Source organism: Ascaphus truei, chromosome 15 (genome assembly GCF_040206685.1).
Source record: "Ascaphus truei isolate aAscTru1 chromosome 15, aAscTru1.hap1, whole genome shotgun sequence".
NCBI lineage: Eukaryota > Metazoa > Chordata > Amphibia > Anura > Ascaphidae > Ascaphus > Ascaphus truei.
The window spans coordinates 3,560,804-3,632,892 of NC_134497.1; the positions used below are offsets into that span (position 1 = coordinate 3,560,804).

General features: G+C 48.0%; 2 protein-coding genes across 3 annotated transcripts in view; both read left to right on the top strand.

Moving 5' to 3' along the window:
* The first annotated feature begins 5,332 nt into the window (after nt 1-5,332).
* SLC13A3 (solute carrier family 13 member 3) lies at nt 5,333-56,587 on the top strand. Of its 2 annotated transcripts, XM_075571300.1 has the most exons (13): nt 5,335-5,509; nt 18,358-18,623; nt 21,129-21,292; nt 22,433-22,499; nt 29,314-29,499; nt 30,870-30,995; nt 32,892-32,987; nt 40,093-40,197; nt 43,210-43,307; nt 44,040-44,152; nt 48,432-48,593; nt 49,855-49,992; nt 52,951-56,587. In XM_075571300.1, the coding sequence occupies exons 1-13, from the start codon at nt 5,399-5,401 to the stop codon at nt 53,122-53,124; spliced, it is 1,806 nt and encodes a 601-aa protein (XP_075427415.1). In that variant the 5' UTR covers nt 5,335-5,398; the 3' UTR covers nt 53,125-56,587. The 2 variants fall into 2 exon arrangements, with proteins under 2 accessions (XP_075427416.1, XP_075427415.1); XM_075571301.1 differs by lacking the exon at nt 30,870-30,995 and having other exon boundaries at nt 5,333-5,509.
* A 4,543-nt stretch (nt 56,588-61,130) lies between these two features.
* The window catches only part of OCSTAMP (osteoclast stimulatory transmembrane protein), a 21,955-nt gene continuing 10,996 nt past the window's right edge, over nt 61,131-72,089 (top strand). Inside the window, exon 1 of the mRNA XM_075572617.1 lies at nt 61,131-61,201. Coding sequence (XP_075428732.1) covers nt 61,179-61,201 — 23 coding nt within the window. The 5' untranslated portion in view covers nt 61,131-61,178. The remainder of the gene's footprint in view (nt 61,202-72,089) is intronic.

Sequence of the window (72,089 nt, forward strand, 5' to 3'; positions counted from 1 at the left end):
TGCCATCGCAATGATGCATGTGGTGATGTCACTGTTATTCCTGCCATCGCAATGATGCATGTGGTGATGTCACTGTTATTCCAGCCATCGCAATGATGCATGTGGTGATGTCACTGTTATTCCAGCCATCGCAATGATGCATGTGATGATGTCACTGTTATTCCTGCCATCGCAATGATGCATGTGATGATGTCACTGTTATTCCTGCCATCGCAATGATGCATGTGGTGATGTCACTGTTATTCCAGCCATCGCAATGATGCATGTGATGATGTCACTGTTATTCCTGCCATCGCAATGATGCATGTGGTGATGTCACTGTTATTCCTGCCATCGCAATGATGCATGTGGTGATGTCACTGTTATTCCAGCCATCGCAATGATGCATGTGGTGATGTCACTGTTATTCCTGCCATCGCAATGATGCATGTGATGATGTCACTGTTATTCCTGCCATCGCAATGATGCATGTGGTGATGTCACTGTTATTCCTGCCATCGCAATGATGCATGTGATGATGTCACTGTTATTCCTGCCATCGCAATGATGCATGTGATGATGTCACTGTTATTCCAGCCATCGCAATGATGCATGTGATGATGTCACTGTTATTCCTGCCATCGCAATGATGCATGTGATGATGTCACTGTTATTCCTGCCATCGCAATGATGCATGTGGTGATGTCACTGTTATTCCTGCCATCGCAATGATGCATGTGGTGATGTCACTGTTATTCCTGCCATCGCAATGATGCATGTGGTGATGTCACTGTTATTCCTGCCATCGCAATGATGCATGTGGTGATGTCACTGTTATTCCAGCCATCGCAATGATGCATGTGATGATGTCACTGTTATTCCTGCCATCGCAATGATGCATGTGGTGATGTCACTGTTATTCCTGCCATCGCAATGATGCATGTGGTGATGTCACTGTTATTCCTGCCATCGCAATGAAGCATGTGATGATGTCACTGTTATTCCAGCCATCGCAATGATGCATGTGGTGATGTCACTGTTATTCCAGCCATCGCAATGATGCATGTGGTGATGTCACTGTTATTCCAGCCATCGCAATGATGCATGTGATGATGTCACTGTTATTCCTGCCATCGCAATGGTGCATGTGGTGATGTCACTGTTATTCCTGCCATCGCAATGATGCATGTGGTGATGTCACTGTTATTCCTGCCATCGCAATGATGCATGTGGTGATGTCACTGTTATTCCTGCCATCGCAATGATGCATGTGATGATGTCACTGTTATTCCTGCCATCGCAATGATGCATGTGGTGATGTCACTGTTATTCCTGCCATCGCAATGATGCATGTGGTGATGTCACTGTTATTCCAGCCATCGCAATGATGCATGTGATGATGTCACTGTTATTCCTGCCATCGCAATGATGCATGTGGTGATGTCACTGTTATTCCTGCCATCGCAATGATGCATGTGATGATGTCACTGTTATTCCTGCCATCGCAATGATGCATGTGATGATGTCACTGTTATTCCTGCCATCGCAATGATGCATGTAGTGATGTCACTGTTATTCCTGCCATCGCAATGATGCATGTGGTGATGTCACTGTTATTCCTGCCATCGCAATGATGCATGTGGTGATGTCACTGTTATTCCTGCCATCGCAATGATGCATGTGGTGATGTCACTGTTATTCCTGCCATCGCAATGATGCATGTGGTGATGTCACTGTTATTCCAGCCATCGCAATGATGCATGTGGTGATGTCACTGTTATTCCTGCCATCGCAATGATGCATGTGATGATGTCACTGTTATTCCTGCCATCGCAATGATGCATGTGGTGATGTCACTGTTATTCCTGCCATCGCAATGATGCATGTGATGATGTCACGGTTATTCCTGCCATCGCAATGATGCATGTGATGATGTCACTGTTATTCCTGCCATCGCAATGATGCATGTGGTGATGTCACTGTTATTCCTGCCATCGCAATGATGCATGTGATGATGTCACGGTTATTCCTGCCATCGCAATGATGCATGTGATGATGTCACTGTTATTCCTGCCATCGCAATGATGCATGTGATGATGTCACTGTTATTCCTGCCATCGCAATGATGCATGTGGTGATGATGTCACTGGTTCCTGGAAGCACGTATTGCACTTCTCATGGATGGGAAAGGCTTGTGACAGGGGGTGCTTAACTCCAGTCCTCAATCCCCCCCCCCCAACAGGTCCTTCTCAGTCAAAGACTGTGCCTCTGATTGAGCCACCTGTGCTGAAGCAGGGACTCATTGAGCTGTCTGTGCTGAAGCTGGGGCTGATTGAGCTGCCTGTGCTGAAGCAGGGCAATCCTGAAAAACTGACCTGTTGGGCGGCCTTGAGGACTGGAGTTGAGCACTCTAAAAGCGGTGTAATACGGCAGGCATAAGCTCATAGGGCTCCATGTTAAAATGGATGAGGAGTAAAAAGTGACACTGTGTGCTCATTTGCATGTCATTATCCAGAATCCCTGGCGGCAGTGGAAGCACGGTATGATAAGAGATAATGAGGAAAGGCAGGGTTACAGACCCATCTGAGACACGTGAATGTGCTCACAAGCGGGATTTTTATTTACTGTTTACATCTACTGTAAACGATAATACATATTTTCTCTTTCTTACACAGGGCTGACAGTGTACGCAGGGCTGTACATAGAATTGTGGAGGCACAAGGAGTCCACTCAAGCTTCCAATCTACGTGTGGTGTGAGGCACAGGGTGATGTGACATTGACGTGCTCAAGGTCACAAGAGGTTCTGATTGGGGGTTCGAACCAGGCTTTCCCTGGTTTAAAGTCAGGGTCTGCTCTTGTACTCACTGAGCCAGTGCGTGTGTGCGTGTGTGCGCGTGTGCGCGTGTGCGCGTGTGCGCGTGTGCGCGTGTGCGCGTGTTTATATATATATTTATTCAGCTTGCATTAACCCGTCGCTGTGACAGAGCCGGAAACACATTGCTCTGGCAGTGAAGGTGTTAAAAAGGCAATACTATCCTAAAGCAGTCACGATTCCCCGTATCATGTGGCTATCTGCATTCAGCGCTCACTGGGCTTTAACTCAATTTCCAGCGGCATAACCCCCCCCCCCCCCCCCCCTTTTTTTTTAATACGTTTCCAAGGTATCTGAAGTATTTGCAACCCCCCTAAATATTGAAGAGCGGAATAATATGAATTCCACTGGAGCAAAAAGTCAAACGTTGATACAGCCCCTTTGTGTTATGTATGTTATTCTCAGTGTTAGAGATTACTGCATACAGTACTGTATATAAGAGGCGCTGTGCTGCAATAAGAAGAGAACGCTGCTCTCCCTCTCTCTCATACAGACGGCGTGTTGTTCTGCGAGCTGTAACTGCTGAACCACACTCCTGTTTCCCAATCCGCAAGCTTGTAACCGCGCTGTAACCGGGGAACGTGCGCCAGTGACCCACGCTATGCTGGGTAAATAAGTGACATTTCAAATATTTTTCCCTGATTAGTTAATAAGAAAAGCAGCGCTTTAAGTGTTTCTTTGCAGAGCGAACGTCAATAGTGTTTCAGTGCGGTGTTGTGTGATGTCCATGGGTTAAAGGTCACTCATAGGGTAACAGGATGTCCCAATACAAGCAGCCACGCTCTAATGATAGCAGGGACCGTAGCGGTCCCATTTCATGATCCAGCCTGTGAAGGAATTCCAAACGTCTCCCCTAATAATTAGTGGGGCTCCCCTCTCCGCTGCGGAGTTCCCAAGGACATTCCTGCAGTGCGCTGCCTGTATACAGCATGGCGGGAGAGTATTCTTTCTGTCCGCTTTCTTCAGAGCAATGTACAGGGTCAGAAGTATGCAAAATAGCAGCGACCTTCTGCCAATAATATCACCTTCTTATATAAACATTTTGTAACCTTTTGGGAGAATCTGTGCTGTTATTCTGTGGCAATACAACCACCATCTTAAATGGAAAAAAAGGGTTTTTATTTCATATGTTCGGTGCCTAATAACTCAATGTGTGTGCGTCAGAGGGATTCTAGTGGGGAGTTAATATATACACATTGAAACAGGGTGCTGAATATTTGAAGAATGCTTTGCTTTCCTGTGTCTTTATTATAACATATATATATATATATATATATATATATATATATATATATATATATATATATATATATATATATATATAAAATTAGTATCTGTGCCCTGTAGCAGAGAATATTACCGGCCACAAAGTGACATCACTGAGATTTGGGGGTTGTGGGCCCAAAAATCCCCCCCACTGGAATGTTAATGAGCCAAGAGTACAAAGAACTTTAGTGCTCACAACTGCATTGAAAATCACCCACCCCAGTGTGCATCTGCGTTCCCCAAAGGCGGACATCCTTTGGCGCAGTAGAAGGGCAGCCAACGGGTGTGAGCCGTTTGCTGATGTTTGGTGATGTTAAAGCTGCTCTATTTCAATCTGAAACTCACCAGCCCTTTATCCCCTGCACCCAATCATCCAACTCTATCTGTCCATGAAATGTCTGTGAAATTACTGTATACCCCTGTTATTTTAATGTAACCGTGTGTTGTTATAACTCTGTGCCCAGGACGAGAGGTAACGCTCAATGTATTACTTCCTGGTAACACATGTTTATAAATACAATAAATAAACTTCTGATTGAGCCACCTGTGCTGAAGCAGGGAATGACTGAGCCACCTGTGCTGAAGCAGGGATATCCTGAAAACCTGACCTGTTCGGGGTGGGGGCTTGAGGACTGGAGTTGGGCCCCCGTGGTCTGAGGCCGTTTACCGTAAAAATCGGAGTTACGCGAATGCTGCAGAAAGTCCTATGTTCTAAATACAGGTTTCTCCTCCTTTCCCCCACAATGTATATGATCCAATCGCTGTGGCATCGCATCACTTTATTAACAATGACACTAAAAGTTCCTGGTTACATACTTTAATATTACTATGCTAACTGTCACACGTACACTGACAGTGAATGGAAGTGTTTTACGAGTTGTTTTTCTAAACGTTTCACTAATAACCCACTAAAACCCTACACAGTATCTGGCTTGTGTTTTTTTTTACCATGTGGGTAACCCTAATGTGACACTAATTGAGAGACTTTATGCCATAAATGCGGCCTTTGTGGTTCAGAACAGAACGTCTGACACACAGGTGACAAAGTCATTATTTAGATATTCCTAGAAACGCTCCTGTCCAAACATTCCCGTGCTCCGGCCACCAGGTTGGCTGTAAATGGCCCCAATAGGAGGTACGTGGGAGGGGTTTGTGAATTGCAGAGTAACTGGTGGTACAGTAACTCCTGTACTCCCCTGATATAACACCCCTCCCCTGATATAACACCCCTCTAAGCAGCGAAAGGCCTTTCATTAGCACTATTCAGCTGCTGCTACAGTATGTCGGGACTGGTAGCCGTGGTAAAGAAATTCTGGTGCATTAAAAGATATATCGTACTGATTGCAACTCCGCTGTTGCTTCTACCTATACTCTTTACTCTACCTGCGCAGGTAAGGCTCTTCTTGTTTTTTTAAGTTGCCTAGTAAATGTAAGTCTAAAAGTCACATACATATCTTTATGTGTCGAGATAACGCCGAATTTACCAGTCCCACAATTTTTCTGTGCAAACTCCACACCTTTATTTTCCAATGCTAAAGAGTTCAAATGTCATGTTACTTTGCGTTAGTGATACAGTATATCGGGGGGGGAGCTCAACTCCAGTCCCCCCCCCCCCCAACAGGACAGGTTTTCAGGATATCCCAGCTTCCGCACAGGTGGCTCAATCAGCTGCTCTGATTGAGCCACCTTTGCTGAAGCAGGGACTGACTGAGCCACCTGTGCTGAAGCAGGGATATCCTTAAAACCTCGCCTGTTGGTGGGGGACTGGAGTATGTGAACGAGCTGCGAGATATGCATCAATCAAGAGGCTGAATCTGGTGTTCTCTTTTTGAAGCAGTATTATAAACACTGTTTGCCTTTTTCAAAAGACTATTAAAAATATGCTATTTTCAGTTAAATGGGCAGCATCTTTACAACACTGCAGTTCTGTGGCTGTGAGGGTCTGTCCGAGAGCTGTTGTATTTAATCCATTTATTTGATGTACAACTATATATATCAGAATGATTCAACAAGTTGTGAAGGTTTCACCGACTTAGGCTGAGTCCCCGCTGGCGCTGAGCTTAGAGCATGAGCGCCGGGTGTCCTGCAACTTGCGCGCGTGCGGGGGGTGGGGGGGGGGGGGGGGGCGGGGGGGCGCAATTGCGGGCTATCGAGCAAGCGGGAAAGCTGTAACGTTTAAAATTTTTATTTACAAAAGCACCGAGCGTGTGTGCCCGCGCATTTGCACGCGCACATCGCGTGAGCGGGAACTTGCATATATATATATATGCATGTAACCGCGCCAAGCGCCGCCCGCTCAGCGAGCTCAGCGCCAGCGGGGACTCAGCCTAATGCAGGGATTCTCAACTCCAGAACTCAAAACTCACCAACAGGTCAGGTTTTTAGGATATCCCTGCTTCAGCACAGGTGGCTCAATCAGAGGCTCAGTCAAAAACTGAGTCTCTGATTAAGCCACCTGTGCTGAAGCTGGCATATCCTTAAAACCTGACCTGTTGGCGGTGGGGGGGGGGGGGAGGGTTTGAGAACTGGAGTTGAGCGCCCCATAACTGTTGAACAGGGATGTTTGTTGCTAAGGGCCAAATCTTATTGGGAGAAAGAGCAGAAGTGAATCAGCCAATCCCATTCACCTATGTTCAGCAATGTAACTAGAACCTTAGCGGAGATGAAATCGCCCTTTACTTGCACACTGTGAAATGAATAAACTTTGATTTTCACTGGGAACATTATAATTGTGTATCTGATACGCGCATTCTCCTCCCTGTTAGATGATTGATGATGGCACAATAATGACTTACTCAGCGCCAGACCCACTGGGCTGTTACATTCCGGCTCCTAATGTCACATGAATTAAATCAGTAACGGAAGTTATGTTCCCTCAGGTTAACGTAGGACTGCCCGGTGGGTGTCCAATGTTCAACCGGACTGTCCTGTATTTCGACTCTGTCCAGTGAAAAATGAGAGGTAATACTGGCCATGTATTTGTATACCGGTATTACCTCTCTGGGCGTGTATGTGTATACCAGTATTACCTCTCTGGGCGTGTATGTGTATACCAGTATTACCTCTCTGGGCGTGTATGTGTATACCGGTATTACCTCTCTGGGCGTGTATGTGTATACCGGTATTACCTCTCTGGGCGTGTATGTGTATACCGGTATTACCTCTCTGAGCGTGTATGTGTATACCGGTATTACCTCTCTGGGCGTGTATGTGTATACCGGTATTACCTCTCTGGGCGTGTATGTGTATACCGGTATTACCTCTCTGGGCGTGTATGTGTATACCGGTATTACCTCTCTGGGCGTGTATGTGTATACCGGTATTACCTCTCTGGGCGTGTATGTGTATACCGGTATTACCTCTCTGGGCGTGTATGTGTATATCGGTATTACCTCTCTGGGTGTGTATGTGTATACCGGTATTACCTCTCTGGGCGTGTATGTGTATATCGGTATTACCTCTCTGGGTGTGTATGTGTATACCGGTATTACCTCTCTGGGCGTGTATGTGTATATCGGTATTACCTCTCTGGGTGTGTATGTGTATACCAGTATTACCTCTCTGGGCGTGTATGTGTATACCGGTATTACCTCTCTGGGCGTGTATGTGTATAGCGGTATTACCTCTCTGGGTGTGTATGTGTATACCGGTATTATCTCTCTGGGCGTGTATGTGTATACCGGTAGTACCTCTCTGGGCGTGTATGTGTATACCGGTATTACCTCTCTGGGCGTGTACGTGTATACCGGTATTACCTCTCTGGGCGTGCATGTATTTACCGGTATTACCTCTCTGGGCGTGTATGTGTATACCGGTATTACCTCTCTGGGCGTGTATGTATATACAGGTATTACATCTCTGGGTGTGTATGTGTATACCGGTATTACCTCTCTGCGCGTGTATGTGTATACCGGTATTACCTCTCTGGGCGTGTATGTGTATGCCGGTATTACCTCTCTGGGCGTGTATGTGTAAGCCGGTATTACCTATCTGGGCGTGTATGTGTATACCGGTATTACCTCTCTGGGTGTGTATGTGTATACTGTTATTACCTCTCTGGGCGTGTATGTGCATACCGGTATTACCTCTCTGGACATGTATGTGTATACCGGTATTACCTCTCTGGGCGTGTACGTGTATACCGGTATTACCTCTCTGGGCGTGTATGTGTAAGCCGGTATTACCTATCTGAGCGTGTATGTGTATACCGGTATTACCTCTCTGGGTGTGTATGTGTATACCGGTATTACCACTCTGGGCGTGTATGTGTATACCGGTATTACCTCTCTGGGTGTGTATGTGTATACCGGTATTACCACTCTGGGCGTGTATGTGTATACCGGTATTACCTCTCTGGGCGTGTATGTGTATACCGGTATTACCTCTCTGGGCGTGTATGTGTATACCGGTATTACCTCTCTGGGCGTGTATGTGTATACCAGTATTACCTCTCTGGGCGTGTATGTGTATACCGGTATTACCTCTCTGGGCGTGTATGTGTATGCCGGTATTACGTCTCTGGGCGTGTATGTGTATACCGGTATTACATCTCTGGGCGTGTATGTGTATACCGGTATTACCTCTCTGGGCGTGTGTGTGTATACCGGTATTACATCTCTGGGCGTGTATGTGTATACCGGTATTACCTCTCTGGGCGTGTGTGTGTATACCGATATTACCTCTCTGGGCGTGTATGTGTATACCAGTATTACCTCTCTGGGTATGTATGTGTATACCGGTATTACCTCTCTTGGTGTGTATGTGTATACCGGTGTTACCTCTCTGGGCGTGTATGTGTATACCGGTATTACCACTCTGGGCGTGTATGTGTATTACCTCTCTGGGCGTGTATGTGTACACCGGTATTACCTCTCTGGGCGTGTATGTGTATACCGGTATTACCTCTCTGGGCGTGTATGTGTATACCGGTATTACCTCTCTGGGCGTGTATGTGTATACCGGTTTTACCTCTCTGGGCGTGTATGTGTATACCGGTATTACCTCTCTGGGCGTGTAAGTGTATACCGGTATTACCTCTCGGGGCGTGTATGTGTATTACCTCTCTGGGCGTGTATGTGTATACCGGTATTACCTCTCTGGGCGTGTGTGTGTATACCGATATTACCTCTCTGGGCGTGTATGTGTATACCAGTATTACCTCTCTGGGTATGTATGTGTATACCGGTATTACCTCTCTTGGTGTGTATGTGTATACCGGTGTTACCTCTCTGGGCGTGTATGTGTATACCTGTATTACCACTCTGGGCGTGTATGTGTATTACCTCTCTGGGCGTGTATGTGTACACCGGTATTACCTCTCTGGGCGTGTATGTGTATACCGGTATTACCTCTCTGGGCGTGTATGTGTATACCGGTAATACCTCTCTGGGCGTGTATGTGTATACCGGTATTACCTCTCTGGGCGTGTATGTGTATACCGGTATTACCTCTCTGGGCGTGTATGTGTATACCGGTATTACCTCTCTGGGCGTGTATGTGTATACCGGTATTACCTCTGGGCGTGTATGTGTATACCGGTAATACCTCTCTGGGCGTGTATGTGTATACCGGTATTACCTCTCTGGGCGTGTATGTGTATACCGGTATTACCTCTCTGGGCGTGTATGTGTATACCGGTATTACCTCTCTGGGCGTGTATGTGTATACCGGTATTACCTCTCTGGGCGTGTATGTGTATACCGGTATTACCTCTCTGGGCGTGTATGTGTATACCGGTATTACCTCTCTGGGCGTGTATGTGTATACCGGTATTACCTCTCTGGGCGTGTATGTGTATACCGGTATTACCTCTCTGGGCGTGTATGTGTATACCGGTATTACCTCTCTGGGCGTGTGTGTGTATACCGGTATTACCTCTCTGGGTATGTATGTGTATACGGGTATTACCTCTCTGTGTGTGTATGTGTATACCGGTATTACCTCTCTGGGCGTGTATGTGTATACCGGTATTACCTCTCTGGGCGTGTATGTGTATACCGGTATTACCTCTCTGGGCGTGTATGTGTATACCGGTATTACCTCTCTGGGCGTGTATGTGTATACCACGGTGTATTACCTCTCTGGACGTAGTGACCTGACCGGCTTGGGGGACCGCGGGATTTCCCTGAGCAGGGCTGTTGTAGGGGGTTGGGCAACTTCTTCTATCCTGATTGACCGCATTACCCAGCAGCAGCCAATCAGGAGGGGCTGTCAGGAGCCTGGGGGTGGGGCCAAGGAGAAGAGGAAACAGCATGGAGCAGTGAGGGGTATCGTACGCTTCCTGATAACCCTAGGTTAACGCCAGTTATCAAAGCTAATTATTGAGTTTATTAGCATCGGTTTAATGTCACATTATTGCAGCACGACATTGCGTTGGCTTCCAGTACGTCAGGTTAAGTACGTCTCACTCCCACCGAGAGCGAGAGAGAACGCCTGTTTTGGTTCTTATTATCACTAACGACCTTTATGGTTACCGCTATGCCAGGAGAAAAACACGATCTAACGTTGTTACATTTGTAGCTTTTGAAGATGTGCGGTAAGGCTTAAAGCAGCAAAACGGGCTTCACTTAAAAAAAAATATAACTATTACAGGATTGAGGCAGGGGGTCTCCGGAGCTGAACCGTGTTAATTTCAGCTCTGGGGACCCCCTGCTTCCAGAGATATTTACCTGCGTAGGGGGCGGTGGGATCTCTGCACCCAGAGAAACTGTGTGCCTAACATAATGGCGGCGTTTAAATGTCCAACGGCACCTGGGCCAATAGGAAGCTGTGATGTCATCCGGTGCAGCTTCCTATTGGCCCGCATGACCGGGACATTTAAACTGAAAAAAGATACCAGCGCCCCCTACGGAGGTAATTGTCTCTGGAAGCAGGGGGTCCCCGGAACTGAGATGAACACAATTGAGCTCCGGAGACCCCCTGCTTCAATCCTGCCTGTAACAAAACAAACAATAAACCATTCAACCCGGATTGCTGCTTTAACGTGACATTAATTTAGATTAATATCCTGTTAAGTCACGCAGCTTTGTGGTCCTGGTCCTAAGAGGTTCAAAGGCCGTTATTCACTCACCCCAATACGGGTTATGGGAGCTGGAGCCGGCATTGGCCCGAATAGCGCTTAACACGGGGCAAGGTCCGTTACTAGGGACAGGTGAAGCCTCCCGACGCCTCCCTTATAATAAAACAACAACCCATGTCACGGTGTAAAATCCACAGATGGATTTGGACGGTATTAATCCGCGCGGATTAATCAAAATCCGCCATTGGATAAAACGCGTGGACGATTTTGTAGAATCAAATCCACGGATTCGGCAATCCATTGGCCGTTTCATAAGAACCTGCCAACGGATCGCTGAATTCGCGGATTGAATGCTCTAAAAATTCCGGCCGCGCGTCGCGGAATCGGTGGAGCGTGGTGGTAATAATAAAAAATCCACAGAGCAAGAATCGCCCTTTTTGAGATTGATCCGTTAAAATCCGTGGACCAAAGGAACCGGCCGATCCGTTGCCGACCCGAACCGCCAAAACAATTCACCCATCTCTACCCGTTATCCCTTATTGGAGCTTAGGGAATCTCCCCCAAACATGGAAACATTAAACATTTAAAATATAATTTAACAATACTGATATTTCTTCTTTTTTTTTTTTTTTTTTATGTATAAAGTACATTTCCAACATTTTACCAAAAAGTGTTTGTTTTGTGAAATTCATAGCCGATTAGATTCCACCACCGAAAATCATTCTAACTTCTATTTTTCTAAAGATCCATACAATATTTATATTATAAAATCAGAATAGGAGACAGTGGGGTCTAAAACAATACATTTTTTGATCTAAAGGAGTAGAAGTGTAAGCATGTCAATAGAAATTAAAACTGCTACCCACAGCAGGCCGTATAATAACATCAAAAAACCCGGGCTCTTCATCGCGTTCTCCAAAGGGGTCAGATCATGAAACGTCTGCGAGTACAAGGCCACCGGCTTATTGTAATGTCATTTTGGATGCATTTAAAGACTGGAAAAGATGTTATATTTCAACATAACATCGGTGCAATATATATATATTTACATCATCTTCATTTACAGGTGACTGTTAGTGGGGAACATTGTATCTGGCTGCCGATGAGCTAGTATGGAATTATCCGATGAGCTAGTATGGAATTATCCGATGAGCTAGTATGGAATTATCCGATGAGCTAGTATGGAATTATCCGATGAGCTAGTATGGAATTATCCGATGAGCTAGTATGGAATTATCCGATGAGCTAGTATGGAATTAGCCGATGAGCTAGTATGGAATTATCCGATGAGCTAGTATGGAATTATCCGATGAGCTAGTATGGAATTATCCGATGAGTTAGTATGGAATTATCCGATGAGCTAGTATGGAATTATCCGATGAGCTAGTATGGAATTTTCCGATGAGCTAGTATGGAATTATCCGATGAGCTAGTATGGAATTATCCGATGAGCTAGTATGGAATTAGCCGATGAGCTAGTATGGAATTAGCCGATGAGCTAGTATGGAATTATCCGATGAGCTAGTATGGAATTATCCGATGAGCTAGTATGGAATTATCCGATGAGCTAGTATGGAATTATCCGATGAGCTAGTATGGAATTATCCGATGAGCTAGTATGGAATTATCCGATGAGCTATTATGGAATTATCTGGAGCAGAGAGTCTGAAGGTCACATGCAGACCCCCTGGCCGCTAGTTGATGATCCCTGTCACACATCAATTACTCAGTAACCCGCAGGTCGTTCCATGTCGGGGACTGTACCATAACCACCTTCAGGTCAGCGGGTGTTCTAAACGTGGTTTTGTATTCACAATTGCTAGTCTGTTGGCCACGTTGGTGTAAGCGTGAGGTTTGAGGGAGGCTAGACCAGGATTATCATCACGCCGTTCCCCTACAGCTCGTACTCTATGCAAAGTCCTGAGGAACGCGTTGGGTGCGCACTGCACAGCGATTTACACGGTCCTTTTATCATTGGGCACATGCCGTGTGTGGCAGGACCATCTGGTAGAAAAAGGGCTAAGTAAAAGCTGCTACAGAGAACAGAGAAGAAGCATGGCGTGTCTAGACAGAGGGGGCCTTATTTACTTAGCAGTGCTACTCCATAAGATACTGTACAGCGTATTCAATGGGCTATAAGATGGCCACACTGTATGTAAGACGCGGTGCTTGAAGGTGTTTAATGGAGTCGCGTTGCTTAGTATATTTGGCCCAGAATTTGGTACATGACGATATGTGCATAACTTCTCTCCTGACATCCCATTTACAGTAATGACTCCCCAAATCATTCATGGATGTAAGTGACGCAGCATAAGGGACCAAACTCGAATTGCAATACAGGAATTACATCAGCAAAGTTGTTCAATGCACAAAGGCAGCGTTTTCTCACGAGTATCTTCCACATGCAGATGTAGCAGCAGAATAATGCGCACAATAGCATGTTAAATACTGCGTGTGCTATCTACTATTAAATAGCGTGGCAGCGTTAGCACGGGTAAGAACGCCTGCTACAGCTGTATGGTGGCACCTCTGCATGCACACAAACAGTTCTATTTCCTTACGGGTCCTGCGGCTCCCTGCTCACAGCACGCCGTGCTCTGATCTCTCCCTCTTATATCAGCGTGGCATTCTGAATAGAACAATGAGAGGATTATACAAAGCCCGGCATTCATCATCAGCAAATTCTCTGGCCAGGGTCCGTTCCAGAATGGCACGGTAAAACGCATTCTCCTGCCGCTCATTCTGCAGCATAATTACCAATGGTTTTACCTCTTACCCAACAACTTCTACACCCCTTAATAAAAAGCACCCCCACAAATCCTCTATCCACCTCCTCTCCCTCTCTCTACTCTTCCTTCTTGCTGCTTGGGATATCTCTCCTAATCCTGGCCCCAGCCATACACCTGCCCTCACCCACGCCCTCCTGCCCTCACCCACGCCCTCCTGCCCTCACCCACGCCCTCCTGCCCTCACCCACACCCTCCTGCCCTCACCCACGCCCTCCTGCCCTCACCCACACCCTCCTGCCCTCACCCACGCCCTCCTGCCCTCACCCACGCCTCCCCGCCACCTCTTTCGTTTGCTGATGGTGTTAACCCATCTAATTTAATACTAACCAACCTTAAAACTCACCTCTCAGAAGAAGCGTTTCATCAGCCTGCACCCATGGCTACTGTCCCACAGTCACTCCTGCCGAGCACTGCCATCTACCGCACTTATTCTCTCACCTGCTGCCTCTGTAAGGCCGCGTCCATGCCGAGCGCAGCGCGAACAAAAGGCCGTTCCTCAATGAGGACGCCGATTTTTCACGCGCCGAAGTTATTTGATGTTGCCACGCGAAGGCCGGGTCACGTGACCGGCTCTCCCAATGAGGACAGACCAGCACCGTGACGTCATCGGCCGCGCCTCCGACACGCCTCCCCGTCGCGAGGATCTGTAATCCACAGATGGCTCGGCTGACAAGCGCGCGCGATGCCATGCACTCCGTCGAGCGTGCGCCTGCGCCATGGACTCGGGTTAAGTCTCCCAACATTCCGCTTAGATCGTAAGCTCTCCGGGGCAGGGATTTCCTTTCCTATTGTCTGACTTTGCTGCGCTTTTCGTATTATAATTCACTGTCCTGTATTGTCTTTGTAAAGTGCGGAGTACACTGTTGGCACTATATATATATATATATATATATATATATATATATATATATATATATATATATATATATAAGACATAGATACATACATACTATGTTATATATAATGCCAGTATTTGATACTAAGTTGCCACTATCCTTTAATGTTTTAATTGTTTTTCTAAATCTCCTAAGAAAAATCATATCAAAGTTTTTCATCTGCTGTAATCCAATTGAATCACTAAATAGACAAGTAAATCAGATTAAAACGGTGTTTTGGCTGATACAGCACCCTGCTTCACCTCTCGCTCACTCTGGGGGTGATGTGTCCGAGCGACTTTTGATAGAAATAACTATTTTGGGTGTCTTTGTGTAGGTGCCGTGTGTATACCCCCCTACCCCCCCCCCCCTCCTCATGTATGTCAGCTTGAGATTTGGAAGGTGTTTGCAGGACGGTTTGGGGAGTCGTTACATGATACACATAGTATAGGTTAAATCTAGTACAGAAGGGGTTAAATGGTCACATGTTTTCACCTTTACTGCAACCTCCAATCAAACAGCCAAGTGGAAATGTACTTGGTTTATAATTCATTTGTATACAGTGGACAAAGGTTGAAACGTTTGCTGTTCTCATTAACCGCACGGTGTGTATCTGTAGAGTAGGTTTCCGGGCCCCATGTAATCCTTACTTCTCACTCGTCCTGTGCAGAGGTGTCCCCGGAGATTATTTACTCAAGGGGGACAGGTAGTCTGGGTCAGGGGCGGCCAACTCTAGCCCTTAAGGGCCACCAACAGGTCAGATTTTAAAGATATCCCTGCTTCAGCACAGGTTGCTCAATCAGTGGCTCAGTCAACGACTGACACACCTGTGCTGAAGCAAGGATATCCCCAATGCCTGGCCTGTTGGTGGCCCTTGAGTCCTGGTCTAGGTAAACGTCTGTATATCTCTTACAGAACCCTTCTTATTAAATGGCCATCGAGCGTTTCCACTTTAAAACCGCGATCTGCGCTGATTTGCACTGTTTGTTTTTACATTAATTTCCTTGAAGAGATCTGCCCTTCCCCTTCCCAATCTGCCCTTCCCCTTCCCAATCTGCCCTTCCCCTTCCCAATCTGCCCTTCCCCTTCCCAATCTGCCCTTCCGATTCCCAATCTGCCCTTCCCCTTCCCAATCTGCCCTTCCCCTTCCCAATCTGCCCTTCCCCTTCCCAATCTGCCCTTCCGATTCCCAATCTGCCCTTCCCCTTCCCAATCTGCCCTTCCCCTTCCCAATCTGCCCTTCCCCTTCCCAATCTGCCCTTCCCCTTCCCAATCTGCCCTTCCCCTTCCAAATCTGCCCTTCCCCTTCCCAATCTGCCCTTCTGATTCCCAATCTGCCCTTCCCCTTCCCAATCTGCCCTTCCCCTTCCCAATCTGCCCTTCTGATTCCCAATCTGCCCTTCCCCTTCCCAATCTGCCCTTCCCCTTCCCAATCTGCCCTTCCCCTTCCCAATCTGCCCTTCCGATTCCCAATCTGCCCTTCCCCTTCCCAATCTGCCCTTCCCCTTCCCAATCTGCCCTTCCCCTTCCCAATCTGCCCTTCCGATTCCCAATCTGCCCTTCCCCTTCCCAATCTGCCCTTCCCCTTCCCAATCTGCCCTTCCGATTCCCAATCTGCCCTTCCCCTTCCCAATCTGCCCTTCCCCTTCCCAATCTGCCCTTCCCCTTCCCAATCTGCCCTTCCCCTTCCCAATCTGCCCTTCCCCTTCCCAATCTGCCCTTCCCCTTCCCAATCTGCCCTTCTCCTTCCCAATCTGCCCTTCTCCTTCCCAATCTGCCCTTCCCCTTCCCAATCTGCCCTTCCCAATCTGCCCTTCCCCTTCCCAATCTGCCCTTCCCCTTCCCAATCTGCCCTTCCCCTTCCCAATCTGCCCTTCCCCTTCCCAATCTGCCCTTCCCCTTCCCAATCTGCCCTTCCCCTTCCCAATCTGCCCTTCCCCTTCCCAATCTGCCCTTCCCTTTCCCAATCTGCCCTTCCCCTTCCCAATCTGCCCTTCCCCTTCCCAATCTGCCCTTCCCCTTCCCACTCTGCCCTTCCCCTTCCCAATCTGCCCTTCCCCTTCCCAATCTGCCCTTCCCCTTCCCAATCTGCCCCTCCCCTTCCCAATCTGCCCTTCCCCTTCCCACTCTGCCCTTCCCCTTCCCACTCTGCCCTTCCCCTTCCCAATCTGCCCTTCCGATTCCCAATCTGCCCTTCCCCTTCCCAATCTGCCCTTCCCCTTCCCAATCTGCCCTTCCCCTTCCCAATCTGCCCTTCCCCTTCCCAATCTGCCCTTCCCCTTCCCAATCTGCCCTTCCCCTTCCCAATCTGCCCTTCCCCTTCCCACTCTGCCCTTCCCCTTCCCAATCTGCCCTTCCCCTTCCCACTCTGCCCTTCCCCTTCCCAATCTGCCCTTCCCCTTCCCAATCTGCCCTTCCCCTTCCCAATCTGCCCTTCCCCTTCCCAATCTGCCCTTCCCCTTCCCAATCTGCCCTTCCCCTTCCCAATCTGCCCTTCCCCTTCCCACTCTGCCCTTCCCCTTCCCACTCTGCCCTTCCCCTTCCCAATGCTGGTCTTATTTTTAATATATATTTAAAACCAGAGACAGAACATGAAACACAGACAGAGCTCCGTGCTACATCCAATGACACTAATTTATATTGCCATGCTCAGTAGCACTCCTCTTTGACACTTATACGCATATATATATATATGTTGTGGTTATTTTGGGGGTTCAATATGAGCTTATAGGGGTCCTGTATGTTTATTTTTAATATCCAATTCTCCATTTGAAATACTAAAAGTCCAGGAGGTAATAATGGAGGAAGTGCAGTGTAACCCTCAGAAGCTAGAGATGAACAAAGTCACACGGAGGAGCGGTGACATGGCTCCGACAGACCAGAAGGGACGTGGTCCCTCAGTCACTGCAAGAGTTAAATATGTCACTGGCATTAGTACACTTTGCTCCCAGGAGGAGCATCGCCCTCATTAAAGCAGCTACACAGGTTTCATTTATTCTTTTTAATTAAAACATTTTTAATGATAGGTTTAACACAGGAGGTCTCCGTAGCTGTGCAGCGTTCATTTCAGCTCCGGCGACCCCCTGCTTCCAGAGATACTGACCTCCGCCGGGGGTGCCGGTATCTCTGCAGCCAGGGAACTGTGTGCCTTACGAAATGGCGGCTTAAATGACCGGCGTGAGGTGGGCCAATAGGAAGCCGTGACTACATCCCTTGTGGCTTCTTAGTGGCCCGCGTGGCCGGGACATTTAAATGCCGCAGAGACCTGATGAACGGTCCAGAGAAGGACAACGCAAGACTCGGAAGTAAAGCGCCATGGAATATTCTGGACTAAATTAGTCTGCTTGAACTCGGCACAAGGGGACCTAAACACTTTCCCACATGATTGTATTTGGGTGCTGGTCACTCTTCTTGGTTCAGTTTGCCCCATGAGAACTGCTTAAGGCTCTTTCCCCTTTCTGCAGGGGTCGCCGACCTGTCTGAGACGTGAATGTGCCCACCACGTGGGATTATTATTGTCGGACTATGTGAACAGTTTCTTTTGCTTTGATTTGCAGGAAGGAAAATGCCTATTTGTGGTCCTGTTGATGGCGTTCTACTGGTGCACAGAAGCCTTACCGCTGGCAGTTACCGCCATGCTTCCAATAGTCCTCTTTCCATTCATGGGAATCCTGCCCTCCAGCAAAGTGTGTCCACAGTACTTCCTGGATACAAACTTCCTGTTCCTTAGTGGGCTTCTAATGGCCGCAGCTATTGAAGAGTGGAATGTGCACCGAAGGATTGCCCTTAAAGTGCTCATGTTAGTGGGTGTCCAACCAGTCAGGTACAGTAATGTATGTCCAGAAATGTCTCCCCCAGAATATTCCATCTGGGTATCAATCTAGTTGGGTATTTTGTAAGGTCTACAAAACTGAGCTAAAACCAGAACGGCACCTGATTTATCAGAGAAGAAAAACCCCAACTGAGATTCCAATGGAGGAGATATGGTGTTTTTTGCACTGTTACCCGAGATACCTCTGTAGGGGGTGACAATAGCAGTGTCACTGGAGAACAGGCACTTTTTACACCATTTATATATTACTGGGATCATTCATCAGGTAGAACAAGATAGTAAAAACAAATTGTGTTTATTCTGGTAAACCCGCGTACTACAAGAAGAAATACACAAGAAACAGTTACAAATACTTACTGGGGGGCTGGGGGAAAATCTGGGCTTTCCTGGGTGCAGGGTACCCTGACCGTGATATACTCCCGGTTCACCTGATCCTCTTTTCAGCTTCAATTCTTAGCCGTGACCACTCCGTTCGATTCTGAGAACTTGGGCGCAAAAAACGGGACTTAGGGGCCTATGCAGAGAGCAGCGCTATTTCAAAACTCGCCATTTTTTGGAGAAATTCGCGCAGAAAACAGCAGAAAATGGCGAGTTACGAAAAACGCGCCAATTTTTTTTTTCTATTTCTAAAACTCGCCTCGCGGCTGGCGAGAACCTCCATCTCGCCAGTTTTAAAAATATCCTAATGCAGAGAGGCGCGAACGGCATCTAGCGGCTGTTCGCGCCAATAAGATTGTCTCCTTTTTGCCTCGCCAGGAAAAGTTGGCAAGAAGCTGCCGCTCGCGGCCATAGGAAAGGAAAAAAAAAGGCGCGAATTTTTTTTAACACATTTCTGCAGCGCGCATCTCGCCAATTTAAACTCGCCACACGCATTCATGTTAAACATAGCAGAATTCGCACATTTCTGCATATGGAGAATAAAACTCTCCAAAAAAGCTACTTTTTATTAAACTCGCCAATTTTAAAATTCGCTGCTCTCTGCATAGGCCCCAATGTGTCTGCGAGGCAAACTTTTCCGGTTTCAAAACGAAGCCGGCTGCTATTTCAAACAGAGCAACTTTGAAAAGCCCGCCTTAGCTTCATCAACTCACCTCATTGGTTGGCTTGGGTGGAGTGGCTCCCTCTCTTGGTGAGCACCTTACATACACTCCGCTGGGCTATCCCTAGAACGGAGGGGAAAGGAGCAGCCAATCGGAGCATGGGAATTCCTCCCCGTCAGCCAATAGAAACAGTTGCCCGTCCCCGGCTGACGTCAGGGGAGTAGGCGTGCGAATCCGTGGGAGCGGGAAATATGAATCTTAGTCAAAGGGAGAAGACTCTATGGTGGCATCCTCTCTGGCTAACTCATTGCCACCTGCTGGGCAGGCTCCACCAAGTCTGATAACTACAAAAGGTGTAACCGCAGGGTGCCCTTTGTATTCCGGACCTGGCCATTCACCCTTCCTCGCCCACCAAACGGTCTTCACAGCTCTGGACATCCTTTCCCTTTTGAAGTACGGACTCTATGCAGACTTGCTGGCACCTTAACTGGATGCCCGGGCAGACTGCACAGAGCCTTATAAGAAATGTATCAACCATAATATCACATACTTCAATACATGGGGGACCTTGGGGGGACTCATGACTGTGAGGGACTTAGGACTGGGATATGGGGGCTCGAAAACCAGGAATCTGGGGGACTCTGGACAGCCCCGGTGTAATTCTTCTCGTGTACCGGCAAATAGTGCCTGCATGCCGGGTAGAATGACGGTACCACCGGTAGCTCCGGATCCCGAACTTCTGCAAACAAAATAAGTGCAATCTTACCCAAATATCCCACCTAAAACTTACAGCAAGTTTCATGAGTCTGGGGTAACAGGAACAGTGAAAGTGGAAAAGTCGGGGTCACTTTAACTTTGTTAAAATTGTCTTTTCACACCTATTAGGTGTTATGTGATCATTGGTAGGGTCACAGGTACTCGCAGTATGCATGTACCCCTATGGATAGAGCACTGCTCAGTACTATTGGTTATTAACCCCCGCTGCGCTCTGTGCGCATTCTGTTTTTTGTATCTGTGGACTCCATTTTTGGAGTGTTTTGAGGATGCGCTCACGCACGGTCAGCAGCAAGGGGGGACCTAATTCATTGGACGGCTCGAGCGCGGATAGTTCACCTGTACTTTTGTCACTTTAACTTTACATGCCAAGATACCTGGCCCCTGGCTTATAGTGCTAGATAGCTGCCAAGGAGCCACGGGTCCCACGGGCAACCAGAGGGCTTAACCTTTGTTATGTGTAGCTTGGTTACCCTTGCCCGTCACAAACAGCTCCGCAGGTTTAAATGTCCTGGTCACGCGCGCCAATAAGAAACCGCAAGGACTAAAAAGACTATCTTTTGTTTGGGGGGGGGGGGAGGGAGGGGGGAGGGCGGAGGGGGGAGGGCGGAGGGGGGAGGGGGTTCACCATTAAGAAATAATCCCAAATGGTGAAAATTCAATAAACTTCCCTTTGTCTCAGGCTCATTTTAGGAATGATGCTGACCACCGCGTTCCTCTCCATGTGGCTGAGCAATACCGCGTCCACCGCCATGATGCTCCCCATTGCCAACGCCATCCTGAAGAGCCTGTACGGGGAGAAGTTCTGTGCTCAGAAAGGAATGGAGAGAAATGAGGACAGTTCAGGTGAGACGACCTAAACCAGCAGCGCGGGGTGAAAAAATAGCTGAGACTCTTATTTTATTTTTGTATTAAATATTGAAAGCCGTAAGCAGTGCTAGTCCATAAGATTCCTTCCGGCCCATTTAAAGAGGCCTTTCCCTCCTAGGACCAAAGTGAAGTAATTCCAGTGACATGTATAAGGGGTCTCACCTGGGGGATTGGAAGCGTTTTACTTAAATCTGACACTTACAAGTATTTTTGTCTCCTCTCCCCTCCTTGCTGTCTCTCTGTCTCCTCTCCCCTCCTTGCTGTCTCTCTGTTTCCTCATCTCCTTGTTTCTCTCCTTGAGGAGGCATTCCGGTTGTTGCTGTAACATCTGAACCTTTGTATGGAAACATACCTAAGATGTATATTGCAGACCTGTCAAATACATCCAAATGAGCACAGTAATAATAATAATAATATATATATATATATGTGTATATATGTGTGTGTGTGTGTGTGTGTGTGTGTGTGTGTGTGTGTGTGTGTGTGTGTGTGTGTGTGTGTGTGTGTGTGTGTGTGTGTGTGTGTGTGTGTGTGTGTGTGTGTGTGTGTATATATATATATATGTATATACAGTATGTATGTATATGTATGTATATGTGTCTCGGACAACAGGAAAGGAAATCCCTGTCCCGGAGAGCTTACAATCTAAGTGGTATGTTGGGAGACTTAGAGACAGCAGGGGAGGGAATAAGGGCAGTAGATGGCAGTACTTGGCCACAATGGGCTACGAGTGACTGTGGGACAATCAACAATCCCGCCCAAATTTGTGTATTTTCTTTTACCAGCATTCAAACTGCCGGCTGTTCCGGAGCGGAACTGCATTATTATTTAGGTCCGGGGGTCCTCCTGCTTCTGAGATGCTTACAGGTGTACTCACCGGGGGTCCTCCTGCTTCCCGAGATGCTTACAGGTGTACTCACCGGGGTCCTCCTGCTTCCCGAGATGCTTACAGGTGTACTCACCGGCGTTCTCCGTTGGCATTTTAAGATGCCACAAAGGATGACGTAGCGATGTCTTTTTGGCCACATAACATGTTGTTTTCTAAACATATCGATAATTTACCCTCTTGGCTAATGAACTAATCTGTCTAATTCAATAAATATATTTGACTTTTAGCTACCTTGCAAGAAAATGGTCTCCATTCAGTGCCGACGGAAATGCAGCTGCTGACCGTCAATGAGGAGTAAGTTAATAGTTCTGCTGGTTCTGTGTATTTGCGGGTTTAGCAGCAGAATAACACTTAAAAGTTATTCAAGAAAACACTAGAAAATAGAGCAAGGTGTCATCAGTGTATACAGGGGATCCTCGCTTACCGACGTCCCGGTTTCCGACGGACGCCTTATCCGACGCCGCATAATGCCTTATCCGACGCCGGACCCGCTTATCCAACGGTCACGGCCGCCGATTAACATGGGACCCGCAATCCGACAATCCATTAACCGACGGCGGCTAGCGGGAGGCATTCCGTCGGAAAAGCGAGGACCGCCTGTTGTCTAAACAGCCCGTCCCTAGGGTGTGTGTCACCTATAGGCAAGCGCACTATTAAGCAAAAAAGTAAAATGCCCAACACACCCCCCCAGGCAGGGGCTGAATCACTTTAATTTCGGCTCCGGTAACCCCCTGCTTCCTGAGACGCTTACCTCCTTTGGCGGTGCCGGGATCGCTAGCTCAGGTTTAGCTGTCCCCTCACATGGGCCAATAGGAAGCCGTGATGTCATAGGTGGCTTCCTATTGGCCCATGTGACCGAGGGCTTTAAACCTGAGCTGAAATACCGGCACCCCCTAATGAGGTAGCTCAGAGAGCAGGGGGTCCCCAGAGCTGAAATTAACGGGGTTCAGCTCTGGAAACCCCCTGCTTCAACCCTACATGTATTATAAAAAGGAAAAAACAAAGGAAGCATCAGGGCTGTTACTCTCTCCCTCTTGCCGCCCCTGAGACCTGCTGCCCCTACAGTAGGGGGCGCCTTCCCTGCTTACCACCTCTGGACGAGCCTGATTCTAATAGAATACATAGGACGATATATTTAATTTGTGCATGCACACAATAAACATATAAGGATTGTAAATGAATTACTGAGTTCCAAGTGGTTTGTATAATTATATCTGTAAGCAGTCAATGGAAGAATAATATCCCTTCACAGTCACATTTACATAAGCTTCTAGGTTAAAATATCTTATTTTTTAAATACAACACCGTTTTAAAATTAGGATATATGCAGAGTAATTGTTTTTATCATTTCCTGTTTAATGGTAGGAAGAAATGGGAGTACAAAGACACGCTATTAAATGAGAATGAGTTTGTAACAAAGTCACGTATCATTAATGCTAGAATAATGTGTAATAAACTTCTCTCTTGAATTACTAATTCTTTAGTGTGAAGATAAAAACTATTCGTACGTAAAATATATTTTCCACATATGATCTGATTACGTATAAGAAAAAACAACCATTCAGCTTGGCTTTTAGGATGTAAAATGCACTCACACCATACTTAGTAAAATGCACCGACAATTATATGCAGATTATTTTAATTACAAATATATATATATATATTTGTAAATAGCCACAAAGGGCTTTGGCAAATAATCAAGTTTCTTTGTGTTGTTTCGAAAAGCGTATTTTTTTTATTGGAAACCAAACACGTATTATTGTGCATAATAATGAACTATTTGCATTTAATTAATTCCCTATAAGCGGTCAATTCTATTGATTGTTTATTTTGGGCCAAAAATCCCCAATGAAGATTATGGGGTTTTCATCCAAACTAACCCGATTTTGGCCTCTTTGCAATATGTAGAATTACCCAAACCTTACCAGACTTTGTAAAGATCAGAGATATTCAACATTTCGGTTCACAAAAGTTTTTGCTAAGTTTTAAAGCTTTTGTTTGTAATTTTTTACAGAAGTTTACACGCTATATATTTTATACATCTTCCCCAGTTCTGCTTTCTTCCTATTATTTCAGTTCGAGGGAGAAATGGAGAAAGTGGGGGAGACATAGAGAAATATTTATTTAATGGCTTGTGAAGTTTTGCACATTTTGACGATTCTACTAAAATGTAGCGATGGGCAAACGGCGAATATCTGCCCGTCTCGCACGTTTAAGATGCAAATCTCTAGTAGAGGTAGAGCTACAATATAAACTTGTAAAGTGTTGACATGAGAGCAGATCCCTGATAAATAAACCGTTTTGCTCAGCTGTAGGGTTGTGCCCTATGCAAATACTGTATATATGGAACTGATTATATTATATGGCTCTGGTTGTGTATTGTCACCAGAATAAGAAACCCCCAGTTAAAGAGATTAGCAAAGAATGTGGAACAAAGGATATTAGCTACTTAAAAGGAAAAGTATTTGGGGTTAGCTGGTGCTGGGAAGAAGATTAGATGCTACTTTTCTGTGAGTAGATTGTTCTAATATTTGCGTTATTTTTACCCCTACGGGGTTCTGATGCTAAGTGTGAAACGGCCAGCCAGGGTAACAGGGAATTGGGTCTGGATTAGGATTTGGGCCCATGTTTACTAAGCAGTGCTATGCCACATCAAGAATGTCTGTACTGTAGCTCAGGGTCATTAGTTCTTGTTAAAATGCTTTGTTGAAGCTCCTCACATACGGCGTACCTCACACACGGCGTGCCTCACACACGTACCTCACACACGGCGTGCCTCACACACGGCGTCCCTCACACACGGCGTCCCTCACACACGGCGTGCCTCACACACGGCGTGCCTCACACACGGCGTGCCTCACACACGTACCTCACACACGGCGTGCCTCACACACGGCGTGCCTCACATACGGCGTACCTCACACACGGCGTCCCTCACACACGGCATGCCTCACACACGTACCTCACACACGGCGTGCCTCACACACGGCGTCCCTCACACACGGCGTCCCTCACACACGGCGTGCCTCACACACGGCGTGCCTCACACACGTACCTCACACACGGCGTGCCTCACACACGGCGTGCCTCACATACGGCGTACCTCACACACGTACCTCACACACGGCGTCCCTCACACACGGCATGCCTCACACACGGCGTGCCTCACACACGGCGTGCCTCACACACGGCGTGCCTCACACACGGCGTGCCTCACACACGGCGTACCTCACACACGGCGTGCCTCACACACGGCGTACCTCACACACGGCGTGCCTCACACACGGCGTGCCTCACACACGGCGTGCCTCACACACGGCATGCCTCACACACGGCGTGCCTCACACATGTACCTCACACACGGCATACCTCACACACGGCATGCCTCACACACGGCGTGCCTCACACACGGCGTGCCTCACACACGGCGTGCCTCACACACGGCGTACCTCACACACGGCGTGCCTCACACACGGCGTGCCTCACACACGGCGTACCTCACACACGGCGTGCCTCACACACGGCGTACCTCACACACGGCGTGCCTCACACATGGCGTGCCTCACACACGGCATGCCTCACACACGGCGTACCTCACACACGTGCCTCACACACGTACCTCACACACGGCGTGCCTCACACACGTACCACACACAGCGTACCTCACACACGGCGTGCCTCACACACGTGCCACACACAGCGTACCTCACACACGGCGTACCTCACACACGGCGTGCCTCACACACGGCGTGCCTCACACACGGCGTGCCTCACACACGGCGTGCCTCACACACGGCGTACCTCACACACGGCATGCCTCACACACGGCGTGCCTCACACACGTACATCACACACGGCGTGCCTCACACACGGCGTGCCTCACACACAGCGTGCCTCACACACGGCGTGCCTCACACATGTACCTCACACACGGCGTACCTCACACACGGCGTGCCTCACACACGGCGTGCCTCACACACGGCGTCCCTCACACACGGCGTACCTCACACACGGCATGCCTCACACACGTACCCCACACATGGCGTGCCTCACACACGGCATGCCTCACACATGGCATGCCTCACACACGTACCTCACACACGGCGTACCTCACACACGGCGTGCCTCACACACGGCGTGCCTCACACACGGCGTGCCTCACACATGGCATGCCTCACACACGGCGTGCCTCACACACGTACCTCACACACGGCGTGCCTCACACACGGCGTGCCTCACACACGGCGTGCCTCACACACGGCGTGCCTCACATACGGCATGCCTCACACACGGCATGCCTCACACATGGCGTGCCTCACACATGTACCTCACACACGGCGTACCTCACACACGGCGTGCCTCACACACGGCGTGCCTCACACACGGCGTGCCTCACACACGGAGTGCCTCACACACGGCGTGCCTCACACACGTACCTCACACATGGCATGCCTCACACACGGCGTGCCTCACACACGTACCTCACACACGGCGTACCTCACACACGGCGTGCCTCACACACGGCGTGCCTCACACACGGCGTGCCACACACACGGCGTGCCTCACACACGGCGTGCCTCACACACGGCGTGCCTCACACACGGCGTGCCTCACACACGGTGTGCCTCACACATGGCGTGCCTCACACACGGCATGCCTCACACACGGCGTGCCTCACACACGGCGTGCCTCACACACGTACCTCACACACGGCGTGCCTCACACACGGCGTGCCTCACACACGGCGTGCCTCACACACGTACCCCACACACGGTGTCCCTCACACACGGCATGCCTCACACACGTACCTCACACACGGCGTGCCTCACACACGGCGTGCCTCACACACGGCGTGCCTCACACACGTACCTCACACACGGCGTGCCTCACACACGGCGTACCTCACACACGGCGTGCCTCACACACGTACCTCACACACGGCATGCCTCACACACGGCGTACCTCACACACGTACCCCACACACGGCATGCCTCACACACGGCGTGCCTCACACACGTACCCCACACACGGCGTGCCTCACACACGGCGTACCTCACACACGGCGTGCCTCACACACGGCGTCCCTCACACACGGCGTGCCTCACACACGGCGTGCCTCACACACGTACCTCACACACGGCGTGCCTCACACACGGCGTGCCTCACACACGGCGTGCCTCACACACGGCGTGCCTCACACACGGCGTGCCTCACACACGTACCCCACACACGGCTTGCCTCACACACGGCGTGCCTCACACACGGCGTGCCTCACACACGTACCTCACACACGGCGTGCCTCACACACGGCGTGCCTCACACACGGCGTGCCTCACACACGTACCCCACACACGGCGTGCCTCACACACGGCATGCCTCACACACGGCATGCCTCACACACGGCGTGCCTCACACATGGCGTGCCTCACACACGGCATGCCTCACACACGGCGTGCCTCACACACGTGCCTCACACACGTACCTCACACATGGCATGCCTCACACACGGCGTGCCTCACACACGTACCTCACACACGGCGTACCTCACACATGGCGTGCCTCACACACGGCGGGCCTCACACATGGCATGCCTCACACACGGCGTGCCTCACACACGGCGTGCCTCACACACGGCGTGCCTCACACACGGCGTGCCTCACACACGGCATGCCTCACACACGGCATGCCTCACACACGTACCTCACACACGGCATACCTCACACACGGCGTGCCTCACACACGGCGTGCCTCACACACGGCGTGCCTCACACACGGCGTGCCTCACACACGGCGTGCCTCACACACGGCGTGCCTCACACACGGCGTACCTCACACACGGCGTGCCTCACACACGGCGTGCCTCACACACGGCGTGCCTCACACACAGCGTACCTCACACACGTGCCTCACACACGGCGTGCCTCACACACGGCGTGCCTCACACACGGCGTGCCTCACACACGGTGTGCCTCACACACGGTGTGCCTCACACACGGCGTACCCCACACACGGCATGCCTCACACACGTACCTCACACACGGCGTGCCTCACACACGGCGTGCCTCACACACGTACCTCACACACGGCATCCCTCACACACGGCGTGCCTCACACACGGCGTCCGTCACACACGGCATGCCTCACACATGGCGTGCCTCACACATGGCGTGCCTCACACACGGCATGCCTCACACACGGCGTGCCTCACACACGGCGTGCCTCACACACGGCGTGCCTCACACACGTACCTCACACACGGCGTGCCTCACACATGGCGTACCTCACACACGGAGTGCCCCACACACGGCATGCCTCACACACGGCGTGCCTCACACATGGCGTGCCTCACACACGGCGTGCCTCACACACGGCGTGCCTCACACAAGGCGTGCCTCACACACGGTGTGCCTCACACACGGCGTACCTCACACACGGCGTGCCTCACACACGGCGTGCCTCACACACGTACCTCACATACGGCGTGCCTCACACACGGCGTGCCTCACACACGTACCTCACACACGGCGTGCCTCACACACGGCGTACCTCACACACGGCGTGCCTCACACACGGCGTGCCTCACATACGGCGTGCCTCACACACGGCGTGCCTCACACACGTACCTCACACACGGTGTGCCTCACACACGGCGTACCTCACACACGGCGTACCTCACACACGGCGTACCTCACACACACGTACCTCACACACGGCGTGCCTCACACATGGCGTGCCTCACACACGGCGTGCCTCACACACGGCATACCTCACACACGGCGTGCCTCACACACGGCGTGCCTCACACACGGCGTGCCTCACACACGGCATACCTCACACACGGCATGCCTCACACACGGCGTACCTCACACACGGCATACCTCACACACGGCATACCTCACACACGGCGTGCCTCACACACGGCGTGCCCCACACATGGCGTACCTCACACACGGCGTGCCTCACACACGGCATACCTCATACACGGCGTGCCTCACACACGGCATACCTCACATGTTTCCATATGAATATGTAACTTATCTAATACTTTGCTGTTGCCACAATGTTGGTGCATGTGTCTAACCATTTCTGATGTGGACTCATTTTAAAGCAAAGATCTACCAGAGAAGACAGACATTCCCATTGATGAACACCCCGATGTGAAGGAAGAAGAAGAGTTTCAGAACCGAGTCTGGAAAGCATTTCTTATTTCAATACCATATTCTGCCAGTATCGGAGGAACAGCTACTCTGACAGGGACAGCGCCCAACCTCATCCTCCTTGGACAGCTGAAGAGGTAATTTATAGCGGTTTTGTCCGATTAGATGGCGACGTGTTTTTTCAATAAAGTTTTTTCAATACAGTTACGTTGAAAAGTACATACTCGACTTATAATCAAGCCCCGCCCACTTTGCGAGCCAATCATAAGTTGGATGTATGAGGTAGGTGGGTATAACGGAGGATGCTCCACCTGGGGGGCCTGAAGCCGCCATGTTGCTTGTTGCAAGAAGCTCAAACCAGAGAGACAGACAGAGACACAGAGACACAGTGTGTGTGTGTATGTTTGTTTAAACCTTTTTCTTTCCAGCTCCTACTGAAATTAGGAGGTTGCCTTATATTCAGGGTCACCCTATAATTGGGCAAATCCGGTATACAATGGCAGATGTCACATTAGGCCCGGCTGGCAAAAATGTCCTCCCCCATATACCTTTGCCTCGCTCTCGGTCTCATCAGGCCTGATGGGAGGGCACTTGGCTGTTGCGACCGCCTCCTTACCTTGACAGCCTTTGAACACTTCGCTTTCCACACTTTTCATACACATGATTTGATAACAGCTGGAACTCAACTCCTTTCCCACTTTAACAAACCATTACCCGGACACAATCTCTGGGTGCCCTTCTGCTCTCTGTACTATTTTGGAACTCTGCTACCCGCATACTGTATCCCGCAGGCATCCTGCTGTGACCATCACACCTTGAGCACCCAAATCCATGCATGTCACTCCTGGGTACCATGTTACATGTGCACCTCTACCTGGAAGAAATATTCCTCTCTGCACTCAGTGCAGTGTTTGAATTCAGTCTTCCTCCAGGTCGGGTGGATTTTTGTGTTTTTATAGCTTTTGTAACCTCTCCATCCAGTTGCAATCTCTGGAGTCGGTGGGGAAGTGAAAGTGGTGACATGTCCACACACAGAGATGCGTTTACATTTAGGGGTTTATGAATCACACTCCCAGGATTAGAATCTGCACATATACACTTATTTTCACACCTGGTTATAACCACACTGTATATCTTACATTCCATGCAGACCTGTAAAGCACAGAGGTTACACCACCTCACTTGTAGGACAGTGTGTATAGAGATGATCAGAGACATCGATATTTGTGCATCCTATAACGGCTGAATCAAGTCAAATCTTCCACCCTAACCATTTATAATGGCTCTCACCTCACTCAAACCACTTCCGTAGGTGGGCTGGAGCAAATTGCCTAGTTGCCACTTACTGAAATGACATTTAGTAGAACCAATGTCGGGTGACCATCATTTTAACAACGAAAACATCAGTTTTGGTTGTTTTCATAAATATCATCTATGATGCATTCACTTTTTAAGTCAACATTTTCATGATCACATTTCCAATGGTACCTTTGTTTGTTCTCTACAGCTTTTTCCCAAGATGTGATGTAGTCAACTTTGGTTCCTGGTTTGTCTTTGCATTCCCACTAATGCTTATATTCCTTGTTGTTGGATGGCTGTGGATCTCAATCCTACATGGGACAATTAGTTTGCGGTACGTACTTCATGGCTATGGATGGATACAATGGAATATTACCTAGACAATGAGGTTAAAACGGCAAAGGTTTATTGCTGACCTTAAAAGTCCTATGTGAAAGGTATTAAAACCTCTGGGGTTTTAATAATGTACAGGCACCAAGTTTTTATTTCCCCCAAGATAAAAATACATTTTAATACTAGGAGGTATTGCAAAACTGGAGGAAATAGGTCTAGGGGGGAAATTACAGGGACATTCATTGAAGTTACAAAATGTATGCATGGATATTTTGGATATAATGCAGTAATTTGAAAGAGAATTTATACAGGAGCTGGTGGTCAATTATGGCCACGGGTCAAAACTGAGTTTTAGGGGATTCTTGTATGAAGACAAAGAAGACCTAAATTACTGATACATCATTTGCCTCTTAACTCCTCCAAACTTCTTATCTTGCAGTTCCCTAAATACCAAGTTGGTACACATGGGGGAAATTGATGTATTGTCACAGATGCAAATCCTCTTATTAACACCCTCACTAATTGGCAACCTCGTTAAATAGAAACATTAGAGAAACATTATTTTTTGTCGCTAGAATTAATTTTAGACAAAAGTGTACTTTACCGTAAAAGTAATAGACCAATGCCGTATTATTTAAAATATCTTTGTTGAGTTTTTGGATTTACATAAACAAAATAAAAAAAACAAAACCAACTTGGCAAAGTACATTTCACTTTCAGTACAATGAACCGTTTGTTGCAGCTTTGGTCCTCAACATGTGTGATTGTGTTCTGACACAGAAACGGTTTTCATGTATAATTACTAACACAAGTCACTTGCCGTTATTTAGCAAGTAATTAGGATTGTGTTTTTTTTATTTTTTACTTGTGATAGAGAAATAGGTCTCTAACTTTGCTGTTAACAAAAACATTAACGTATCGTTGCTCGTCTCCCCTAACATCTCTATCTCACTACTTTATACAGTTAAGTGTAGTTCAGATCGCACTACCCTATATACACTGTATATACCCTATAGATATATATTAATGTTTTGATCGTTTAACCATCTGGTACCTAAACCAACGTTTCTTTCTCTCTCCATCCATAAATCACCCAGTCATGTCCGTTATCCTTGTATTGATCCTTCCGTGAATCCCTTCCAAGGCCCCTATTAGATCATTGAGCCATGTGTTCCCCGCTCGTGTCTCTCTTCTACTAGAATGTCTAGCGCTCTCTGCCGCCTATCATCTCGGCTCCTCTTCTATTCACACCTGCTTTCAGAATCTAAAAGGCATTTGAAACCCGGATCTAATACACTGGTCTGTCTATTTTCGGAGTTTATTTTAAGACCTTTCTCTCTCTCCTCCCAGGAAGTTTTTGACACACCCGAGAATAGTGGGGGCCATTTTTTGAACAATTTTGCTCTCGATCCCCCTGTCCTGTAATGGCGTCCACCCTGTCTATCTTGAACACTTTAATTAGTTTTAATTCCAGCCTAGATGTTGTTGGGGGTCTATTCTTTACCCAGAGGGAGGATATACATTTCCTTGCTGCCATTAGTATTGTGTCTCTGATAAGGTATCTCTGTCTCCGTGACTCCCTGTTCCCATATTTCCAAGTTTACAAATAGTAGCGGGGTGGGGTAACTGGGAATGGGGTGTTCATTTTGTCATTCACGTATTTTATCACTTGTTTCCAGAACTCTTGTATACATTTACAAGACATGCGCTAATATTCTGAAACATTACACATTCATAATCAAATGTTCGTTACAAATTCAGGGAATAAAAAGTGAATGCTCTTAGCATGAAGTCAATGAACATATTATAATGTACACGTATTCAAAAAACATTTTTTTATCATTGTTATATCATATTATTAATAAGTATTGTCGTTGATATATTTTTGAAATATCAGTTGCAATGGGAAAAAGAAGACGGAAATAAGAGCAAATGCCGAAGCTAAAGCAAGAGACGTTATTGCGGAAGATTACCGGAAGTTGGGTCCAATCAAGTGAGTACCGTTGGGTGCAGCACCCGTATAAGCCGAAAAGCACCAGTTGATCATTTGTGAACACCCATGCGTTAAAGTGCAGCAGTGTATCTGTAGCAATGTGCAGGGTTACCGAGTATCACATGCTGACATGAGCAGGGTCTGCAGCTATGCTGGGCACTATCGAAGTGTGTGCTTACATAATACTGACCTTGTCTGACTCTCCTAAATACTATATTGATAGTGTTTCCCAGTGGTATAAAATAATATAATATCGCTGATTATATCCGCTGCTTGATGTGGATGCCTTCCGGTCATTGCTGAGCAAGGGACGTTCAAATGGGGTGAAAATGGACTCCGGCGGTCACTTGAAGAATGATGGCAGGAAGAATAACAATGGTCTTAGCTGCGCAATGCGTTCTGGTTTGCATTTTACTAATGTTTCAACCTCATAATCGGGACAGGTAGTAACCTGGTTAATGTTACATGTACCAAGCAGCGATGATCCATAAGAAACCTTCCAGCATGGCCTTGTAAATACATTGCTTCCTATTCATTTGAATGGGGCTGTAAGGTGTGTGTATGGCACGGAAGGTGCCTAACGATGTAACACTTCTTGGGGAATATGGCTCATAATGTGTCCAGGAAGACTTATATTGACCAGTATTGGCAAACTGTTTGCTGTGAATACTGGCACACCTCTCCTACCTCTCTCTGCCCCCCCCTCTTTCTCTCTCACCCCTCTCCTACCTCTCTCTCTCTCCTCTATCTCTCCTCTCTCTCACACCTCCCTCTCTCCCCTCTCTCTCACATACCGCCGTAGTCCCTGCGTCAATTAAAACTCTGGACCTATAAACCACCCCATATACATTACAGAAATATCAGGGGTATTGATTGACTCTCCTGCAATGACTGAATCCCTGCCCCACAGAGCTTACAATCTAATTTCGATTCCTGGGACACAGGGAGATAAAGTGACTTGCCCAAGGTCACAAGGAGCTGACACCGGGAATTGAACCAGGTTCCACCCGGCATTATTCATACCACTAAGCTATTACTGCAGCCTTTATGGCAAGATGCTCACGTCCAGTCCTCAAGCCTCCCCCCAACAGGTCAGGTTTTCAGTATATCCCTGCTTCAGCACAGGTGGCTAAATCAAGGGGAGGGGGGGGGGCTTGAGGACTGGAGTTGAGCCCCCCTGGCTTACAGAACAAACAACTACTTGATGTAGATCTCTATCTGTAAACAGACACAATGACTCGTTTTTTGGTAATTTGTGCCGCTCCGCTCGCTGCCGTATGGACTGGACTTTATGCCATTTTAATAACTGCCAGGAAATAACTTGTCCATCAGAATTATTACTTAAACATGGTATTTGGGCAGATAACGACACAATCTCCCAGCACACGCTGTGAGTACCCAGCGTCCCTCGCAGCTTTTCAAGCCCCGGCATGTTCTACGTGTACACATTCTGCGCTCACACGTCCCTCAGTACTGCGTGTTTATCACACGTCCCTCAGTACTGTGTGTTTATCACAGGTCCCTCAGTACTGTGTGTTTATCACAGGTCCCTCAGTACTGTGTGTTTATCACAGGTCCCTCAGTACTGTGTGTTTATCACAGGTCCCTCAGTACTGCGTGTTTATCACAGGTCCCTCAGTACTGTGTGTTTATCACAGGTCCCTCAGTACTGCGTGTTTATCACAGGTCCCTCAGTACTGTGTGTTTATCACAGGTCCCTCAGTACTGTGTGTTTATCACAGGTCCCTCAGTACTGTCTGTTTATCACAGGTCCCTCAGTACTGCGTGTTTATCACAGGTCCCTCAGTACTGCGTGTTTATCACAGGTCCCTCAGTACTGTCTGTTTATCACAGGTCCCTCAGTACTGTCTGTTTATCACAGGTCCCTCAGTACTGCGTGTTTATCACAGGTCCCTCAGTACTGTGTGTTTATCACAGGTCCCTCAGTACTGCGTGTTTATCACAGGTCCCTCAGTACTGTGTGTTTATCACAGGTCCCTCAGTACTGCGTGTTTATCACAGGTCCCTCAGTACTGTGTGTTTATCACAGGTCCCTCAGTACTGCGTGTTTATCACAGGTCCCTCAGTACTGCGTGTTTATCACAGGTCCCTCAGTACTGTGTGTTTATCACAGGTCCCTCAGTACTGCGTGTTTATCACACGTCCCTCAGTACTGTGTGTTTATCACAGGTCCCTCAGTACTGCGTGTTTATCACAGGTCCCTCAGTACTGTGTGTTTATCACAGGTCCCTCAGTACTGCGTGTTTATCACAGGTCCCTCAGTACTGCGTGTTTATCACAGGTCCCTCAGTACTGCGTGTTTATCACACGTCCCTCAGTACTGTGTGTTTATCACAGGTCCCTCAGTACTGTGTGTTTATCACAGGTCCCTCAGTACTGTGTGTTTATCACAGGTCCCTCAGTACTGTGTGTTTATCACAGGTCCCTCAGTACTGTGTGTTTATCACAGGTCCCTCAGTACTGCGTGTTTATCACACGTCCCTCAGTACTGTGTGTTTATCACAGGTCCCTCAGTACTGTGTGTTTATCACAGGTCCCTCAGTACTGTGTGTTTATCACAGGTCCCTCAGTACTGCGTGTTTATCACACGTCCCTCAGTACTGCGTGTTTATCACAGGTCCCTCAGTACTGCGTGTTTATCACAGGTCCCTCAGTACTGTGTGTTTATCACAGGTCCCTCAGTACTGTGTGTTTATCACAGGTCCCTCAGTACTGTGTGTTTATCACAGGTCCCTCAGTACTGTGTGTTTATCACAGGTCCCTCAGTACTGTGTGTTTATCACAGGTCCCTCAGTACTGTGTGTTTATCACAGGTCCCTCAGTACTGTGTGTCTATCACAGGTCCCTCAGTACTGCGTGTTTATCACAGGTCCCTCAGTACTGTGTGTTTATCACAGGTCCCTCAGTACTGTGTGTTTATCACAGGTCCCTCAGTACTGTGTGTTTATCACAAGTCCCTCAGTACTGCGTGTTTATCACAGGTCCCTCAGTACTGTGTGTTTATCCCACGTCCCTCAGTACTGTGTGTTTATCACACGTCCCTCAGTACTGTGTGTTTATCACAGGTCCCTCAGTACTGTGTGTTTATCACAGGTCCCTCAGTACTATGTGTTTATCACAGGTCCCTCAGTACTGTGTGTTTATCACAGGTCCCTCAGTACTGTGTGTTTATCACAGGTCCCTCAGTACTGCGTGTTTATCACAGGTCCCTCAGTACTGTGTGTTTATCACAGGTCCCTCAGTACTGCGTGTTTATCACAGGTCCCTCAGTACTGTGTGTTTATCACAGGTCCCTCAGTACTGTGTGTTTATCCCACGTCCCTCAGTACTGTGTGTTTATCACAGGTCCCTCAGTACTGCGTGTTTATCACAGGTCCCTCAGTACTGTGTGTTTATCACAGGTCCCTCAGTACTGTGTGTTTATCACACGTCCCTCAGTACTGCGTGTTTATCACAGGTCCCTCAGTACTGTGTGTTTATCACAGGTCCCTCAGTACTGTGTGTTTATCACAGGTCCCTCAGTACTGTGTGTTTATCACACGTCCCTCAGTACTGCGTGTTTATCACAGGTCCCTCAGTACTGTGTGTTTATCACAGGTCCCTCAGTACTGTGTGTTTATCACAGGTCCCTCAGTACTGTGTGTTTATCACAGGTCCCTCAGTACTGCGTGTTTATCACAGGTCCCTCAGTACTGCGTGTTTATCACAGGTCCCTCAGTACTGCGTGTTTATCACAGGTCCCTCAGTACTGCGTGTTTATCACAGGTCCCTCAGTACTGTGTGTTTATCACACGTCCCTCAGTACTGCGTGTTTATCACAGGTCCCTCAGTACTGCGTGTTTATCACAGGTCCCTCAGTACTGTGTGTTTATCACAGGTCCCTCAGTACTGTGTGTTTATCACAGGTCCCTCAGTACTGTGTGTTTATCACAGGTCCCTCAGTACTGTGTGTTTATCACAGGTCCCTCAGTACTGTGTGTTTATCACAGGTCCCTCAGTACTGCGTGTTTATCACAGGTCCCTCAGTACTGTGTGTTTATCACAGGTCCCACAGTACTGTGTGTTTATCACAGGTCCCTCAGTACTGTGTGTTTATCACAGGTCCCTCAGTACTGCGTGTTTATCACAAGTCCCTCAGTACTGTGTGTTTATCACAGGTCCCTCAGTACTGTGTGTTTATCTCACGTCCCTCAGTACTGTGTGTTTATCCCACGTCCCTCAGTGCTGTGTGTTTATCACAGGTCCCTCAGTACTGTGTGTTTATCACAGGTCCCTCAGTACTGTGTGTTTATCACAGGTCCCTCAGTACTGTGTGTTTTTCACAGGTCCCTCAGTACTGTGTGTTTATCCCACGTCCCTCAGTACTGTGTGTTTATCACAGGTCCCTCAGTACTGTGTGTTTATCACAGGTCCCTCAGTACTGTGTGTTTATCACAGATCCCTCAGTACTGCGTGTTTATCACAGGTCCCTCAGTACTGCGTGTTTATCACAGGTCCCTCAGTACTGTGTGTTTATCACAGGTCCCTCAGTACTGTGTGTTTATCCCACGTCCCTCAGTACTGTGTGTTTATCACAGGTCCCTCAGTACTGTGTGTTTATCACAGGTCCCTCAGTACTGCGTGTTTATCACAGGTCCCTCAGTACTGTGTGTTTATCTCACGTCCCTCAGTACTGTGTGTTTATCCCACGTCCCTCAGTGCTGCGTGTTTATCACAGGTCCCTCAGTACTGTGTGTTTATCACAGGTCAATCAGTACTGTGTGTTTATCACAGGTCCCTCAGTACTGTGTGTTTATCCCACGTCCCTCAGTACTGTGTGTTTATCACAGGTCCCTCAGTACTGTGTGTTTATCACAGGTCCCTCAGTACTGTGTGTTTATCACAGGTCCCTCAGTACTGTGTGTTTATCTCAGTACTGTGTGTTTATCACAGGTCCCTCAGTACTGTGTGTTTATCACAGGTCCCTCAGTACTGCGTGTTTATCACAGGTCCCTCAGTACTGTGTGTTTATCACAGGTCCCTCAGTACTGTGTGTTTATCACAGGTCCCTCAGTACTGCGTGTTTCTCCCACGTCCCTCAGTACTGTGTGTTTATCCCACGTCCTTCAGTACTGTGTGTTTATCACAGGTCCCTCAGTACTGTGTGTTTATCACAGGTCCCTCAGTACTGTGTGTTTATCACAGGTCCCTCAGTACTGTGTGTTTATCACAGGTCCCTCAGTACTGTGTGTTTATCCCACGTCCCTCAGTACTGCGTGTTTATCACAGGTCCCTCAGTACTGTGTGTTTATCCCACGTCCCTCGGTACTGCGTGTTTATCACAGATCCCTCAGTACTGTGTGTTTATCACAGGTCCCTCAGTACTGTGTGTTTATCACAGGTCCCTCAGTACTGCGTGTTTATCACAGGTCCCTCAGTACTGTGTGTTTATCACAGGTCCCTCAGTACAGCGTGTTTATCACAGGTCCCTCAGTACTGTGTATTTATCACAGGTCCCTCAGTACTGTGTGTTTATCACAGGTCCCTCAGTACTGTGTGTTTATCACAGGTCCCTCAGTACTGTGTGTTTATCACAGGTCCCTCAGTACTGTGTGTTTATCACAGGTCCCTCAGTACTGTGTGTTTATCACAGATCCCTCAGTACTGCGTGTTTATCACAGGTCCCTCAGTACTGCGTGTTTATCACAGGTCCCTCAGTACTTGGTGTTTATCACAGGTCCCTCAGTACTGTGTGTTTATCACAGGTCCCTCAGTACTGTGTGTTTATCACAGGTCCCTCAGTACTGTGTGTTTATCACAGATCCCTCAGTACTGCGTGTTTATCACAGGTCCCTCAGTACTGTGTGTTTATCACAGGTCCCTCAGTACTGTGTGTTTATCACAGGTCCCTCAGTACTGCGTGTTTATCACAGGTCCCTCAGTACTGTGTGTTTATCACAGGTCCCTCAGTACTTGGTGTTTATCACAGGTCCCTCAGTACTGTGTGTTTATCACAGGTCCCTCAGTACTGTGTGTTTATCACAGGTCCCTCAGTACTGTGTGTTTATCACAGATCCCTCAGTACTGCGTGTTTATCACAGGTCCCTCAGTACTGCGTGTTTATCACAGGTCCCTCAGTACTGTGTGTTTATCACAGGTCCCTCAGTACTGCGTGTTTATCACAGGTCCCTCAGTACTGTGTGTTTATCACAGGTCCCTCAGTACTGTGTGTTTATCACAGGTCCCTCAGTACTGTGTGTTTATCACAGGTCCCTCAGTACTGTGTGTTTATCACAGGTCCCTCAGTACTGCGTGTTTATCACAGGTCCCTCAGTACTGTGTGTTTATCACAGGTCCCTCAGTACTGTGTGTTTATCACAGGTCCCTCAGTACTGCGTGTTTATCACAGGTCCCTCAGTACTGTGTGTTTATCACAGGTCCCTCAGTACTGTGTGTTTATCACAGGTCCCTCAGTACTGTGTGTTTATCACAGGTCCCTCAGTACTGTGTGTTTATCACAGGTCCCTCAGTACTGTGTGTTTATCACAGGTCCCTCAGTACTGCGTGTTTATCACAGGTCCCTCAGTACTGTGTGTTTATCACAGGTCCCTCAGTACTGTGTGTTTATCACAGGTCCCTCAGTACTGCGTGTTTATCACAGGTCCCTCAGTACTGCGTGTTTATCACAGGTCCCTCAGTACTGTGTGTTTATCACAGGTCCCTCAGTACTGTGTGTTTATCACAGGTCCCTCAGTACTGTGTGTTCATCACAGGTCCCTCAGTACTGTGTGTTCATCACAGGTCCCTCAGTACTGTGTGTTTATCACAGGTCCCTCAGTACTGTGTGTTTATCACAGGTCCCTCAGTACTGTGTGTTTATCACAGGTCCCTCAGTACTGCGTGTTTATCCCACGTCCCTCAGTACTGTGTGTTTATCCCACGTCCCTCAGTACTGTGTGTTTATCCCACGTCCCTCAGTACTGTGTGTTTATCCCACGTCCCTCAGTACTGTGTGTTTATCACAGGTCCCTCAGTACTGTGTGTTTATCACACGTCCCTCAGTACTGCGTGTTTACCTCGATGTTTGATGTTCTTTCCTCTCCAGTTTTGCAGAAAAGGCGGTTTTCTTCTTCTTCTTCCTGTTTGCCATTCTGCTGTTTACGCGAGACCCGAAGTTCATACCTGGATGGGCCTCCGTGTTTGCTCCTGGGTAAGATACACTTTGTTTTATTTAAAACCCCAGTTGTTCTAGGACAGGACAGGCCCAACTTAAGACCTCAAGAGCCACCAAGACAGCAGGGTTTAAGGACAGCCCTGCTTCAGCACAGGTGGCTCAATCAATGGCTCAGTCCTTTTGTCACCTTTTAAATATATCCTTGCCGTTAGTTGGGCTGACAATTAAGGAGCCGGTGGGGTTTTTGGGGTGTACATTCTCTAAGTACATCTAGTATACAAGTTGGTTGTGTGTAGACTAGGAGCGGCCAACTCCAGTCCTCAAAGGCTACCAACAGGTCAGGTTTTAAGGATATCCCTGCTTCAGCACAGGTGGCTCAACCAGTGGTTCAGTCGTTGACCTGGGCCTAATGGGAAATCCGCAACTAATTGCCACACACGTGATCATATAGGCCAGGGGTGGCCAACTCCAGCCCTCAAGGGCCACCAACAGGTCAGGTTTTTTTGTAAAATTATTTTTATTACGATTTTCAACTATAAATGGGGAGGGGTACAGACAAAAAAGAAGGGGGTCGGGGAAACCACCATTTTGTAACAGAATTCTTACAATCAACAACAGTCACATTACAGAGCATACAACTTTTTATAAACGACATATCCTACACTCATCACCCCCAGATCCTCTATCCCAGGGGTGCGCAGACTGGGGGGCGCGGGCGGTAGCATTTAAATTATTGCCAGGGGATCACGTGAGGCCTCTGCAACTTCACTTACCTTGTCTCTTCGGCGACACATCGCCATAGCAACACGGCGTCAAATGACGCCGCGAGACGGAGAGAAAGTGGGGGGGAGGGGTTGGGGCGCGAGCAGGGAGGGGGGGGGCGCAGCAGAGAAAGATTGCACACCCCTGTTCTATCCTATTGGGACCTTACCCCTATCTAACATCCCAGGGATCCCAGGCCCGATCAGACCTCCTTGTGGTGTGATTCGGGAGGGAGGCGCGTCTCGCCATTAATTGTACTTCCTTAACCCTTCCAATAACCTCTCTGCTGGAGGGCGGCTGTGTCTTTTTCCACGCTGCTGCTGCTGCTGCTGCCGCGCACTTAGCCGCCGCCGTTAGAATATGCAGCATCAGCTTAGCTGTGTAATGATTCACATCTTCCATAGGCTTAGCCAGAATAATTAAGACTGGGCTTAGCGGAATCAGATTCCCGTCACATCTTCTATCAATTTCAAAACCGTCCTCCGGTACGTCTGCGTTACTGGGCAAAACCGCCATGTGCGCCCTGTCCCCCATCTGTCCACATCTCCGCCAACATCTGACCGAGGCCTCTGGTAACATTTGCTTTAGCCGTTTGGGAGCGTAATACATTTTATTTAAATATTCCCTTTTGTTACTGTGCATATACAAGTTTTACCCGCATTGTCCCAGATATCTTTCCAGTCCTCTCTTGTTATTTCAGTCCGGAAGTCCAGAACCCACTGGTCCATATACTTATAGACCGGGGTATCCTTCTGGGGGATTAAACCTTGGTAAAGGGATGAAATCAGGCCTTTTTGATACAGCAGGGCCCCGCTTCTCGGCACTTCGCTTTTCGGCGATCCGCCAATACGGCGGCACCGAGAAGGGGGCCGCCATCTTTGATCCTCAGTCGCGCATGCGCACAACGGGCTTACTCTGAAAATCTGGCAGTTGGCAAATTAAGAAATATAAAGTCATGTCAACTCCATCCAGACTTAAGCCCCTGTTCGGTAACCCAGGGGTTTTGCCGGGTTTCCAGGGTCGGGTTTTGAAGCCTGGAGACAGATGGATTCTAGAGATGGGAGATTTATTAGAAAAAGATAAGTTGATGTCGTTTGAGGAATTGACAAGAAAGTACGGTTTACCTCGGACAGACAGTTAACGTTACATTTAGCGCTTCAGAGTTTCCCACATTAACTTTATTCCCAGATAATTCCCAGAACCTCCAGAGAGCGGATTGTAAATTCGGGAGAGATGTCAATGGGTTGGCTATAGTAAGGATAATATCATCCGCATAGAGTGTTCCTTTGTAACACTCATCTTTTATATGAATCCCTTGTATATTTGGGGAGGCTTTGACTGTAGCCACGTGGGGTTCGATTGTCAAGGCAAAGAGGAGAGGAGATAGGGGGCACCCCTGTCTAGTCCCGTTCTTAAGTGTTATCAGATTCCTCTCCCCCCCTGGAATCTTCAGAGTGGCTGTTGGCGTCTGATAGTGGGCCCGGACCCCTTGTAAAAAGATCCCCAAAAATCCAAATGCCTCCAACGTTTTATCTATAAAATCCCATCTTATCCTATTAAACGCCTTCTCTGCATCCAGGCTCAGCAGCACGGCTTTCGCCTTAGATTTATGTATCTGATCTATCACATTAATAATTTTCCTTGAGTTATCCGACGCCTGGCGTTGGCTCACAAAACCTTCCTGGTCAAAGTGGATTAATCTAGGAAGTTTTGGGTTCAATCTGTTAGCCAGGATTTTACTAGAAATTTTCAGGTCCGTATTAAGCAATGAGATTGGACTGTAGCTACCACAACATAGAGGGTCCTTACCCTCTTTAGGGATCACCACTACATTGGCTTTCGTTATCTGGGTGGGAGAAGGATGGGGGGATTTGTTTCCCGCAGAGAAAATCGTTGAATAAGTCCAATAAACATGGCCCTAGGATTCCTAACAGGTCAGGTTTTAAGGATATCCCTGCTTCAGCACAGGTGTCTCGGTCAACGACTGCACCTGTGCTGAAGCAGAGATATCCTTAAAACCCACTCAGTTGATACAAGTCTTCCAACACTGAAACAGAACAATCGTTCAAAAAGTATAATGTTACACGCCAAAATGCTGCATCCCGCGTATGTTGCTAACTCGTACAACATGAAGCATAAGTAGCGAGGTATGTGGGGCGCTGAAAAGTTAAATACATTGTATACAATGACCGTAGTGAGCCTGTTTAGAAACGTTAATCGGCTTTGTCTAATGCCGAGTAATGCCACATTCTAATAACTTATTCTACAATACTTCTTCCTCGGCAGGTTCACCTCCGACGCAGTTACTGGAATCACCATCGCCATTATCCTCTTCTTTTTCCCCTCTGAAAAACCGTCCTTGAAGTGGTGGTTTGACCTAAAAGGTACGGCGAACATAATGAGTTTTCCATCGCCCCTTCGGTAAGACTTGGGGCACATTTAGCAAGTGGAGATCTGTGACAATCGACCTTCCGGCATCAGAAGAATCCTTGCCACCCATTTAGATGGTCCATAAGTTGTCTTCCGGCCGCAGAAAGTGTCTTACAGGATAGCACCGCTTAGTTAATATGGACCATTATCCTTCCAGCTGTAGAATTAGGCACTACAAGGAGTAACACGTCCCAAGCTCCCCGTGACATCACAGACTGTGCACCCCAATGTGCTTCCTGCGCTGCTCTGTATTCAGAGGGAACAGTATAGAAAATATAGAGTATTAAGTTTGCCGTATGCCCCCAAATAAACAGACCGTTGCTTTAAAGGTGTCTTTATGGGGTTAAAAAAAACATGTTTATTTAAAAAGCAGGTTGCACCCCCAATTACGAGAATCCTTCGGCCTAACGTTTCCATGGAAGGGAGGAAGTGCGCGTGTTTAATATATCCAGAAAGGTGTTAATATCATCGAAATAACCAAGTGCTAATATCTGCGGTTATTATGTCCGCTGCCATTTCCACTCGTAAAAACGAAGGTTGTCACGGTAACCGCTGAAATATAAAACCGGTAAACGCCGTTAGAAGAGTTGAGCATTGAGCCGGAGAGCGTGAACAATCAGGTTCTTCATTTTTGCTTGAAGAGGAGGCGCGTCTAATGCGGACTATTTGCCTTTTCTCTTATCTAGCACCGAACACTGAGAATAAACCCCTCTTATCGTGGAAGAAAGCCCAGGACACGGTTCCGTGGAATATCATTTTGCTGCTTGGAGGAGGATTTGCTATGGCCAAAGGGTGTGAGGTAACAAGGAGCGCATTACCATTTGTTTCAGCAATGTCTGTTCATAAGGGGTGTGACCAAATGCACAATGGGGTGAAGGGGGGGGGGGTGTATTTGACAAGGGTGGCCAGGCGTCTTCTCCAAAAATACAGGACACAATGACGAAAGGCGCGACACGCTCGACACACACTCACTCAAGACACATACACACCTCTCTGCTCTCCGATCCATGCTGTTTCCTCCTCTCCTTGGCCCCACCCCCAGGCTCCTGACACCTCCTCCTTATTGGCTGCATTACCCAGCAGCAGCCAGTCAGGATGGAGGAAGCTGCCCAGACCCCTAGCAGCAGCCCTGCTCTCTCCCTGCTCGAGGAAATCCCCCGGCCCCCCCAAACCGGTCGGTCACAATGTCCAGAGAGGTAATACCGGTATACACATACATGTCCGGTATTACCTCTCATGTTTTACTGGACAGAGTGCCCAAATACAGGACAGTCCGGTTCAATACTGGACACCTAGCCACCTTAATTATACGTGCTGGCAAAATGTTCAAATGTAGTACGTTTTAGATCTTTAACTGCATCTAAAATGACGTGGCGCTGGGCTCCTTTTACTCCTAACTGTTTTCTGATCCGGGCCCTTTGCAGAACTGGGGATATAGTGCAATGCATTGCCACCCGTTCCTGCCAAGAAAGGGTCAATATGTTAACAATCTTAAAGAATGTATCCTGAGTTATCATTGCCGGCAGGAAGCCTGCGAGGGGAACGTGCTTTGCATGCAATACAATCCAGTATAAAATACATCACAATGTTATATTAGCAACGTACGTCAGAGCGGAGATCACAGATCAATGTGAGCACTCCATGCAATTTCCATGTCTGCTCAGATGACTTTTAGTGCTGAAGTTATTTAAATCCGGTGCGGGTTCATTTCCCCATAAGGTTAGAGAATGGCAATTTAAACACCAAAGTCCATTCAGTGTTTTGAATGATGTAAATAACATCGGAGACAAGATGCTGGTATCTGTATTCCAACAAGCGGCATCTCTGGAATATCTAAACCAATTCCAAATCCTGTCTTTCAAACACCCTCCGTTTATGCGTATTAAACCCGAGGGCCAGCGATATGTCCTAAAACGTACCTTTGGGTTTTTTTTTGGGGGGGGGGGGATTGGCACATGGAAATCTTATTTTAGATTGCGCACACATTTGAGTCTATGTGCTAGCCTGAAATTACTCTCACAATCCGGGGAGAGCATACTTAGAAAGGAAGAAAACAACACGATAAACACAATCTAAGTGCAGGTGCAGTGAAATGCTGAGTCAATGAAGCTTTGTATCTTGGCTCTATATCCGGCCTACTCACGAGGTGCAAGTTATTTGTGGACAGGAGGGGGGGGACAGTGGACAGGAGGGGGGGACAGTGGACAGGAGGGGGAGGAGAGTGGACAGGAGGGGGGGGACAGTGGACAGGAGGGGGGTGACAGTGGACAGGAGGGGGGTGACAGTGGACAGGAGGGGTAGGAGAGTGGACATGAGGGGGGTGACAGTGGACAGGAGGGGGGGGGACAGTGGACAGGAGGGGGGGGACAGTGGACAGGGGGGGGGGACAGTGGACAGGAGGGGGGGGACAGTGGACAGGAGGGGGAGGAGAGTGGACAGGAGGGGGGGGACAGTGGACAGGAGGGGGGTGACAGTGGACAGGAGGGGGGTGACAGTGGACAGGAGGGGTAGGAGAGTGGACATGAGGGGGGTGACAGTGGACAGGAGGGGGGTGACAGTGGACAGGAGGGGGGTGACAGTGGACAGGAGGGGGAGGAGAGTGGACAGGAGGGGGAGGAGAGTGGACAGGAGGGGGTGACAGTGGACAGGAGGGGGGTGACAGTGGACAGGAGGGTGGTGACAGTGGACGGGAGGGGGAGGAGAGTGGACAGGAGGGGGAGGAGAGTGGACAGGAGGGGGGGGCACCCACACTGTGTCACACACACACACACTCACACACACAGTGTAACACACACACAAAGTGTCACACAGTGTCACACACACACAAAGTGTCACACACACACACAGTGTCACACAGTGTCACCCACACACAGTGACACACACACACACACACGTCACCTCTCCTTCCGGCCGCCGCCATGTTACTTAGTCCGCGAGGGAGGAAGGGGGTCCTTCCGTCCGCCGCCATCTTAGGTGCCGCGTGGCAGCGGCAGGCTGCCCTGCCCACTGCCTGTCCCCGCGCCTGGGAGGGAGGTGAGTGGAGCGGGAGGGAGGTGAGTGGAGCGGGAGGGAGGTGAGTGGAGCGGGAGGGAGGTGAGTGGAGCGGCAGGGAGGTGAGTGGAGCGGGAGGGAGGTGAGTGGAGCGGGAGGGAGGTGAGTGGAGCGGGAGGGAGGTGAGTGGAGCGGGAGGGAGGTGAGTGGAGCGGGAGGGAGTGGAGCGGGAGGGAGTGGAGCGGGAGGTGAGTGGAGCGGGAGGTGAGTGGAGCGGGAGGTGAGTGGAGAGGGAGGTGAGTGGAGCGGGAGGGAGGTGGAGGGAGGTGAGTGGAGAGGGAGGTGAGTGGAGCGGGAGGGAGGTGGAGGGAGGTGAGTGGAGCAGGAGGGAGGTGGAGGGTGGTGAGTGGAGAGGGAGTGCAGCAGGAGGGAGCTGAGTGGAGAGGGAGATGAGTGGAGCGGGAGGGATGTGAGTGGAGCGGGAGAGAGTGGAGCGGGAGGGAGGTGAGTGGAGCGGAGGGGAGGCGGGGAGGTGAGTGGAGCACCGGGGAGGGGGGGAGGTGAGTGTGCTGAGGGGGGAGAGGACAGAGAGAGAGGTGTGTGTGTGTGTGTTTTTTTTGGACCTTTGGCCCGTCACTCCGCCTCAGGCCAATGAGAGGTGTGGGGGGCGGGCCAAGGGGGTGGTGTGAGTGTGTGAGGCCAATGAGAGGTGTGCGGGGGCGGGCGGGCCAAGGGACCAATGACATTGCCGCTAGGGACAGGGAACACAGTGAAACATACATACATACAATGCTTTCAGAAATATATAGTAGATTCCTTTTTTATCACAAAAACTACTATTCACTTTAAAAAAAGTGTTCACCTTTTTGTTTTGATTGCGCCTCATTTAATCATCTTTATTTGTCAATTACTCCCTGTGCGCCATCAGCGTAAAAAATATATATTATTTTCCATGTTTTTGGCACACAAGAATGTGAATGTGCTTGTTGTACAGATTGTAATGGTACTGTATGTATTTAAAAATAAAAAATGGGTCAAAATTGTCTGTTAGATAAAGAAAGAGCAGTTTCCGCTCTGCTGATAGATGTGACTCGTGCACCTGGGAATCAGGGCTGTATTGGAAAGAAGAAAAAGTGTTCCCTTTGGTAGTGCACTCTACCTCTAGTTCAATATAGGGACTTAACTGTAAATCACCGGAAAGAGAGGGTTTCCCAAAAATTGTCTGCCAAGTTCAACTTGGCATAAACCCTAAAAAGTCTGTTAATCGTGTGAGCGCAGAAGGAAGTTCCTGTGTAATGACCCAGAAATGTATTTAGCGCGGATGTTTCATAATGTAAGTTACCAAAATGTATCATTTTCCCAGTAGGGCTATGATGAATAATACTACACTAATAATTAATATTTACTGATACCAGATAAATAAATAATACATATAATTATGTTTCATTTTAAATTGCATCAAATCAAAATTGGTGCCTTGGTTTCTAAATAATTCTCTCACCGACCCCCCCATAAAACAGATCTTAGAGAGACACTTTAAACTTGCATTGTCAATGTATCAAGCTGTATTGCACCTGTTTTATCTCTGTGTAGCACCTTGCGATTTGGGGGGCTGGCTAAAAGACGACCTGAAGCAAGATCTCGGGGTGCACGTATTTTAATGGATTGTAGAAAGCACCGGCGGTTCTAACCTATACTTATTGAACAGCGTTATTCCATAATACATCATATGGTGCACTCACTTAAATGTGCCAGGTTATATAGGGAGCGGAACCTGATGACGTCACAGCTTCCGATTGGTCCGCAGGGTGCGGGAGCTTTGAAACGCCGCCATTATTTGACCCTTGCTAGCCGCGCGAAGCAGCTACCGGCACCCCGTACGGAGGTCTGTATCTTCAGAAACAGGGGCTCCCCAGAGCTGAAATGAATGGGGTTCAGCTCTTGGGACTCCCTGCTTCAATCCTATGTTTAAAAAAAATGCAAAAAATATCGCCCGCTTGGACTGCCGCGTTAACAGATCAATATTGATTCATGGTTAGTACAGGATGTCTACAACTTGGTACACATCATCCTGTTTCTCATTTCAGGTTTCTGGTTTGTCCACATGGATAGGAGGTCGCCTGCAACCCCTTGAGGGTCTGCCCCCCGCACTCGCTGTTCTTCTCATCACTATCTTAATCGCCTCCTTTACAGAATTTGCTAGTAACACAGCCACCATAATAGTCTTCCTGCCTGTTCTTTCCGAACTGGTAAGTCAGAGCTCGTCCTTGCCTGTAGGAGCGGCCGAAGGGTGCTAACCTTTAGCATGTGAATAGCAGTAAAGACACACTAAAGCTTAGCTCCCTTTTGTGCATCTGGGTCAATGTGGGACTAGTGGCCACCGGTGGGATTGCAGACATGCGCACACATTTTTTTTGTTAGGCGAATCAATGTTTTTTTTGTTCAGTCCTTGAATATTTGCGCTTATGAATAAATGCCATATTTGTGGTGAATTCGAATGTTGGCGAATAATTTGCCCTTCTCTACTGGTCAGATGAAGGGAGAAAAAGTTTGGTCGTGTCCAAAAACACACGAGTTGTGTATGTGAAGAAGTCTGTATTATTTCTCTGAGTATGTATTCACACGATGTGTATTAATGCGCACCTCTGTCTGCATTATTTATAATTATGGGAAAACACGCAGTCAATATCGAGTCACCTTCCCATGGAGTTCAGTTATCAGAACATATATATATATATATGCAAATACAACTGTATGCTCATCTGCATGTCTTAGGCAGGTCTGCAACCCCGCCTTTCCCCATTATCACCCAGCATACAGCCCTTCCACTGCAGCAAGGGATTCTGGGAAATGACATGCAAATGAGCACACAGTGTCACTTTTTGCCTCAATAACCATTTTTAACATGGTTCCCTATAGGCTTAAGCTTAAAGTGACACTGTGCTCATTTGCATGTCATTTCCCAGAATCCCTTGCTGTAGTGGAAGTGCTGTATGCTGGGTGATAATGGGGAAAGGCGGGGTTGCAGACCTGCCTAAGACATGCAGATGAGCATACAGCTATATTTGCATATTTGCTTTCCTGTGGAGGGTTTTTGTCACTTTTTTTACTCACCATAACTTAACTCAGTATTATTTGCTGCTTTTTAGATGCGTCAGCACTAGAAATCACGCATAAAAATCACTACAGAAGGAAATCATTAGATACTATTTATATTCATGTTACTAGCATTCACAATACATTCTTATTATGTTTGCAATGTATGTAAACGTAAATATTATATACACACACCGTGATGAGTCACCAAATATTTATATGCATACGCACAGACAGACAGACATGGGCCCATGTTTACTTAATGTGTATGGGTGTCTTCTAGCTTTGGAAGGTCTCTTATGGTGTCACCGCTTCACCACATCATGGCTTACGCCTCCACTACATATTTCTACATTGTTCTTGCTGCTAATAGTAAAGACCTCGGCTAACCGCCATGTTATTTTATCCCTTCAGGCTATTCGTCTTAAAGTCAATCCCTTATATTTAATGATCCCGGGGACCGTTGGCTGCTCGTACGCATTTATGCTGCCGGTATCCACACCTCCCAACTCCATCGCATTTTCTACTGGACATTTAATGGTCAAGGATATGGTAAGCATTGTTACTTTCCGAACCCGGGTAAATATGGGAATACCGGGATATGGTAAGTATTGTTACTTTCCGAACCCGGGTAAATATGGGAATACCGGGATATGGTAAGTATTGTTACTTTCCGAACCCGGGTAAATATGGGAATACCGGGATATGGTAAGTATTGTTACTTTCCGAACCCGGGTAAATATGGGAATACCGGGATATGGTAAGTATTGTTACTTTCCGAACCCGGGTAAATATGGGAATACCGGATATGGTAAGTATTGTTACTTTCCGAACCCGGGTAAATATGGGAATACCGGGATATGGTAAGTATTGTTACTTTCCGAACCCGGGTAAATATGGGAATACCGGGATATGGTAAGTATTGTAACTTTCCGAACCCGGGTAAATATGGGAATACCGGGATATGGTAAGTATTGTAACTTTCCGAACACGGGTAAATATGGGAATACCGGGATATGTATCAGGGGCGGAAAACTGGGTCATTGTTACCCTGCACCACTTTGTGTCAATGTATCAAGACGCTTAGTTTGCACAATATTACAAAGAGACTTATCACAATGCGACCTGATAACTGGCGGTCCTAAGAACCAAAATTACCAAGTTCATCCATTTGCCTCGGGTTTAAATTGATGCAAATCACAAGTTTTTCTCTGTACTTTAAAGAAAAATGCACCACCCTTATATATAAGCCCCCTACCATACTGTATATAATGCACCACCCTTATATATAAGCCCCCTACCATACTGTATATAATGCACCACCCTTATATATAAGCCCCCTACCATACTGTATATAATGCACCACCCTTATATATAAGCCCCCTACTATACTGTATATAATGCACCACCCTTATATATAAGCCCCCTACCATACTGTATATAATGCACCACCCTTATATATAAGCCCCCTACCATACTGTATATAATGCACCAACCTTATATATAAGCCCCCTACCATACTGTATATAATACACCACCCTTATATATAAGCCCCCTACCATACTGTATATAATGCACCACCCTTATATATAAGCCCCCTACCATACTGTATATAATACACCACCCTTATATATATGCCCCCAACCATACTGTATATAATGCACCACCCTTATATATAAGCCCCCTACCATACTGTATATAATGCACCACCCTTATATATAAGCCCCCTACCATACTGTATATAATGCACCACCCTTATACTGTATATAAGCCCCCTACCATACTGTATATAATACAGTATTTTACAAAGGGCTTTCCACTTATTTCATTTTCAGCGTACAGTATGTTGCTGCTGAAACCAACTAATGAGAATATCCTTTTCTTGGAACTCACATTGAAAATTACGCAACTCTGCACAGTAAATGTTTGGGGAACTTTATTTTGGTAATTTGATAATGACAAACTGTCACAAACACTGTATGGCCAGTAACACAGTAACACAGTAACACAGTAACACAGTAACACAGTAACACAGTAACACAGTAACACAGAAGTTATTTCTGACTCATTAGAAATTGCTCAACTAATGCCCCAAAGTTGTAGAGTGTTTAATTAATGGGGGTTATGCTGGTATAGGACCATTCAAGGCAATGGACTTGCAAGTAGCATTCTCCTGCCTAGCAGTCAGTAACAATATCAATCTGGAAATTCCCAAATATGAGATCAATTACCTCAATTGTGTAGTGTGATACATAATGATATACTATGATTTCCAGAAACGGTCCAAGTCAGCCCTTACCAATCGCTGGTCAGGTTTGTGAAGCCGGGAACTGAAGCTTAAATCGCATTTTGGAAATGTATTTGTTCAGATGAAATGATGTTCTTTCTCCTTTGTTTGAAAGTGAATTAGTTACAATTTAGGCAACTATTAAGATACATCAGACAAATTCCAAATGGAATAGGGAAATGTACCCAGAAACGGCCATTTAACTGAATCTGCCCCAATGTGTTATTACCCTTTTTGCGATCGAAGAAGCAACAGTCAACGGCGTCAGGGATGATGTCTGCCGCGATCGAGCTGCGTTAATCCTGCGGTGCTGCCATCACCGCGGTCGCGTGAACACAGGGGGCAGACACAACAAAGAGATTTATGGGGCTGATTCTACAAGCTCCGAGATCTCCACTACATGGGTTGGACACGGCAGCCCCATAGACTTTAACGTGGCTTCCGTGTCAGACCGCACAGATTGGCGCACTCGGCGTGATCTCTGTAGTTGTCCTCTGACCTTGTGCTGTCCTTGAAGGAATACTACAGCGCACATATAAGCACAATTATCCAACGGATCGGCCTAAACCGGACTTTGTTCATTTAAAACCCCACCTTCCCCATTCAGACACATTACTACAGTAGTACAATCTCACTGGAATGATACACCCAATGGGATCTATGGTTTAAGGCCAACATGGTGCAATTTTGGGGGCAGAACAATTGCACCAGATATACCACAGAATACAGTCTTATTGCTTTGTTTTGTCCCAGAATTGCTGGACTTTTGCCTTGAGACATACAGCAGGACTCACTAACCTCCGATATGGGCTGTAGCGCCGCGCAATCCGGCGTAACTGCCATTGACTTGGACAGCAACTACCGCAGGATTGCGTTCGGTATCCCATATCGGCATTTTCTCGCTGGTTTGGAGTCAGCCTCATCGATTTTTATTTTTTACCAGCATTGTCCAATAAACATCAAAGGAGGATCACTGATAAAAAAAAACAAACAAACAAGCAATACTTTCTTTGTCCAAAATCCACACACCTCAATAATTTGTTGACATCTATAGTGTTGTCCATCATTGGTGTTACTGCCATTCTGTGCCATTGGGCAGTGATTTATCTCAATCTTGCCATCTTGTTGCTAGAACTATGGCTGCACGCTACAATCTTTTCTGTCTCACGTCAACAATGCATCTTTAATTGATTTTAATTATTCTTTTTTTGATCCTTTTCTAGGCAAAAACTGGATTGCTGATGAATTTAATGGGGGTGCTTCTTCTGAGCTTAGCCATGAACACCTGGGCCTCGAGCATCTTCCAATTAAGTACGTTCCCGGACTGGGTGGAGTTTCACTCTAACAATGTCACGGCACTGGCGTCCGGTGTACAAAACATGACCGTCGGCGGATAAATACCGGACTTTTACAGGACTCTTATAGAAACTACAAAACAGACTATGGTATTGAACAGGACGGACCCAAGACATGAAAATAGTCAAACCAGCAACTTTTATAGCAAAAGGCTGAATTTGTATTTGGTGTTCTGGTTCTACTAAGTCACTTTGATGATTTTTTTCCGACAAACTGGGCAAAAACCCACTCACCCCCCCCCCTGCCAAAAAAGTCACTCGCCCCCCCAAAACACTCCCTCACTCCCCCCCTTTCACGACACTTACCTGCGGCGGGGTCTGGTTGCGGCGTCCTGGCAGCGTCTCCCGGCCTTCTCCTGTCTTATCCCCTTCAAATTCATGTTTTTCCGCTGCAGCAGTAGTCAAAATGGCCATGGCAACGGGCTGCGGTGACAGTACGTGGCGCTGCATAACATGGCACCGCGTGACGTCACGTGGTGTCCTGTTGCCATGGCAACACAGCGGCCATTTTGACTACTGCTGCAGGGGGGAAAACCATGAATTTGAATAGCAAGACCGGGAGACGCCAGGGGACACCGCCGCAGGTAAGCTCTCGACAGCGGGCAAAATGCACACGCCCGTGGCGACCGGGCGAGTGCATTTGTCGATCCCTGTATGTATATATATATACAGTGGTTGACAAATCACCAAAAAATCTACTCGCCACACAAAAAAATCTACTCGCCACCTAGTACCAAACGTGTGCTGCTTGGGCCAATATTTACTCGCCCGGGGGTTAAATCCACTCGCCCGGGGCGAGCAAATGTATAGGTTTGTCGAACACTGTATATATATATATATATATATATATATATATATATATATATATATATATATATAATTACCTCTGAATTTGGCAATAATCAGTTTCTGCAGAAGTCTGCAGTGTAATATACCTCGCTTTGGGACATATTTATTAAGTGGTGTCTTTCCATAAGATACCTTCCAGCACTGGAAGATACTTTATGGTCCATTGAATGTAATGGAAGATGTCTCTCGGAGGGCGTCATATGGAAATAACACGGCTTATTAAATATGGGCCCATATTACTACATTTAGATTACCCATAATTGTAAATCTTATGAAAAATAATGTACATTTTTTTTTCACAACAAACCATGCAATTTAAAATTATTTTATATAATATATTTTTTAACGTACGTGTCGTTTTGTAACAAGTTGAAATGTAAAGATGTTTTTCTCTTTGAGCCATGTTATTTTCACCCAAACTTGAAATTGAAATGCAAACGTTTTTTTTTTTTGTTTTTTTTAAACCTGTCATTTTCAAAGCTGTTTATCAGGTTAATTCACACGTTTTCTATATATAATGATCATGTTTTGTTTCTTTGTTGATAAACTTACATTTATTATCTTGCCATTACAGTAGTCAATCGGGTATAAAGAAGCATGTGGATTGATACAATTATTATTATTGTTTATTTGGGGGTGAGGATGTTGGGGGGTGTTAGCAGGAAGTTTGGTCCGGCCGCACAGCCGCTCCCAATAGAGTTGGAGGGAGGGGGGGGGTGGATGTTAGGGGCTTGCCAGATAGGCTTCCTTGATAAGGTGAGTTTTCAGGCAGTGTTTGAATGTTTGAGCGCTGGGGGAGAGTCTGATGGTGCGCGGTGCTGGGGGAGTCTGATGGTGCGCGGTGCTGGGGGAGAGTCTGATGGTGCGCGGTGCTGGGGGAGAGTCTGATGGTGCGCGGTGCTGGGGGAGAGTCTGATTGTGCGCGGTGCTGGGGAAGAGTCTGATGGTGCGTGGTGCTGGGGGAGAGACTGATGGTGCGCGGTGCTGGGGGAGAGTCTGGTGGTGCGCGGTGCTGGGGGAGAGTCTGAGGGTGCGCGGTGCTGGGGGAGAGTCTGAGGGTGCGCGGTGCTGGGGGAGAGGGATGGTGCGTGGTAGGAAATCCCAGAGAGAGGGGGCAGCACGGGGGGAGTGTTGTAGGCGGGAGTGTGAGGAAGTAATAAGGCAGGCGGAGAGGCAGATGTTGTGGGCAGGGCAGAGGGGGGCATTTAGGGATATATTTGGGGGTGAGGGCTGAGATGTAAGGGGGGCAGTGTTGTTGAGAGCTTCGTAATGTAACGATGCTCGTCCCAAGCAGGAAGCGACCCGCAGGGCTGAGGTAGGAAAGAACCGGCCTGAGCCGAGGGACAGAGTCCTGACAGAGTAGTGAGTCATAGGCCGAAGGTCAGGGCTGCGTAGTCGGTGTGGATGCAGAGGTCGAGGCAGGCTGAAGACGAGGATAGTCAAGGTACGTGAGCCGGGTCTGGTAACGAGGAAGACAATAGGTAAGCGCGTTGCATGTACTCAGCATGAACTGGAACTTTGAGTTGCCAGGAGCAAAAATGGCCGATTCTGCCACAAAGGGCGAGCAAGAGCAAAATCCCGGACCGGACTCTGAAAACCCGGCACTGATTTTGCCAAACCTCTTACGTTAGTCAGAACTAAGGTTTTACATTTGATTCTAGAGGATATGAGAAGGGGAGGATCAACAGTGCCAAAGGCAGCAGAGAGCTCCAGGAGAATTAGTAAGGAGAAATGGGCCTTAGTCTTAGCTGTGTGTAGGTCGTTGGACACTTTTCTTAGTGATGTCTCACTGGAGGATAGAGGACAGAAAGCAGATTGCAAAGGGTCAAGCAGGGAGTTGGAGGAGAGAAAGGGAGTCAGGCGGTTGTATACAAGCCGCTCAAGTATCTTGGAGGCAAAGGGGAGAAGAGAGAGAGGGCGGTAATTAGAGAGGGAGGTTGGGTCAAAGCGGAGAGGGCTTCTTTATAATGGGTGTGATGAGGGCGTGTTTAGTTTGGGGTGGGGGGTATTAGATTCCAGGGTGAAAGAAGAGAGCCGGTTCTGTGCTATTTCAGAAGAATAATTGTATGAATTGCAAAGCATATAGGCCCATGTTTACTAAGCAGTCTTCCGCCATAAGGCAATTTCCTATTCAAGTCAACAAGCTATAAGTTGTCCACCAGCCCTGGAAGGTGTCTTATGGCAAAGTACCGCTTAATACATGCAGGCCCTAACCCGTTCGATATTTCTGTGTCATAAATAATTTAATAAATCAGGTACAGCTGCCTTGTGACTACTAAAAACAAGATACGGATGTCTTAATTGTTTATTTTACTCGTTCAAATGTACTTTCAATGAAAGCATTGCTGCTTCACACTAATGTGTACGCCGTATATATGGAATCTTGTATGTAAAATGATGTAGAGAAGTGTATGTGGATATATTATAGTATCTGTGCGTTTGTTCACAAAATGATTTCCCCGGGTGTGCTAATGGTCGGTCCGCATCATTTTGTATTCAGGATATTCAGAAGTTTTACCTGGGGCTTTTTCTCTCAAAGGCCTCATTCCAAATACTGTGAAACCAGTTCCCCGTGCTGGGGGAACAATTTAGGCAAGAGGTATTATATGTACTGTTGATCTGCCTGTATACAATGTATTAAATTGTTCTCATTGTATATGTATATTGTATATTTTTGTTCTCATTCTGACTTATTATTGAGTCTGTCTCATTTTATTTTTCTTCTACATTCTGGGGGGTTCCGATTGGTTGAGATCTTTGATCAAAAGAGACTTGCGATGATCGTGAAACTGCTTCCCTGCCCGACTGTCCTGTAATGCATTCATTCTCAAGACCTTGGCAGTGAAGCATTTTTAAAACTCTGGCCCATATCCACCAAATGGTGCGAAGCTGGAGCACCTCTTAACTCTCATTTACTTGATTTGGAGTCCAGGGTCTGTAGTCATCAAAGCAGGATCCGCGCTCTCGCCTGAATCAGCGATACCCGCCATTAAAGTCAACATCGCTAGTTCGGGAGTGGATTGGGCTGTGATGACTTCTGGACCGGGCGTCCTAATGCGTAGCACCCTTAGTGAATATGGGCCCCAGTGGGAATGTGGAGGGCGTTGGCAACTGCAGATCTTAAGGACTAATACGTGGGTGATTGTTAATTTTATAATTCAGCTTATTGTGGATAACTTTTTTCTGAATCTGGCAAGATCAAAGTCTCAATCGGATTTCCAGATTCTCACTAGCTGGTGTATTAAAACTGATAAACAGCTCCAGATATATCAAAAAGGGAAAATCCCACAGAAAATAGATATCTGCCGGTTATGCTCGATTTATAAGGCAATGTTTTTTTGTTTGTTTTTTAAAATACAGTTGAGTTGAAAAGTACATACTCGCCTTCTAATCGGGCCGCGCCCACTCTGCGAGCCAATCAGCAGTCGGATGTATGAGGTAGGAGGGTAAAACGGAGGAGGCTTCACATTGGGGGCCCTGAAGCAGCCATGTTGCTTGTGGTAGGAAGCTCTAAGGCTGCGTCCATGCAGCCTTCGACCGCGCAGAGGCGTGTGCGTCCGTGACATCACCTGCGTGAAGCGGGTACATTTTTTGGCCATGCTAGATGCGCCGTCGGGGGGGGGGTGTCAGTGATGTCACAGAGCTGGGTCACCCTCATTGGGCGAACCGCTCACGTGACCTGCCCGTCGCACCAAGAAAGCACTTTCAAGTGATTCCTCGCGCGCCGCCTCCTGCTTGTCACGCGATCAATGCCTTAATGCAATGTGATTGCGCGGCGCACGGATGCCTCTGCGCGGTCTTCGGCAGCATGGACGCCGCTTAACAGAGAGAGAGAGGGATACTGTAGATACAGAGACAGAGAGACAAAGAGAGAGTGTGTGTGTGTGTCTGTGTGTAAACTGTTTTTGTTTCCAGCTGCTTCTAAAATTAGAGAGTCACCTTTTTTTCGGAGTCGCCCCATAATCGGGAAAATATGGTATATATATTTCGCTGGATTTTCTAGAGGGGGAGGGGTGAGGTGTTTACAGAGACACCACGCTTCCCCGAAGGCATTTAAATTACATTCCAGGGGTATGCACGAGGCCTCTGTAAATTTGTTTACCTTGGCTTCTTGCGACGCGTCTCCATGGCAACCCGGCGTCAAATGACGCTGCGGGGTCACGTGATGTCGCATTGTCATGGCAATGTGTTGTCACATGACCCCGTGCCGGAGCCAAAAAGGGGGGGGGGGGGGCAAGCAGGAGGGAAGATTAGGCAGGGGGGCGCAGACTTAAAAGTTTGTGCACCCTTAGTATAAGGGACCCTACCGATGTTGGCTCCTTCTTGGGAGATGGTGGATACCTCCGTTAGTTTGTGTTTGGGGAAGGTGGTATCATACTCGGCTTGGTCGGACGTATGGGAATGACCTTCCAGTTGGTGTGTATGTTGAGCCAAGTGGCTTGGGCAGCAATTGGCAAATAGAGGTATAAGCCAGGGGTATCCCACGGGCTTTATGTTGTTTGTTGATGGAGAACCATAGCTGGGTTTTGGTTACATTTTGTATGTATAAATAAAGCTGCTAGCCGTTTTTCTTCCGAGTCGTTGTCTGTGTAATATTTGGGTACATTGGGTAATCCTGTTTGAACCCCAAAGCCTCACCCCAGAATTGAGACATGGGTAAGTCAAGGAAAATGGGCAGACTAAATGAGCCCAGTGGTCCTTTCTATCAGTTCCTGTGCTGTACAGAAATTGTAGCTTACCTTGTTATATTTCCAATATTTCTATCCCCAAAAGTCTACGCAGAAGATGTCTAAAACGACCTTGGAACCTGTGACAGAAGAAGAGATCTTCGCACAGTAACTTGCTTTTTCTCCATTCAAGACGAGGTGGATATTATCATTTGAGAAACTTCTATTTTACATTTTTGTGCATTACAAGCTATGCTATACCCTCAGCCCACAGGATGGCAGAATTGCTTTACATACAGTTGTTTAAAGATCTCCTGCCAACACTGAGCCTGCTATAGCAATCAAAGGATGCCCATGTACATTAAACCTAATTAAAACTGGCATTGAGTTTACATTTTTATTAAATGCAGTATTATCTAATACTACACAACTGATTATTTTTTTTAATGCATAGGATTTTGAATGTTTTGCTGGGAGGAGTGGGCATTTAGGATTTGGTAACAGAATATTTATTAATGAACCATTGTAAATCGATGTTTTCGCCGGTGCTACGGCCGCTCTGAAGAGGATGACTGGCGGAAGGACTGGTGGACAGATTGCAAGGACATTTTATTTTCCATCAGGAGTGCTCCAAAGAGTTTATACTAGAAGTGGCATGACCACGTTCCTCTTTGTGCTGCAAATACCTTTCCCTATACACAAAAACACAACACAATAAGGTAAAGTCGTTCTAAACGATCAGTACATGTTAGCAATTGCCTATAGTACTTAGAATATATCTTGGTTTAGAGTATACTGCCTAGGCCAGGCCTGCACAACTCCAGTCCTCGAGGGCCGCAAACACGCCAGGTATTCGGGATATCCCTACTTCAGCACAGCTGGCCCAATTAGTGGCTCAGTCATAGTGAGACACTAATTGAGCCAGCTGTGCTGAAGTACGGATATCCTGAAAACCTGGCCTGTTTGTGGCCCTCGAGGACTGGAGTTGTGCAGGCCGGGCTCTGGGGGGTAGTGGTGATTACTAATTCATTCTGGAGTATCCTTTGTACGGGCAATATTAGTGGTCAATTGTACACATTAAATATCATAAAACTTGTGATAAGATGGCAGTAATGTGAGTATATATGTATTGGCAGAACCATTATTTATGGTTGTGTACAGGCAGTCCTCGGTTATCCAACGGAACCCATTCTGGAAGTAGCGTTGGACGTTCTGGAAGTAGCGTTGGACAGTGAAACCGTTGTAAAGTGAGTCCAATGTTAATCAGCGGCGGTGAGCGCTGGATAGCGCATTCCGGCGTCGGAAAACGGCCCGCAGGGTTGCATTGTAAAGCATTGGATACGCCATTCGTTGTAAAGGGAAACGTTGGATAACGAGGACTACCTGTACTATGAATTTGTGGTCATGAATGCCGGTTTTAGGGCAGTGATGATTGTGGATAGTTGTGGATAGTTCACACTAAACATTGTTCAATTTATGTAATCAAGTAACACACATGTTATTGTTCAAACGTGTACGATTAGAACTTGGGCAGCCCACGTCGTGGCATTTAACAACTATTTTTTTTTTTTTTAATGGACCGACATTACCAACAAGCTAATTAAAGGAGAGGAACATGAGATACAAGTGATTATTATTTGAATACACCAATTTTGACCTAAACACATCTGTGGTAGTGTGTAAATTCTATTCTCTGTAATTAAATATACTACACTTATTAATATTTCACCCATTAGACTATTAGGGGCCTATTCAGGTGTATCACTGCAACATCGAACGTGTTTGCATGTTCCTACCAAATGGTTTGAATTTTGTGAAAAAACGGTATTGTACAAAAATTAGAATGCTGTACGACTTGGAATTTGCTGTCTCAGAGATCTGCCTGTGCAATTTCGCTCCAGTCTGGCAGAGCTGCACAGAGAAGCTGCACAGAGAAGCTGCATCTCCCTGCACAGAAAGAAGCTGCATCTCCCTGCACAGCTCTTGCAGGCGATCTCCCTGCACAGAGAGAGCTGCATCTCCCTGCACAACTCTTACAGGCGATCTCCCTGCACAGAGAGACGCTGCATCCCCCTGCACAGAAAGAAGCTGCATCTCCCTGCACAGAGAGAGCTGCATCTCCCTGCACAGCTCTTGCAGGCGATCTCCCTGCACAGAGAGAGCTGCATCTCCCTGCACAGCTCTTGCAGGCGATCTCCCTGCACAGAGAGAAGCTGCCTCTCCCTGCACAGCTCTTGCAGGCGATCTCCCTGCACAGAGAGATGCTGCATCTCCCTGCACAGAGAGAAACTGCATCTCCCTGCACAGCTCTTGCGGGCGATATCCAGAAAACTTGACCAGTTGGGGGCCCTTTCTCTTGTCATTTTTTGAATAAATATAATCTTTTTCTCATTTGTATACTTCCTCTTTCATTTGCTAAAAATGTCCATACGCTTGGGTAGGATGTGGGCTGACATTCTGGGGAATATTTTAAGTGTTTGTTTTCTGGTATGACGCATCTCACATATAAATATATATAGCACAGTGACAAATCTTGTGACAGTTATCAACATACATTAGTAGTTTAACAGCTCATAAAGAATGTGGCATCCAACAGATAAGAGGTATGGCATTTTATTTTGCACCACTTTAACTATGTATGTATGTATATCTTTATTTACATAGTGCCAAAAGTGTACTCAGCGCTTCACAAAGAATACAGTACAGGGAATTATAATAATACAATAAGCGCAGCAAAATCAGACAATAGGAAAGGAAATCCCTGCCCCGAAGAGCTTAAAATCTAAGAGGTTTCATGGGAGACATACAGAGACAGCAGGTGAGGGAATAAGTTCTGTAGATGGCAGTGCTTGGTCACAATGGGTGGTAGGAGTAACTGTGGGACAGTAGCCATGAGTACAGGCTATTGGGATGCTTGATTTGTGGGGCGATTGTTAAGATTAGTCAGTATTAAATCAGAAGGTTAACAACATTTGCAGGGAAAGAGATGGCGTGGGTGGGATCAGGTGTATATGTCTGTGTTCAGGATTAGGAGATATCCCCAGCAGCAGAAAGGAGTAGATAAAGGGTGTGAATAGAGGATTTGTGTGGGTGCTTTATATTGAGGGGTAAAGAAGTTGTTGGGAGAGAGGTGTATAAATAATGGTGCAGTGGGGAGTTGGCAACTTGGAGAGAACAGAAACATTCACAAAGGAGTGCGGAAACAGTCAGCAGAAAAAGCAATAGAGAGGGCATAGTGAGATGCAGGAGGAGAGACTTCCCAGGTACTGGGGGATAGGAAGAGCACAAATTATCACAGCATTTAGAAAGTCACGTTCTCACAGTTGCAAAGTTTTTGTTGTTGTTATGGTGCAGAGTCCAGATTTTCTTGTAGTATTCACCTCCAATTACAACTCCAGAATTAACTCCACAGACACTTTATGTGACACTTTGGGGGTGACACAGACAATGATGTCTCTTTTATGGTGTGGTGCCCAAAACTGTACTTACTAATTCTTTATAGAGGGGCATACTTTTGCTTACTTTCCTACCATCCATTCCCCGTTTAATGCGAGATTAGATCGTATTTGCCTTTACAGCTACTGTGTGACATTGGGCACTATTGCTAATAAGCTTGCTGTAGGCTTGCTGTAGTTCTGGTTTCTGAAGACCATGTAACCTTATTAAATGGTTGGGAAAAAAATGAATGATTTGCCCCAGTAATGTTTTTAAATACTGTAGAACTGACTCTTTTATTATTACATATTGAAATTCACAGTCATGTAGCTCCTTGTACCATATTTGACCTGCAATAAGCTTGCGGTAGGCAATAATATGCAATAAGCTTGCGGTAGCTCTTAAAGCATAGGTTGGTTACTTTGGAAGCGCGCGGCTTGATATTGAAACCCACGTGAGAAACAGAACATACCAAATATGTTCCAGAATATTTTCAATGAAGTAACTAATGCATTTACCCCATTAAAGAGCTGGCATTATTCGCCCTAACAAAGAAATACGGAGAATGCAAACAGCACCCATTAAGCTATTATAGGAAACGCTCTTGTAAACTCTTTGCAGGAACATGGAAGGAAGAATATTTCTTCATTTCCAAGTATACAACTGAAAGCAGAACTAAAAATAAATGATGTTTGTATTTGGTTAATGTTTCCTCTTAAACAAAAGCGTGCTGTGGTTGGGTTACCATGTTATGTGTCATAGTCTTACGTGTATCTTTGTTACGTTCTCTGCTGCACTGATTTCTGTTCATTCAGATGGAAATCTTTAGTAATGGGTTCCATACTGCCCTATGTATGAAAAGGTGTGATTTATTAAAATGCACAGAGGAGGGGGCCCCAAACATATCTTTGATATTAAAATATACTACTATACGCAATGAATAAAATAGGGCAAAACTTGAATTATTTTTGCAATCTAGAATTTTTTTTTAGTAGAGTTTCAATTTACAAAGGGTCCACAGAACACCTATAGAATGCTAACTGGTCCCACACAGTACAAAAATGATAACCCTATTGATTATTTGCTTGATCATTTAATTTGCTACGTCTAAATGTAAGATCTACACACAAAAGCTATAAACATATATATATATATATATATATATATATATATATATATATATATATATAATCACTTGTGAGCACACACGTCTTAGGCCTCGGCCAAGCTTCCCGCTGGCGTGCTGAGGCGCGCTGAGGCTCAGGGAAAGCGGGTGCTTTCCCTGGCCTTGTGGGTGCTTTCCCTGCGCGCCGTCAGGGGGCGGGCCAGTGACGTCACGGAGCTGGTTCGCCCTCATTGGGCGAACCGCTCACGTGACCGCCCTGCGCGCCGGCAAGCGGGGAAATCTAAAATTCTGGTAAGACCTGCGCTTCCGCAAGCGCTTGCGGAAGCGTAGGCGAGCCCCAACTACAGCCGTTCTCATTGCGGCTGTAGAGGCTCAGTGCTGAGCGGGAGCGCGCCTCAGCATGCCTCCGCCAGCAAGCAGCAACCATGGACGAGGCCTAAGACAGGTCTGCAACCTTGCCTTTCACCATTATCACCTAGCATACAGTGCTTCCACTGCAGCAAGGGATTCTGGGAAATTACATGCAAATGGGCACACAATGTGTCACCTTTCGCCTGAAATCCATTTTTACATGAAACCCTTATAAGCAAATGTCAGCTGTTCACACAGCTTTTAAGCACAGCATGGGATTAGATGCAAAGCCAGTCAAACCACTCACAGACAGCTGTTTCGACCTTTATGGGTCTCATCAGTGTGAGGTTGGTTGTACTGGCTTTGCAATTCTCAAGGCTGCGTAGGTTTACCATACACATTTTAAGTTATGGTGGGTGAAAAAGGCGGTGTGTGTGTGTATATATATATATATATATATTATATCTCAGAGTTATCTCAACTTCTTCATTGTGATTACAGGCATACCCCGCTTTAAGGACACTCACTTTAAGTACACTCGCGAGTAAGTACATGTCGCCCAATAGGCAAACAGCAGCTCACGCATGCGCCTGTCAGCACGTCCTGAACAGCAATACCGGCTCCCTACCTGTACCGAAGCTGTGCGCAAGCGGGGAGACTATAGAGCCTGTTACAAATGTGTTACTTACATCAGTTATGCACGTATATGACGATTGCAGTACAGTACATGCATCAATAAATGGTGAAAAGGTAGTGCTTCACTTTAAGTACATTTTCGCTTTACATACATGCTCCGGTCCCATTGCGTACGTTAATGCGGGGTATGTATGTATACAACTTAATGATACATTCACTTTCATTCAAGTAAATGCATTTGGATCATCAGTGTGCACTAGAAAGAGGTGAGAGGTGTCACATTCCTTCCTTCAGTGAAATGGTTAGTGTGTTACAGTAGCTGTGGCCCTTTATCTGGGCATCAATGGTTCTGTTCTTACATACAGTAGGTGGATCGGCTGCTTTGAAGATGTATAGTCAGTATATACAGTAAAAAAAAAAAATTAAATGCTAAAAAAATACACTTTAAGAGGGTGATTCTATAAGTGCCGAAGAGGGAATTTTGGTCCAGAAACGACCCGATTGTATGCTTCAGCACATATAGAATCAGACCCTAAATACGGAACAATGTGGTGCTTTTCCAAGGCTGCATGGAAAGACTGAATCACGCCGCCCTGGGGTTGTTGTGGGAGGGGTACTTTAGATCAGGGATGCTCAACTCTAATCCTCAAGCCCACCCACCCCACGACAGGTCAGCTTTTCAGGATATCCCTGCTTCAGTACAAGTGACTCAATAAAGTCCCAGCTTCAGCACAGGGTGCTCAATCAGAGGGTCATTCTGCGACTGAACATCTGATTGATCCACCTGTGCTGAAGCTGGGATATCCTGAAAACCTGACCTGTTGGAGGACTGGCGTTGAGCTCGCCTGCTTTAGATGAGCAAACACGGACCAGATGTACAACAAAGCACATTCCCATCCCAGACAGGGGTACCTGGGAAATATGCAAATAAATCATTTGAATCCAATTAACGTATTTTGTATTTGTATATTTCTCCGATATCTCGGGTGTTTCATCGCGCTGCCGAGACCGTCGGTGCCTCTATTCAGAGATAAGGAAGTATATACATTATATAGCAGATGAGGTTGAAAAAAGACATACTGTATGTCCATTGAGTTCAACCAACGTTGCATTTAGACGACAGATACTTATCCTATATTTGTACTTACAGGATATTTATCCAGAGGAAGGCAAATAAAAACCCCAGCGACACATTATCCAGTGATATCTCGTAATGGAAAAAAATTATCCTTTCTGGCTCCAGTAATGGCAATTAGATTTTTCCCTAGATCAACATCCTTTCTATGTTAAAGAGGCAATACAAGCGGCACTTTAAAAAAAAAAATATATGTTTTTTTTGTTTTAATATATGCCGCCTTTGATTACCTTTAATTAAAACCTAAGCTGCCGATCGATTGGTTCTCCCGTGAGCTGTCAGCAAAGATCCTGCTTCCCAGGGTTCACAAGTGCAGAGGGTGCAGACAGAGCACAGCTCCAGACGTCCTGCTCTGTCTGCACCCTCTGCACTTCTGAATCAACATTGCAGGACGTCTGGAGCTGTGCTCTGTCTGCACCCTCTGCACTTCTGAATCTAAAGTGCCCTAGTGCCTTATTTAAATCCTGCTTTCCATCATTATTGCCTTCTTCAATATACTGTTTGGGTGATTATTGTGTACATCCCTGTGGTTGTCCCAACTGACTCCACTTGTCACTTCCCCTACAGTACTACTCAGTTTCTCTGCAATTTATTGAGGGGCACTCCATTATCACCGGACCACCATATAATGGTTATAATATGTCATATGTCTCAATAGGACACTTGCCCAGGTTTGAGCACCACACACACCACGTTCTTCCCAGGGTTCACTAAATGGCCGCATTTCAGTTTCAATCAATACTTCAGTCAGTGTAACTCAGCAGCTACCATCTATTCTTAAATCACTACGGTAACATTATGTATTTTTACAGTTTCCAGCTCAAACTGCTGGGAATATTGGCAACATATGATTACAAACAGGAAAGTGTTGCAAAGATCTTGCACTGCTGGGGAGGTGGGCTAAACCTGCTATAGAAATCAAAGAATGCTCAGTATATTAAACTCATTAAAAATGGCATTAAGAGTTGAATTTTAAATAAAAAAATGTAGTAACTATTATGTAAAACTACAGAACTGATTTATTTTAAATAAACACACGTAGGATATTGCCCCTTTAAACTTATTTGGCATATTCCTGTATCAATATCGATTGTACTGTATGTGCTATTACAGTCACCACAGGTAGTAGATTCCACATAGTATCTGCCCTTGTTGTAAATAACCCTTTCCTTTCCTGCTGGTGAAATCTTTTTTCCTCCAGTCTCAAGAGATGACCCCGTGTTCATTTGTACTGCCCTTGGGATGAATAGATCCCTTAAAGCTCCTTGTATTGACCCTGAATATATTAGTAAATAGTAATCATATCGCCTCTCAGACACCTCTTATCTAATGTAAACAAACCTAATTTGGATAGTCTTTCCTCATAAATCAGATTATCCATCCCCTTTATTCGTTTAGTGGCTCTTCTCTGCACTTCTTCCAATTCCATAATGTATTTTTTATGAAGCTGTGGCCACAAGTGTATTTCATATCCATAGTTTTACTAAGAATTTATACAGCGGCAGCATTATGAAGTTTTGTCTTTCATCAATTAGACCTTATTTAATGCAAGATAATATCCTTTTAGCCTTTGCAGCTACTGCCTGACATTGAGCACTATTACTAAAATTTCTGTCTTCAAGCATTTCTGAATCAAGAATAAACCTAATTATGTCCTATTTAGTCTGTATGTAGGCTGGTCATTCTTGCTTCCTAAAAGAATAACGTACACCTTTCTGTATTAAACATTATCTGCCATTTACCTGCCAAGTTTATACAGTGTCCTTCAGTAAATACATTGCATCCTGCTCTTATTTTACTAACCTACATAATGTTGTGTCATCAGCAAAAATAGAAGCCTTTCTCTCTATGCCAACCTCAAGGTAATTAATACAGAGGACCGATCCTTGAATTTTATCCCAACCTGAGAAGGTTCCACTTAAGACAACTTTCTGCTGCGTGTTCTTAAACCGAATCCAATGTCTATTATTTTGTACAGTAACCTTTTGTAAAGCACTGCATCCAAAGCCTTTGCAAAATCTAAGTTGACTACAATAACTGCATTTTCCTGGTCTAAATTCCAACTTACAGGTATCTACTCAAACAAATAAGGGTAGTTTGGCATGATTTATCCCTCATAAATCCATGCAGACACTTACGAATAATGTTCTTATCCAATACTGTAGGCATTCCTGAATATTTAAGTAATAATCCCCGAAGAACAGGGCATTACGGGCCAATAATGCCCTGGCTGGAAGAGTTGAAGGGCCGAGGCGACGCCGAGGTACAGATGCAGCGGCCGTTATCCGAACATTTCCCGGTGTGGATTCCTGGGCACACCCAGGTCGTGCTGCATGACTTCTTCAAACGTTCCCGCGTTAAGACGCGTGTTTACTTGTGTTTTTACTAGTGCCGGCGCTGGCGCGTTGCTGGATTGGGATAGGTGTGACTGGTGTGATCGGCGGCGTTCACGGAAGAATAACGAGTGGACGCCGCGTGGAATACAGCAGAGTTCATGAAAACGGCTCCGTGAAATGTTCGGATAACGCCCGCTGCGTCTGTAACCCAGATAGGCCATTATTGGCCAGTAATGCCCTGCTCTGAGGGGATTATTACTATTATTGGCTAAATGTAGGGTTATTTTTAATGTTTCATAAAAAAGATAACACTTTTGTAGACACATTTTTTAGTCATATTGATTTTTATCAGCATGATCGTCTACATTCTTTTACTGCACATGTTTATTAAAAGGAAATTGTACATACACACATCCCCCTGTATATACACAAACACACAGTGCAGCCCCCCTGTACACCCACAAAACACTCTGCAGCCCTCCTCCACCCTCTACAAAACACACACTGAAGACACACACAGAGCAGCCCCACAAACACACACTGCAGCCCTCCTCTACCCTCTACAAAACACACACTGAAGACACACACACAGAGAAGCCCCACTCTACACCCACAAACACACACTGCAGCCCTCTGTAAACCCGCAAAACTGCAGGCACACACACATACCAAAACCCACTCTGCAGCCCTCCTCCACCTTCTACACCCACTGAAGACACACACACACCAAAAAAACACACTGCTGCCCCCTCTACATCCACAAAACACTCAGCAGACACACACAGACACACAAACGGTTCTCCTGTGCGGAGCTCTCTGCAGGCAGGGTGGGGGAGGAGTCAGTGCCTGGCTGCAGGCAGGGTGGGGGAGGAGTCAGTGCCTGGCTGCAGGCAGGGAGGGGGAGGAGTCGGTGCCTGGCTGCAGGCAGGGAGGGGGAGGAGTCAGTGCCTGGCTGTAGGCAGGGAGGGGGAGGAGTCAGTGTCTGGCTGCAGGCAGGGAGTGGGAGGAGTCAGTGCCTGGCTGCAGGGTGGGAGGGGGAGGAGTCAGTGCCTGGCTGCAGGCAGGGAGGGGAGGAGTCAGTGTCTGGCTGCAGGCAGGGAGGTTGATGAGTCAGTGCCTGGCTGCAGGCAGGGTGGGGGAGGAGTCAGTGCCTGGCTGCAGGCAGGGAGGGGGAGGAGTCAGTACCTGGCTGCAGGCAGGGAGGGGGAGGAGTCAGTGTCTGGCTGCAGGCAGGGAGGGGGAGGAGTCAGTGCCTGGCAGCAGGCAGGGTGGGGGAGGAGTCAGTGCCTGGCTGTAGGCAGGGTGGGGGAGGAGTCAGTGTCTGGCTGCAGGCAGGGTGGGGGAGGAGTCAGTGTCTGGCTGCAGGCAGGGGGAGGAGTCAGTGTCTGGCTGCAGGCAGGGTGGGGGAGGAGTCAGTGCCTGGCTGTAGGCAGAGAGGAGGAGGAGTCAGTGCTTTGCTGCAGGCAGGGAGGGGGAGGAGTCAGTGCCTGGCTGCAGGCAGGGAGGGGGAGGAGTCAGTCTCTGGCTGCAGGCAGGGAGGGGGAGGAGTCAGTCTCTGGCTGCAGGCAGGGAGGGGGAGGAGTCAGTGCCTGGCTGCAGGCAGGGTGGGGGAGGAGTCAGTGCCTGGCTGCAGGCAGGGAGGGGGAGGAGTCAGTGCCAGGCTGTAGGCAGAGAGGGGGAGGAGTCAGTGCCTGGCTGCAGGCAGGGTGGGGGAGAAGTCAGTGCCTGGCTGCAGGCAGGGAGGGGGAGGAGTCAGTGTCTGGCTGCAGGCAGGGAGTGGGAGGAGTCAGTGCCTGGCTGCAGGGTGGTAGGGGGAGGAGTCAGTGCCTGGCTGCAGGCAGGGAGGGGGAGGAGTCGGTGCCTGGCTGCAGGCAGGGAGGGGGAGGAGTCAGTGCCTGGCTGAAGGCAGGGAGGGGGAATCAGTGCCAGGCTGTAGGCAGAGAGGGGGAGGAGTCAGTGCCTGGCTGCAGGCAGGGTGGGGGGAGGAGTCAGTGTCTGGCTGCAGGCAGGGAGGGGGAGGAGTCAGTGTCTGGCTGCAGGCAGGGAGTGGGAGGAGTCAGTGCCTGGCTGCAGGGTGGGAAGGGGAGGAGTCAGTGCCTGGCTGCAGGCAGGGAGGTTGATGAGTCAGTGCCTGGCTGCAGGCAGGGTGGGGGAGGAGTCAGTGCCTGGCTGCAGGCAGAGAGGGGGAGGAGTCAGTGTCTGGCTGCAGGCAGGGAGGGGGAGGAGTCAGTGCCTGGCAGCAGGCAGGGTGGGGGAGGAGTCAGTGCCTGGCTGTAGGCAGGGTGGGGGAGGAGTCAGTGTCTGGCTGCAGGCAGGGTGGGGGAGGAGTCAGTGTCTGGCTGAAGGCAGGGGGAGGAGTCAGTGTCTGGCTGCAGGCAGGGAGGGGGAGGAGTCAGTGCCTGGCTGCAGGCAGGGAGGGGGAGGAGTCAGTCTCTGGCTGCAGGCAGGGAGGGGGAGGAGTCAGTCTCTGGCTGCAGGCAGGGAGGGGGAGGAGTCAGTGCCTGGCTGCAGGCAGGGTGGGGGAGGAGTCAGTGCCTGGCTGCAGGCAGGGAGGGGGAGGAGTCAGTGCCTGGCTGCAGGCAGGGAGGGGGAGGAGTCAGTGCCTGGCTGCAGGCAGGGAGGGGGAGGAGTCAGTGCCAGGCTGTAGGCAGAGAGGGGGAGGAGTCAGTGTCTGGCTGCAGGCAGGGTGGAGGAGGAGTCAGTGCCTGGCTGCAAGCAGGGAGGGGGAGGAGTCAGTGCCTGGCTGCAGGCAGGGTGGGGGAGGAGTCAGTGCCTGGCTGCAGGCAGGGAGGGGGAGGAGTCAGTGTCTGGCTGCAGGCAGGGAGTGGGAGGAGTCAGTGCCTGGCTGCAGGGTGGTAGGGGGAGGAGTCAGTGCCTGGCTGCAGGCAGGGAGGTTGATGAGTCAGTGCCTGGCTGCAGGCAGGGAGAGGGAGGAGTCAGTGCCTGGCTGCAGGCAGGGTGGGGGAGGAGTCAGTGCCTGGCTGCAGGCAGGGAGGGGGAGGGGTCAGTACCTGGTTGCAGGCAGGGAGAGGGAGGAGTAAGTGTCTGGCTGCAGTCAGGGAGGGGGAGGAGTCAGTCTCTGGCTGCAGGCAGGGAGGGGGAGGAGTCAGTGCCTGGCTGCAGGCAGGGTGGGAGAGGAGTCAGTGCCTGGCTGCAGGCAGGGAGAGGGAGGAGTAAGTGTCTGGCTGCAGGCAGGGAGGGGGAGGAGTCAGTCTCTGGCTGCAGGCAGGGAGGGGGAGGAGTCAGTGCCTGGCTGCAGGCAGGGTGGGGGAGGAGTCAGTGCCTGGCTGCAGGCAGGGAGGGGGAGGAGTCAGTGCCTGGCTGCAGGCAGGGTGGGGGAGGAGTCAGTGCCTGGCTGCAGGCAGGGAGGGGGAGGAGTCAGTGCCAGGCTGTAGGCAGAGAGGGGGAGGAGTCAGTGTCTGGCTGCAGGCAGGGTGGGGGAGGAGTCAGTGCCTGGCTGCAGGCAGGGTGGGGGAGGAGTCAGTGCCTGGCTGCAGGCAGGGAGGGGGAGGAGTCAGTGTCTGGCTGCAGGCAGGGAGTGGGAGGAGTCAGTGCCTGGCTGCAGGGTGGTAGGGGGAGGAGTCAGTGCCTGGCTGCAGGCAGGGAGGTTGATGAGTCAGTGCCTGGCTGCAGGCAGGGAGAGGGAGGAGTCAGTGTCTGGCTGCAGGCAGGCAGGGGGAGGAGTCAGTGCCTGGCAGCAGGCAGGGTGGGGGAGGAGTCAGTGTCTGGCTGCAGGCAGGGGGAGGAGTCAGTGTCTGGCTGCAGGCAGGGTGGGGGAGGAGTCAGTGCCTGGCTGTAGACAGAGAGGGGGAGGAGTCAGTGCCTTGCTGCAGGCAGGGAGGGGGAGGAGTCAGTGTCTGGCTGTAGACAGGGAGGGGGAGGAGTCAGTGCCTGGCTGCAGGCAGGGAGGGGGAGGAGTCAGTCTCTGGCTGCAGGCAGGGAGGGGGAGGATTCAGTGCCTGGCTGCAGGCAGGGTGGGGGAGGAGTCAGTGCCTGGCTGCAGGCAGGGAGGGGGAGGAGTCAGTGCCTGGCTGCATGCAGGGAGGGGGAGGAGTCAGTGTCTGGCTGCAGGCAGGGATGGGGAGGAGTCAGTGCCTGGCTGCAGGCAGGGTGGGGGAGGAGTCAGTCTGGCTGCAGGCAGGGTGAAGGGAGGAGTCAGTGCCTGGCTGCAGGCAGGGTGGGGAGGAGTCAGTGCATGGCTGCAGGCAGGGAGGGGGAGGAGTCAGTTTCTGGCTGCAGGCAGGGTGGAGGAGGAGTCAGTGCCTGGCTGCAGGCAGGGAGGGGGAGGAGTCAGTACCTGGCTGCAGGCAGGGAGAAGGAGGAGTCAGTGTCTGGCTGCAGGCAGGCAGGGGGAGGAGTCAGTGCCTGGCAGCAGGCAGGGTGGGGGAGGAGTCAGTGTCTGGCTGCAGGCAGGGAGGGGGAGGAGTCAGTACCTGGCTGCAGGCAGGGAGAAGGAGGAGTCAGTTTCTGGC

What these genes read in the sequence shown, in the direction of transcription:
- SLC13A3 (XM_075571300.1), top strand. Translation starts at nt 5,399, where the DNA reads ATGTCGGGACTGGTAGCCGTGGTAAAGAAATTCTGGTGCATTAAAAGA. An exon ending in TCTTTACTCTACCTGCGCAG is followed by an intron (nt 5,510 to 18,357) that starts GTAAGGCTCTTC and finishes TTTGATTTGCAG; the next exon opens with GAAGGAAAATGCCTATTTGT. An exon ending in GCCTCCGTGTTTGCTCCTGG is followed by an intron (nt 40,198 to 43,209) that starts GTAAGATACACT and finishes CTTCCTCGGCAG; the next exon opens with GTTCACCTCCGACGCAGTTA.